The sequence below is a fragment of the Pithys albifrons genome, chromosome 4 (genome assembly GCF_047495875.1).
Source record: "Pithys albifrons albifrons isolate INPA30051 chromosome 4, PitAlb_v1, whole genome shotgun sequence".
Taxonomy (NCBI): Eukaryota; Metazoa; Chordata; class Aves; order Passeriformes; family Thamnophilidae; genus Pithys; species Pithys albifrons.
In genome coordinates this window covers 14,843,244-14,915,332 of record NC_092461.1, presented here as the reverse complement: position 1 = coordinate 14,915,332, position 72,089 = coordinate 14,843,244, and the positions used below count along the sequence as shown (strand labels likewise).

The 72,089-nt window shown below is 40.1% G+C and overlaps 1 protein-coding gene across 3 annotated transcripts; it reads right to left on the bottom strand.

The window, feature by feature from the left end:
- Positions 1 to 14,114: 14,114 nt before the first annotated feature.
- Positions 14,115 to 51,830, bottom strand: ANKS6 (ankyrin repeat and sterile alpha motif domain containing 6). Of its 3 annotated transcripts, none has more exons than XM_071553528.1 (17): positions 51,407 to 51,830; positions 47,527 to 48,026; positions 43,866 to 43,910; positions 41,853 to 42,057; positions 39,478 to 39,584; positions 37,990 to 38,135; positions 32,484 to 32,694; positions 31,849 to 31,898; positions 30,724 to 30,927; positions 29,105 to 29,270; positions 28,278 to 28,444; positions 24,644 to 24,833; positions 22,684 to 22,800; positions 20,806 to 20,873; positions 19,384 to 19,500; positions 18,418 to 18,514; positions 14,115 to 14,885 (listed from the first exon to the last, which is right to left on the bottom strand). In XM_071553528.1, exons 1-17 carry the CDS (start codon positions 51,763 to 51,765, stop codon positions 14,836 to 14,838), a joined length of 2,799 nt encoding a protein of 932 aa, XP_071409629.1. In that variant the 5' UTR covers positions 51,766 to 51,830; the 3' UTR covers positions 14,115 to 14,835. The 3 variants fall into 3 exon arrangements, with proteins under 3 accessions (XP_071409629.1, XP_071409630.1, XP_071409631.1); XM_071553529.1 differs by having other exon boundaries at positions 28,284 to 28,444; XM_071553530.1 differs by lacking the exon at positions 51,407 to 51,830 and adding an exon at positions 51,038 to 51,207.
- Positions 51,831 to 72,089: the final 20,259 nt, after the last annotated feature.

Here is a 72,089-nt window from a genome sequence, read left to right as displayed (position 1 = left end):
GATCCTCTGCAGCTCTTTTCTTCCCTTTATACTTTGTGATTCAGGTATTGGGGTTGCAAATATAGATTAAATTTATTTATTTATTCTGTCCTCATACCTGAAATAAAAGCATGGTTAATTCACTGAGTAACAGCATGGCTAAGGTTGGAAGGGTCCTCTGGAGGTCATCTGGTCCAGTGCAGGGCAACCTAAACCTATCTGCACATTACCATGTTAAGATCACTGTTGAGTAACTACAAGGATGGAGACTCCACAACCACCTGACTCTGTCTTCTTTGCATCCTCCTTTCAAACACTTGTATGTGCTGATGAGACACCCTTAGTGATCCTTTGCTGGACTCTCTCCAGTTTTCATTCCACCTCACTTTTTGCTCAGCCAACCTATACTTCCATCAGCTTCTCCATGAGAATCTCATGGGAGTCAGCATCAAATGCCTTATGGAAGTTATTGTAGACAATATCCACTGCTGTCCCTTCATCTACTAAACCAGTCATTTTATTGTAAAAGGGTATTAAGGTGGTCAAGCATGACTCCTTTGATGATGACTCACTTGTCTTTCATATGCCTGGAAATTGTTCCCTGGATTAGTTATTCCATCTCATTCAAAGGGAGTGATGTGAGGCTGTTACTGGCCTGTAGTTCTTTGAGTCCTCCTTCTTGCCTTTCCTTTGCTTTCCCCCAGTCCTCAGACCCTTCTAGTGACCATGTCATTCACAGATTAACAAGAGTGACCTCTCAGTGATGTCAGTTCCCTCAGCTCTCATCGGTGCATCTCACAGACTCATATATGTACAGTATGATTAACTGTTTTCTAATTTTATCCTCTTCCAGCAAGGATAAATCTGCCTTGCACTGGACTTTTCCCCTTGGTCTCTTGGCCCCCAGATTTCTGAAGGGTGAGTCTTACTAGTAAAAGAGTGAAGTGAACAGAGCATTCAGTACCTCAGTGTCTTCCACATCATGTGTCACCAGAGCTCTTACCCAATTCAGAAGCAGGCACACATTTTCCTGAGTCTTCTTTAGCTATTTATGTACTATGAGAAGTCTACTGGTTACCTTTAACATCCTCCATGAAATTGAAATCCAGACAGATTTTGGCTTTCCTAACATCATTTCTGCATGCTCAGAGAATGTCTCTTTATGTTTGAGTTTTGCCAGGAGCTCTTTTTTCGCCCATGTAATCATCCTGGCATTTTTTCCTGACTTTCTCCTTGTTGCAATGGACTGTTCTTGACCTTGAAGGAGTTGATTCTTGAATGTCAAAGAGCTTTCTTGTGTCCCTTTTCCATCCAGGGCCTTATCCCATGGGAATCTACCTGAACAGATCCTTAAAAATGCCGTAAGTCTAATTCTCCTGAAGTCATGATCTTACTTTTTTGCACTGCTTCCTCTTCTCAGAATTTTGAACTCCCATCATCTCATGGCCACTGCAGCCAAGGCTGCTTTCAACCTTCATATCCTCAACCAGCTCTTCCTTATTTGTAATTAGGAGGTCCAGCAGAGCACCTGTTTTCATTGAGTCTTCTATCATTTGGGTCATAAATTTGTTCTCAATACTCTCCAGGAACCTCCAGAATGGTCTATGCCCACCTGTGTTGTTCCTTCAGCAGATAGGTGGTTGAAGTTTCCCATAAGGACCACAGGCTGTAACATGAGGCTTCTTCTGTGTACAGAGGGCCTTAGCCATTTTTTCTTTCTGCTTATGCCTGTGTATGCTATATACCACACACCTACTACAGCATCACTCATATTGCTGTACTCAGTAATTGATACCCAAAAGCTCTCACCTGGCTTATCATCCATCCCCTAGGCAGAGTTCTATATACTCCAGCTGTTCTCTCACATGAAGGTCAACTCCACCAGGTTGTCTTCACAGCCTGTTTTCCTCCACTGCAGTCCTATGAACAATCCCACCTTGTCTCTGTGATTCTGACTTTGTAGCCCTTCAGCTGCACACAGATCTCTTCCTCCTGGTGCTTACTCCCCATGCTGTGTGCATTAGTGTGCATGCACTTCAAAGAGACACCCCAGGAAGCTGACTTCCCAGAAAAGGCCTGAGATTTTTCGATAATAATGCCTTGTAAGCACTTCCTCACCTATGTACAAATGGTTGCGGTGACCCTGCATAAGCCCTGTTTTGTTTACGTTGTTTACTATCACTCTGACCACCTGTTAATATTAAACAGGGTCCTGAAAGCCAAGTAAACAGGCAGATGTTTGGTGTCAGCCATTATTTTGACTATAAGCATATGTGACTACCCATAAGTAATGATATCTATAATTATTTACCATTGTTGTAGAGAATATACCACCAAAAATAGGCAAGGCTTACTCAGTATACCTGATTTGATTCAAGGAGCATTAGGCACATTTCATAACCTCTTGAAATATCTATCTGCATATTTTGTTACCTTAGGCTGTCTGAATGACAGAATTTCCAATCTTTGCAGGCATAGCTAAATCATCCATTTGGTTTAGGCCCCTTTTTCATTGTATAATCTGTACATTGCTATTACTGGCAGAATTAAATCAGCCATGTATTTTAACACATGAAGAGTAAGCAGGTGTGCTGATTCATGTGACAAACATTCTTAAAGTGTAAATCCCCTAATATTATTCTGTTCAGATATGTGAAGACCCTTGCTTGCCAAATAAATGAATGAGCAGTGAACTGGCTTCAATCTTTTTGTTTCTTTCTCTGACATAACTTGTCCTGTATTTTAAAGTGCAAGCATCTGCAGCACTTCAGTCTTCCTCAAGTCAAAGGTCCTTTTCTCAGTCCAGGTGGACAGCTAACCTTCAAAGAGGCTTTTGGAGAAAAGTGTGATTTTTGATTTGTATCTTTATTCAAAGAACAGTAAGCTGAGAACTCATCTGTAGCTTCAGGAAGATTTTAATTTAAAACTAAAAATACTATTACTAAAAAAACAGTCAGCTCAACTGATTTTGTGACACCTAGCCATCCTACACAACACTCTTCTGAAGTAGACATCCCAGCCCTCAAAGCTGAATAAATGTTTTCTTTATCATGCCAAAATTTGCTTATCTACAGAGGTTTTTCAGACAAGGTTTGAAAATAAATGTGTGTTTTGGAAAATCTTATTTACAAAATGGTATGTAAAATAGTCAGGTTGCATTACCTTTTAATGAACAGGTAAGCTTTGTTTAGACCTTCCTTCAGCAGTGTAATATTTTTATCACCTTCCTCAGTAAAACAATGCATCCTTTATCTCTTGGGTATTCTCATGTGAATTTTATCAAGATCTATTGCCAATTTTTCAAGTGTCACTTTTAGGATGAAAGATTCTTAGAGAAGTATCTCACAAACAAACTTTCAAGAGCTGATTGATGTTTGAGGCATCTTGCTGTAAGACAATGTAGTTCGTTCAAATTAGTTTACAAGATTTCTCATTTCAGCTCATTAAAAATACAAATGCTGGATGCTAATGACTTATGGAATTAAGGTGCTTTTTATGTATCCCTTTGGAACACATCCTGTGTTCCCTAGCCCTCTCGGAATTTAATATGTGATGAGAGGTTCAATTTAGAAAAGGCTAAATTAACAATAAAAAAGGCTTCCAGACTACTTCAAAAGAACATGTACCTCTTAACTTTAAAGTTCTACCTAAACTTTGTTTAAACAATTTCTGAGTGAAATACATGCACATTTTCAATCCCACAGAACTATACAAGTTCTCAGTACCTCTCTCCTACAGGTAAATTAAATCTATCTTTTTCTAAATCCAAACCTAATTATCAAAATTATTCTCCAGATAAACACAAAAAACCAGAAACATATTTCTCAAGCAAAATGCTGCACAAAATAGCCACTCAAACTGAAAAGTTTATTTAACAAGGCCCTGTTTGCGTGGTTTAGCCTCCTTGTTAAAGGATTTCCTTTCCCCATAAGAAACAAATTCAGCTTTCCTACCAAAATCAGCCCTAATGAAACACTTAATCAAGAGCAGGAAACAAGCTGATAACATAGTAATGTGGCCACCTGTTAGTTAGGCACTGGTCCAATGTTACTTATTATCACAGAGGCAGCAAAAAAAGCTGTAGTAGAAGCTGTAGGCCACAGAAATCAGCTTGTAGTAACTTTAAGGTGTAGCTGACACAGAATTAGTAGATCAGATGTCCCAGAGGGAGTGGGTTGATTATGATGCAAAATTTTAGTTTTCCCATCTTGGAAACTCATCTCTTTGAAAGCTGAAACAAACTGAGGACACATGTTCCCCTTTCTTAAATTACTCTTGCTTTGATGTCATTCATGACATCACTTTAAGACTGCATAAATAACGTACATGCCGGTATGTTAAACAAGCACTAGGCAGAAATATGAGTATAAACCGGTTCCACTCATGACTCTATGCAAGCATTGTAAGACTTACTTTCTAGCTCCTGTGTAACACCCAGTAAAACCTTTGGCCTAGGTCTGTGAGGAATTACTCACACCCAACCAGAAGACACAAAAGATGGGTACTTAAATTAACCCCTTACACATGCCCAAGTAGTTAGGCACCACATTCTGCTTGGATTTACAGTAATGTCTCCCACATGTTACAATTACCTAACAGCTCTCCCATTTTTATCTAAAAATCAGTCAGACCACTTCTCTAGTCCACATCTTGCCACCAACTGAACAAATGTACTAGATATGGTCCTTGTGGTTCTAGAAATGTCATTGTCACTATAAATTTTTCCTGTTAGCGTAACTGAACACTTTCCAGAGCAGTTTGGCTCAACTTAAGGAGTCATTGCTGAGAGACATAAAAAGGAATAACAGCTGATTACACAAATATTCTATTCTTAGACTTATATACATCATTTGCTCTTTATGTTTTTTTAATTAAGTTTGGAGACTACACTCTTCTGACAACAAAGTCAGGTCATAGAGCTTTAGTGAGGAAAATGAGCACCTTCAATCCCCTTAATCTATAAAGTATTTAAGTCTTTGTACTTCTGCAAGGACTGTCACTTGTGTTATTTGTCCTTCTCTCTTTAATGGATAGTTGTAGTTCCCCTACGTTGATGTGAAATCTGACACATTCTTTTCTAATTAAGGACATCTAATGGGGAAGTTACACTTTCCCATAATACCTACTACAATAAATCCTTCTAATTATTAATGTATCCAGGCAAGTGACATCTCATTATTTTGGGTGACTTCACAAAACCATTTGGTAGGGAATAATGATGACTCAAAACCAAATCCAATTTTGGAAGAATTTAAATAAATCAGAAATTTTTCAATACTGCAATTATTTTTACTCACATGGATTAAACTCACATACCAGCTGGAGGGTTCAGATATTTCTTCCCACTCCTATGGGGATGTCAACTGCAATGGAGACCAACGCTGGTGTGTTTCAAAGTGTATATGTGAGTATGCTGTTGCTGTCACCATTCTCTTTCTTGAGCTTTCTATACCTTATTTCTACAGCAAATGTGTAGCATAATGACTGGAGCAAAGAACACACAAGGGCAATTTTAGATCGTACTTAAAACTTGGTTTGTCCTTCACTGAGCAGTATTATTTTGCAGGTTCTCCTTTCCTGTGTGTACACAGGGGTGAGCTGAGCTCCCCGGGTGTGTTCGGAGAGCTCACCCACCAGCTCACCTGCAGCAGCTGCGCTGCACGGGAGAGGACTGCCAGAAACCCCGCGGGCGGCATTAAGCCGCTGTGCCAGGGCAGGTGGGCTTCTCGGACGCCCTCTCCCAGCAAACCCGGGGACGCTGCTCAGGGCACTCGAAAACAAGACGCTGCAAAAGCTTTAGGAGTCTCTCTCGTTGCCCAAAGTCACGGCTGTCGCTGCCGCGGCTGCCACAGTGTCATTTCCCCAGCCTCCTTCCCTCTCCATGGGGCACAACCCAGGGCTGGAGGTCGCACCAACTTCCTACGCTGTATTTTGGAGATCCAGTGCGTTTGACTGGCCCGTGGCGCTGGAGGGGAGGGCTTCGCCCCTGCTGGGAAGTGCGGGGTCGAGGCAAGGCCAAGCGCAGCGGAGAGGCCACTAGCTCCGCGACAGTTTGCTGAGGAAAGAACCAGACCGGCGGCCAGCTGTCCTCCATCCCGCCCGGCCCAGCTCCAGCCCCTCCCGGCTGTCCCCCGTTCCCGGCTGTCCCCCGTTCCCGGCTGTCCCCCGTTCCCGGCTGTCCCCCGTTCCCGCCGCTCTCTCCTGGCGGCGGCTGCGACACCAACGCCGAGCCGGCAGCGCCCCCTGGCGGGTGGCCGCCGTCATGGCGCCCCTCGGGCCGGGCCGGGGCACAGCGGGGCGGTCCCGGCGCCGAGCGGGGAGCCCGGTAATCTCACCTCATCTTTGGTCATTATATCAGGGGGCTGCATTACGCTTTTGCTGAGGGAACGTTAATTTCTGTGCTTGTCAATACCATGAATAATTCAAGGCGCTGCCACGGAGGCTGACGAGTCCGCGATAAGGGTATCGAGAGATCAGCGGAGGCTCTGACTTTTTGAAAGTGAAGGGGAGAATGTTAAACTCGATCCCTGCCGCCTGGTCTGCCTGTATCAGCCATCCGTAGTGCAGCACTTCGCATCCTGGAGTGCCCTGTGCACCCTCTCCGGTCCCGGCAGGATGCGGAGGGATGTGGGTGCTGCCGCAGGCTGTCCAGTGCTCTGGCAGGGTCAGCTAGGAGGTACGAGCAGCCTGTCTAGGGCTTCATACCTTCAGGTTTCGAAGTTCTGCAAACCTTGGGGAATGCACAGCCCCACGGCCAACCTGCTGCACTGCTTGGCAGTCTTTGTGGTGAAAAGCATGATGGATAGGCAGCCTTGATTCAAGACTGTGACATCTGCCTCCTGTCCTCCCACCCTGCAGCATTGAGAAGAGCCTGGCTGCTTCTTCTCACCGACCTCCTTGTAGGAATCAGAAGGTTGCTGTCTTCACTAGCTGCATAGCTATCAGAAGGTCCCACAAAGCCCTCCTTCCCCCACACTGAACAAACCCCGTTCCCTCAGCTTCTCCTAGCAGGGCAACAGCTCTAGTGCCCAACCATTGTCATGCTCTTGCTGAACTCACCCATTTATTTGTGGCTTTGCTGCACTGTGGATCCCTCAGCTGGATGCAGTAGGGTCTAACAAATGCTGACCAGAGGGGGATTACCTGCTGTCATCCTGTGGCTAGTACAACTCAGGATGCCATTGGCCTTCTTTGCAGACAGTCCGTGTCCCTGTCTTATGTCCACCAGGCCCCCCAAATTCTTTTCCACAGAGCTGCTGCCACACCACTCTGCCTGTATTGTTGCTTGAGGTTCTTCCTTCCTAGGTGCAGGACTTGGCATTTGTCCCTGTTGAATTTTGTAGTTTCTGATGGTTTAACCACTGAGGTTCTCAACTTACTACTACTTACTGCTGCCAGCTAAAGCATGAACTATCACTACTATCCTCTGACCTTGACCATCTAACCCAGTTTTTACCCATCAAGTTGTCCATTCATACAAACTGTGGTATCTCATCTTGGCCATAAGAATATTGTGGTGATATACGGTTTGAAAAACTTTGCAAAAGTCAAGGTGCTGCCCTCGCATCCACAAATCCAGATATTTTGTTATAGATGGCAATCAAGTTCATCAGGCAGTTGGTAAACTCACACTGACTCTTCCAGCTTTCATCATGAATCTTGAGAAGGTGCATGATCCAAACCTTGGGGATGGTGGTGTTCCTGTCTGGGCACTAACACGCTTGCAAATGTTTTTGTAGTGGTTTTACTTTCTCATTTCAACACCTAGAAAATATCAAGAACGTCAAAGAGCAGTTTACCACTGGTGCCAGTGTTAATTCTTCACGGAGCTTTCTGTTGTCACTTTCGGTGGCTGCATAATGAGCTAAGGAGGAAATGTCACCAGATGTCTATTGGTAAAGAGAAACTGGAAGAAAAGTGATTTACTCAACATCACATGTGTCTGTTGTCAAGGCAGGAGCAGAACTCAGGATGCACTTCCTTCTGGTCAGATACTCATCCTCAAATTCACATTACTATTGCCAAGAACCCCTTCTTCCATTCAAACTTGTGAGACAAGTACTTATTCCATCCAGTGACCTCAGCTTGAGGTTTCATTGCATTATAAATATACATATCTAATATGTATAACAAAAAAGCAACATAATGGTGAATTATCTAGATTGCAACATGCACTTGGCTCTGATAACTTACAGGGAACATCAGCTCATTGGGGAATGTTAAAAAATCTAGACACACTGAAAAAAGCAGGTACATAAACTGAAAGCAGCAAAGCTAGCAAAAGTATTTTTTTGGAAATGGAAAGTAAAAATTTCTTATTTTATGTTTTTATGGGAAATTTCTAAATGTGTGGGGTTTTTTTTAAATTTTAAAAATACTGCATTTTAATGTAAATTTAGTTATACATCTCTCATTCAGGTTTTAAAACCTTCTGTGAAATTTTTAACTTTCAAATTAAAAAAGCACAGGACAGTGTCTTTCTCCTTTTATTCCCTTCCTGAATCATCCTTGTTCCATCCAAGAAATCACTGATGTGTCTTTGCCAGAATTATTCTTCAAGTTACAAATCAAAGAATCTCGGTTTTCTGTGCCTGTGTGGAAGTAAACCAGAAGGATGAACTGCAAGGTAAAAAGGGGCTTTTTTTTTTTAATTACAACTTACAAATTACAACTTCTCAACAAGCATTTTGCCACAAGTAGTAAACCACGATTATGTTTAAGTAGTGCTATCACAAACCCCAGCACATATAGGACCTGCCACAGGACAGTACCTAATTCAAGAACACTACTGGCCTCTACACTAAGTAACAAATTGACACAATTAAGGTTAGAAGTCAAGATCTTGGTGTGATCATCAAAGTTAACATTTCAGGATACATCAAGATGGTGCACCTCTCTTCAGACAGAAAGAGGAAGAGCTTGGCTGAAAGTAATTGTGGCTGTGTGGAAAACAGCACCTGGAGCAATTGGCTTCCCTGAGAGCTGGGCCAGGACCTGCTGGCTGGTTGGCTGGCTGGCTGGCTGAATCATATGACTCATTAGCATGACTTCAAGTAAGTAATCTGGACAAAGCACAGGAAAACTCCTGTGGCTACACTAAAAAGATGCATTCCATTATTGCAGGATTAGCTTGTTTCCTAACTTTGAATGTATTCGAATGACTTTGTTTCATTGTACTCATCAATGTGGTTAGTACCAAGAGCGACATTAGCTCAGGCTGGGAAATACAGGGTATTGTACTCTTCACTATGTACTAGCTCCTTTTCCTCAGAAAAGCCCATCAGAGTCTCAGTATTTTGAAAAAGACCTTTGCCCACTTCATGATGCTGCTGCGTTACTTGAATGCTGATAACAAAAAAAAAGTGTTGGCAAATTTTAGCTGCAGCCTGTTCACTCACTTTACCCAAGAACTTGGAAGGAAACCCCCAAAGTTTATGCATCAATGGAGACTAAAAAGCAACGCAGCATGTCCAGAGAATGGTAACCATTAATGCTACGGCTGTGCAACTAAAATGGTGGGATGCTTGAAACACAGCTGATAAACCACTATGATATGCACTGTAAGAGGATGTCTACAAACCACCAAAGAACTAGCGGAGTGTGTAGTATGTGCAACATCTGTAGTACTGTCTGAGGGGGATATGCAAGAGATGTATTATGATAGAGACGAGTCCATAGGACCTGATAGGATGCACCCCACAAGTACTGAGGGAGCTGTCTGGTGTTCCTGCAAGGCCACTTTCAATTATGTTTGAAAGATTGTGGTGATTGAGCAAGGTTCCCCAGGAACAGAAGAAAGCATGTCATTCCTATCTTGAAGAGGGGCATGAAAGAAGATTCAGGAAACTGAAACCAATCAACCTCACCTTGACTGTGGGGAAAGCAATGGAGAAAATAATCCTGAAAATCATTTCCAGTTATTTTGAGATGGTGTTTGGGAGTAGTCAGCACAGACATACAAAGAGGAAATCACGTCTGACCAACCTGACAGCTTTCTATGATGACTGTCTCAGTGAATGAATGGAAAGCAGTGGCCACGGTCCTGGACAACCAGCTCTAGGTGGTCTGCATGACAGGCTGGTATTGGACAATATGTACTCCAAAGGTCCCTTCCACCCTCAGCCACTCTGTGATTCTGTGAGACGCATCTGTGGACTTCTTAAGAACTACAGTTTGTGTGTATGCTTGACATCTAAACCAAATAAGCAATTAAAATGCATGATAGGAGATAAACTAATACAATGTATTAGCAGCCATCTATAAATTGGAGCTTTATAGTCTGTGGCCTAAACAGCTGGAAAGGCGCATACACCATTTAACTACTAGCACAAAGAATGATGTTAATGATATTAATTCTGACTATTCAAAAAACAGCCTAAAGAAGGGGCCTGATCCTGAAAAGAAAACCAGAAATCCCAATCTAGTAAAAATACTACCTGTGCTTTTATCTCTACCATTTTTCAATTTGTTTTCCTTTTATTCTATTCTATTTTCCCTTTCTTAGGACAAATCAGCAGCAGAGAGTGACTTGAGAAAAATCATGTATGAAGAAATATGTTGAGAACAGTTGAAATCGGGCCCATAATGATAAAAAACACTGCACTTTGCTGGCTGCTCTATGTGCACTGATTTTGTTTCACAACTCAGAAAAACAGAAATCTCTGCACCAGTTAATTGAAGACCACCAATTCTGTAGGGTAACAAATCACTTAGGCTTACTAAAAACAAGAACTCCCAGCCATGTATCAAGTATATGCATGAACACAGAATATTTTCAGGTTATTTACAATGAGGTGTTTAACATGGGCTTATTTTTCTATATTTACATTTACCTGTTTATCATCTTCAAAACCCTGCTCCACTACAGCAATAGCCCCTCTGCTAATAGCCATGGTATCACACTCTTCTTAAGACCCGACAGAAGATTTTGAGAGTATTTTACATACCTGTGGATGAAACCTGAGAAAAATAAAAGGCTATAGATACAATGTCAGGAATATGGCAACCATGCTTCAAAAAATCTGTTTGCTTTTGTTTTTATGATGGCATGTTAACTCCATTAAGTCTTAATATACACTGGAATGCTGTGAACGACAAGTGGCAAACCCCTCTTTGAAACAATTCTTTGCTGAGACACTTTAAGGAGGGCATTGCATTAATGGTTTATTTCAATTATACAAACTTCTGAGAGACTGGAAATTAAGTGTTCCAAATGAGCTTTAATATAGCACAAGAAGTTTCGGTTTTAATGGACAAAGCCTGTTCCCACTAAATGTACCCTTGTACTGCCCAAAGGGCTTTGAAATAAAATAAAGTGGCAAGTTTTAGGCTATTAGTGTCAGAGTCAGACCAGCCAAGCAATTCTAAATTAAGCTGATCTTGGTATTAAAGAAATCTCTTTGCATGAACCTTTATGTTCTACTTCACTCTAGAAACCGAAGTTATTCCCTTGAGAAGATACCTGGCTTCTGAGGCATTTGCTGAAGCATAAGAAATACTACAGATGACTGCTTGAATAATTTCCAGATAACAAAGTATCTTTATATAAAATCTGATCTTGATTAATGCTCAAAGTGCAGGAAAAAATGAAATTAAATTCAAAGAAACTTATAAAAGCTTCTCATAAAATAACAGTACTTGTCAGCAAAATATCAGGGTTAATAACTACATCAAGTCCATAACTCCAGGCTGAATCAGAAAAGAACTGTTTCCTGTAGCATTTCCTTCTTTGGCAAAACCCAGAAGGTATCACTTTTCATTATGAAGTAAGCAAAGGTTGCTAACAAAGGTTTTCATTTAAACTAAAAAGGACACAGAAAATGAACAGCAAATGGGAAACAGCTTTTAACCTTTGAAAGTCTGACAAATCAGGACAAGTCAATGAAATGAGTCTCCATCTCTCAACAGTCTCCTTGTTCAAGGAACTGCAACAAACAACCTGCTCATAACCTTCATGTAGTGTCATGTCTGATACCCCTTACAGGTACTTTGGACGCCTTAGAGCCTGGCAAGTGCCAGTGGATGTCTGGACAACTGAATCAAACCTCTGGTTTAGACTGGTGAGATACTGGAGTTTGAGGCCACAGTGATGGTACTGACCAGACCTCCACTGCATACTGTTTTAAGCTACCCATGTCAGCCTTTACACACAGGTACATAAATGTAGCTGTCCATCTCAAATTTACCTCCTCTCAGACAGAAGCAGCAGCCATGGTCAGCAACCTCTTTGGTTTCTCCACTTATGGTAGCAGCTGAATCACCAAGAAGAAACAAGCCACTTTTAAGACATAAGTGCAGCAGAAAACAAGAAAGGTACCCAAACTCTAAAACTGCATTTTTGTTCCTGTGTTAGTAAAGCTAGGTTTTCATATGGGGGGACTTGTTGATGGGACAGTCTCAGGAACCCTTTCTGCTTGTTGCATAAACACAAAGAGCCTACACATGTATGGCAGTAGGTCTCCTCTGACAGTTTTGCATTCCATTTAAATATCTTTTCTGCTTGTTCTTCAATGCACTTTCATTAACATTCCCAAACTTACAGCACTATTTATCTTCAGTCACTATGTAGCTTAGGAATTGGTAAATAAATCTATCCACTAGAGGACCTCAAGCCTAACTCTTCCCTATCCTAGACCGGTGTCCACAATCCATGAATCTTGAATGATTTTCTGCACAGTGAGACAGATTCAACCAGAGGAATTAGAGCATGCCCTGACCTCGCATTATAGCCCTGAGGTAACTAAAGTCTTCTGGGCAGTGGCATACATGAATTTTTTAAGACTCTACAAAGAATGCCTCTCTCCACCTTGCAAAGTGTTTTTCACACTGAACTGTTCAATGTCTTACTGAAAAGGATCTGAAAAATAAGGAACACCCACCCCTCGATATAATTGCACGTGAGTCCTTCCAAAGAGTACAGCTTACAAGCTTTTCACAGGAATGGCTGAAGCCTTCTCATGTTTAGGTTTCACTACTAGGAGGCTTCAGGTGACGCTCTGCAGAGTGTCTGGATGTTTCAATTGCCACCTGTTAAAAGCATAAAACTGTACAGGGAAATTCTGCTGATATAGGGCCCGTAGGTACTCAGTAGTATATGAGATGTTTCAGCACATTCCAGATCACCGATTTCTCATTACACTGAGAGGGGGACCAAAGTGCCACTGCAGAGTTTTGGCTCCAAAGCAGCAACTATTTAGCAACATAAGAGCAGGTTCTGATTGCCCTAATCAACTCATAACCACCTTTCTTTCTGAAATACCCCTTTGCAGCTGTTTGCTGGCAGAAACCTGGAGCAGTACCTCAGATGGTCAAACCAATGAAGCCACCACAGAACCAGCTGACGCACCCAGCTGACATACAGACACGAGGGACAGGCAGGGCATCACTGCTTTCACTGATGCCATTATCTCTATAACTGCATTATCTCTATAACTCCTATCCCTACTTTTGCTAAACTCCACTAAAACCAGTACAATAGAGAGGGCAGAAAAATGTAAAATCTTTAGTTATGTACTAATTACCTGAGATCAATCCTCTGCATTCGAGCTCCAAGATCTTCTTGCTTTTACTTGTAATACGCCTGGACCCACATTGAAAGTTACTTGTGAGTCTTCAGAAAGAATAATATAGTCTCAGAGCCTTCTGATGACTTGTACTTTAATTGCTCACTAAAATTTTATTTACAAAGCAGAAAATTGTTTCTACTTCTAATTACTGTAACTTTCCTTTCAATACTGCTACAAAAAAGGCAGTTAAATGCCTCCCTGACATCCAATCCCGTCAGATCTTGGAAGCTCAGCAGGGTCAGCCCCGGATTAGTACTTGGATGGGAGACCTTCTGGGAAATGCCGGGTGCTGTAGGTTCTAGTCCTGAGGACTTCAATGTCACTGTCCAAGCTCGCTCGGCCGTGGCAGATGAACCTCAGGACTTAAATGGTTGGGCCAGTTCTGCGCACGCTGAGCCTCACCTGAAACTCCACTGCGCAGGCTGGAAGGGCACACCCACGTGGGGACAGCCCTTCCCAAATCTTCGTTCGCGAAGCTGAGCCACACACACACACACTGCTACAAAATCAAGATATAAAGAGGTATTTTTGAGGATCTGCTAGTGTTACTGTTCAAAAAAACCCAGCCAATATCAGTAGAATGGTTTTATTGTAAAAAAAATCAGCAATATAAAATATTTTAACACTATTCCTGTTTAAATATTGGTGACAAACTATGCATTTCCTCAAATAAAGTGCTATTTTTACACATAGGTATTTCATATTAACTTTTACTCCTGTTCTAAGCTTATATTATTGAACAGATAAAGTGTATTTTGGTTAAAGAATAATACAGCATTACTCTTCCTTTATATTTCTTCTAATGGAACAATTAAATTTTCAATTTGGATTCCTTTATTTGTATCCAGTCAATAGAGACATATTCAGTTTATATGTTTGTCCATGCAGCAGCTGCCATGATTCATGGTGGTTTCCATGCCTTCTTCTGTGTTTTTTGTTCTTGACTGTGCCAGTGTAGGTCTCCTATGGGTTGTCCATCTATGGACAAGGGCAGAATGAAAATATCCATCTTCTTGTACGGTCATTCCTTTTTATTGCTCTTCTGACTTGGTTCTTCTCAAATTCAGACCACTGATGCTCTGAACAATTCAATACTTAGGTGGAACTATAAAAGCAATCTCTTTATTATTTTTTTAATTCTTTGTGGGGTTTGTATTTTAAGCATGTTACTGCAGAAAGTTTTACACAGCTGTAGTTAGGACTAACTTTTCCAATTGTCAGTTGTACACTTGGATTTACTCAGTCAGATGCAAAACTTCACTGTAAGAAAAGAAGTCTTTTGTTCCAGTAGCTACCTTTTAGGAGAAAGAGCTTCTTGTGGTTTTAAAGAGCAGCCAGGTGCTGTAAGAGGAAAAAAAAAAAGTTTGAAAAGCTTCAATCAGGAAGACTTACAGCTTTAGAGAAGACAGGCCCACATTTCCCCATGTTCCCAACTGCTATACCAGAATCCAAAAATTTGACCCAGTAATTAATTTTACTCATCTTACATTATCTCCTGTATGGAGAAGGTATGAAAAGTCAAATGCCCATATGAAAAAGTCATCTACTGCCACAAACCTTTCCATTATCCCTGTTTTCTCAATGTGTACCTTTTCAGCAAGTGACTATCTGAATCCTGCATGATTTTTATTTGCAAGGCTATATTGATTTTGCTCCTATTTTTACTTCTCATTCCACAATCTCTAACTTCCTCCTCTAGAAAGTTTCCATTTTATATTTTTGACTCTGAATCCAGAAGTGAAAAGTAAATATAAAAACTACTCTCTATCTGCAGATACATATGTGTAAGTATCTACCAATATGTAACAAGAAGCCAGAAGATCAGAATTTCCATAAATTATGAACTGAGCGGCATCATATTCTTTTTTCATCATAGGCATAGTTACTATTCATTTAACTTTTGTCTGAAGAATATTCAGTTTATTCTTTTGGTATCTAAATCCTGCTTTTGTTCATTGCCTCTGTCAGATATTGGGGTGCTCTCTTTTATTCCCACCTGTTACAAGTGTTTAGATGGGGGAGAGCAGCTGGACACCTGTACCAAGAGAAAAGGCTCACCTTTTCCTTTCAAGCATTTCAATAAACGTGGTATTAGAAGACAAATTAAGCAAACTGGTAGCCAGCATCACCTCCAACCAATCTTAATGGTTTTTTCCTCATAAGGTTATGAAACACCTTACGACAAAAAGAACATTGTGTCCTTCAAGGTATAAACTTTGGTTGTTCTCTTGCATTTTTCATGTCATTTTTGCAGAAATGGCAAATTCTGTTACAATCCATAGACTTGGGAAAGGGAACTTCCGTGAAGTGTTTCCTTTTTTTATCACAGATCTAACACGTAACACTTCCTTACATATCTATTATAAGTAATATACAGGATTTGTACACTTCTAGAGGAAATCATTTCAGTTGGTTTGCTCCTTTTTTTTTTTTCACAGAATCCACATGAGCTTTTTTTACCTTTTCATTTCTGATTTGGCAAGTTTGTGCTGAGATGCAACTCCTTCTCCTCTGGTGTAATTTCTTTCAATTAATCTGCAGACCACTGCCAGGTCTGTTTGACATTTTAATTATGCAGTTGATGACTGCATCAATCTTCACACACACACCCAAAATAAACTAAACAAGTAGCCCTGGCAATTAGGCATTCAAAAAGTCCAATCTTTTTTTTTACCAGAATCATGTAAGCAAAAAGATCACCTCAAACTACAAACAGAAACTTTTCCTGGGGTAATGTAATTCCTTAAATCCCATTTCCTGGGAAATCTGGACTATGCTGCTACTTGCTGTTTTATTGAAGTTGAGAGTCCTGACAAAGGAGGACCATTTTGTTTCTCATAGCAGTTATTTTGCCTCATGCCTCCAAGGGCTGGTCATCCACCCTAAAGGGTGAAGCAGCAAGCTAATTCTGTGTTTGCTGGACACACGTGACTGCGTTATAAGGAAGCAGTACCTTCCTAGTAGTTTCTCTCATCAAGGACAGAGTGATTAGCATGCACTGGAAATTTTCCAACCCATAATTTTTTCCCTTGGAAACTACAGAAGTGTCAAAACCTGCTGTAACCTTCACTCTTGGAATGAACTAATTTCATCGGAATTTTCTGAAGGTGACCAATTCATTTCCATTAAAAAAAGAGATGGAGGCATCCACATCTCCCACTATTATAAGCTACACTTCTGAAAATGGAAGATCAAGTTTCTTTCCCCACTGCTTTTTCATTTCTGAATCTTATGGATTATATTCTGATTGTATTTCACTTTTTCTTTATACCCCTACAGGCTGGAAGCTTCATAAAAGCAGAGCTACACTGACAGCCACTCTGGTTTACGTATAAAGCTTTCAAAACTACTCAAAATATTGAGGAAATCACAGTGATACTAACACAGCTGTAAGAGGAGGACATTTCCATTATCCTGTGAGCTACATCTGGCTTTCTAGAAGGGCAAATCACAATGTAGCTTTCTTGCTAATGATGTCCAGACAGGCTTCTAGAAAGGGCTGTAGAGAAATGAGTAGTTGTGGAATGTGCAAAAAGCACGAAAATTTCACATACTACTTTTCAAGCACACCACAGGAGGCAGCCAGTTACAAATGACAAGATGTCAATCAATGTGTAAATCGGAACAAGCTGGAGAAGTAAGTTCACATCAGAAAAACTAATCATATTCACCACGGAAAAACGTGGGAAGCTTTCTTTATGTGGGGAGTCCAAGATATCTTAACCTGAGCTACGAGTAACAAAGAATATGAAACAAATACACAAAGCAAGTAATAGCAAATTTCTAAGCCAGATGTCCTAGAGAAGCACAAGGATTAAGTAGCTGAACAGCTGTGTACAGAGCACAGGTTGTTGTTTAAATTGCCACATTAACTGAGATGTGATAAAAATGATGCTGTTTGAATGGTTCAAGAGGAGATGCAGGACAACAGACTAGTGAAATGGACAGTAATACCAGGCAGACTAGCAAAAACTGCAATAAAGAATCAGAAATTTTGTGCGAAACAAAAAGGGATTTGAGAAGTCTTGCCTCACAAACCTACTGGAATTCCTTGAAGGTGCAAACAGTTTTATAAGAAAAAAGAGGTCCACATGATGCCTGGATTTTGACAAGGCATTTCACAAGGTCCAAGGTTAGTTCTTAAGACAATAAGGAACCCACAGGGTAAAAAGAAAAGTTCTTGTGTTGATAAATCATCTGTTAGGAAGGCAGGGGACAGAAGGTTGGAGGAAATTGTGATTTTTTCCACAGTACAGAAATTCACCTCTAGCATTTCAGAAGGATCTGCAGGCAGATACTCCGGATATGAACAGTATATTCAATATATGATTTTGAGAGGGCATACAGTGTGACGGGACAAACCTTTCTAAGTTACCTATGTAAATAAAAAGGGCAAACAGAAGACTTCATGTGACATCAGTGCCTAAACAGATAGATAGATGATAGATAGATAGATAGATAGATAGATAGATAGATAGATAGATAGATAGATAGATAGATGGATGCATACAAGAGACAGGAATGCACATCAATCGTTAACCAGGAAAGCAGTTAACTAGCTTGTTTGTCACATTCTGCCTTCTAGCCAGCATTAAATAAGAATATTCATACATTTGGATATTAGGAAGAATTTCTTCACAGAAAGGGTGATTAAGTATTGGAATGCATTGCCCAGGGAGGTGGTGGAGTCACTGTCCCCGACGATGTTTAAGGGCAAGACTGGACATGGCACTTAGTGCCATGGTCTAGTTGACAAGGAGGTGTTGAGTCATAAAGCTGGACTCAGTGATCTTAGAGGTCTTTTCCAACGTATTCTGTGATTCATCCTGTGATTTTCTGATTCATTTTTCAATTAATTTCAGGTGCTACTTACACTGGGAATGACCTGGCGGTCGCGTGTTACTAACACTGCTCTCAAAGGAAGAGTGGAAGTTGTGTATAGTTTCTTGTAAAATCTGTCTCTCTCGACCCTGTAAAAGAGCAATAAAATAAGGTATTCTTAACTTTCTGTTTAAAAAAGGAATTTATGAAGAGTTCAGAAAAAATGTCTAAATACATGTCTACGCTCAGTATACTATTAGAAATAATAACAAGTCCTTGATACATATATAGAAAACCTTGTAGTAATCTCTTCCTGAAACTACTAGACAGCAATAGAAATATTTTTATTATTTATCTCTTTATAGCATGGAGTCATCCACCTCCCCTAATTTTTAGCCTCATCATTTGTTACTGTTGATGTTAACTTGGGGAAATTATGTTTTGTTTATCCAAGCTTCCGCTATTAGAGAGAGAATGGCCCTCAAAACTGAAAAAGCAGCTTAGAGTTGTCAGCAGACCTAATCAAAGACATGTTCCAGTACATAATTCTTCTGACAAGAATACTGCTTACTGTATACCATTCTTAGCAAATTTGTTTATGTCATTATAAAATTCAAAGGCAATAAGTGTAAGAAATGAGAGAAGTGTTATTTACCTAATCACAGAGGAATAAAAAACTGCTACGCTAACCAAGGGACACCCGCTTATACTATACTCTCTAGCTGGACTATCACAGCCAGGAGATTTCTTTTTGGCATCGTTGAAATCAGTATTTGGTAACTGCAATATTGCTCATGTTTACTAGTAGCTTCTTCTCTATACTAGGAAAAGAGTGTATGAAAGAGAACAGAGAGTATCACAAAAGAAAATATTTTTCACTAATCAAAAAAGTAAATATTTTTGAAAAAAAATCATTTAGGTTTTTTAACATCTGCAACTGAACTTCAAAATGCATGTTGAATTAACAACACAAACAAGCCTTGAAATAATTTACTAAGTATAATACTTCAAAATGTACCTTTCCGGCATTCAGTTCAGAAATAGCCGCCAAAATTTGCTGCCTTGATCCATCAGTTTTGATACCCAGCTCTTTCAGATCACCATCAGTAAGTGTAAGGAAGGCTTCCATATCCACCTGCATATGAAGAAAAAAAAGAAGAAAAAAAAAAGACAGTAAGACAAATTCACCTATGCAGAGATTGATATTTATCATTACAGGTTAAAAGGGGTTTGTTGGGGTTAATTGTACAGACTTACTGTAAATATTTTGTAAACAAAATTTTTAAAGAATTACCAGCAAACAGTATGTGTTATACCACTCTCTTGTAAGGTTTTTAATCTGCTGTTAATCATTCAACTAACTATGATAGTACATTTAAAATTTTAATGGATTTTAAAATCTTTTTCAGACAAGCTCTATTAATATAGAATATACACTGTCCAGAAAAAATTCCTTTACCTACAGTAGCAGCTAGTTGAATAAGCCTAAGATTTCTCTCTCTTCCTTTCTTCCCTCCTTCCCCCAAGTACTTATGGAGTTTCACAATATTGTGTTTGTTTTTCTGATGTCCCCTGAGAAAAACTCATGTTTTGTTCATATATCAGTTTTTATTACAACACCACATCCATAAGCCTGTGACAAGAACAAACATCTAAAAATTTTGTATTGATATAAATTTCACACATAAAGCATATCAATTTCTACATGATGCTCCCTTTCCCATCATGCAGGGAACAATAATAACCGAATGTATTGGGATGCAGCTAAATAGTCTGTATTTGTGGTGCCGAATCCTGAACTCTGCAGCAACATCAGTTTACTGTATGTCCATTCACTACGTTTTGCTTTGACCAAATAAACATACAGTATTTGCTCATATCTGATACTGTCTTAAAATATTGTAATGAATTAATTTTAGTTATTTTCAGCAATATTTCCTTTAATTGCATCCCTCAGCAACTCACTGCCACAGGCCCCACCTACAGGGATGCCTACATTCCCCAGTTTAACTCTCCTGTTGCTTATTCATAGCAGATAAAGAAGATAAAGCAGCCATCTCAGTGATCACACCCTGCTGTTCTCCCTCTGCAAATGAGGGTCCAGCTGCAATTCCAGGGATGATACATTCTGTCCTACAAACTCTTTAGCCACATTGGATATAGACATATATAGAAAGAGCAGAATGTAAAAACAGAGAAAAAAACCAAAATCCTGAAGCACCTATTTAAATTGCAGGTCAAGTGCAAAAAGCTCTGATATTTGCAGTATCCTGAGGAATGCCATGAATATTGCTTGGCTCATGTTTCAAGATCCTCTGCAACCAGAAATGGTTATAAAACTTTAAATCTGAGATTCTGGATCACAATTCTAATGCAATGAGTGTCACACCTTACTTTTTCTAAAACAACGTTAAAGAAAAATCTTTTTAAAAATACATACCTCCTGTTCCTCAAAAATAGGCTGATATTTCTCAAGAGACAATTTTTTAAGGATGCCAGTCAGCTCATCTGTAAAAACCAGAAAAAAAAAGAAAACAGCACCCATAAGGATCAGAAAATATTTTAATGATCTCCACATTATGAACTGCTGAAAATAAATATTAAAACATACATTCCATACAGTCATATATGGTAACAAAAAGCCCAACACGCTTATTCTCCATCAGAAATTGAAATATTGGCTTATTCTGTTTTCACCTGCTTCCATATACTGTAATTCTGTCCAGCCTTACCTTGCTAGCATAGGATCTTTCTACTGTATTGTCCTTTCTTCCTCATTAAAAAGGATCTTACAAAACCAAACCACTAAGGGCAACTTACACAGTCCGATGCCTAAAACGCAGGTGCTTGGCCCTAGATGGCTGACGCAGATCGTGCAGGTTACACAGCAAATCTCCTCAAGCAGGCAAGGAACAGAAGAGCCTATGACTATGTCATCATCCAGGAAGGCAAACTGTAAAGCAAGCAACCACCCAGCCACTCACTCAAAACACCGATATAACACAGGTCAATCTCAACCTCTTCTCCTTAAGTGCCTGACATCAAGGCAATCTTGAAGTCCAGCTAAGATGAAAACTGGACAGAATTTTAGTTTTATATGCTTATCTTCCAAGGCTAAGAGCAATAAATATTTGCTTTCCTCTCAAAGTCTAGGGAAATTAAAAGTTGGAGGACCTTCCTATACATTTAAAATGTGTTAAAAAGCATAAACGCACTTTCAGAATAACATGACATTATGTTTCCATTACATGCCACCTCTCTGAGCTAAGGATTTCTTTTTATTGCTTTGCTGTCACAAGTGAGTAATTACCTTTTTTTTCCCCACAAATACCGAAGTGGTCAGTTAAACTAAGAAGTTGAAGTCAAAACTAAGAACATGAATGATTACATTATACAATAAAACAATATTTAATATTCCCCACATAAACTCACTTGCATTTTAAAGACATCAGTAGTTCATTACCTAATGTAATTTTGTTTTATTTATTTCCCTTCTTAGTCTTTTGGTTGTCTTTTCGTTCACCATCAGTAGAAACATGCAAGAGAATCTCTCTCTCTAAGCTTTTCAAAAGACATCAAGTATCTTGAGATAGACATACTTCTATGTACTATTGTGGAAGACCCTACTTGAGTCTTATTTTCAGGGTTTCCTTGGGTCTTTGTTACCTTAAGCTCAATTAACTTGGTATGCTTAACACGATTTGCAAAAGTTGGCATGGTCTCAGGCTAAAAGCTTTAGTACTGTGAGGTTAATCCACGGGAAAAGGTAACCATTTTTAAAAATGTTGCATGAGAACTTCTTTACACTGATGAAAAATATCACCTTACAGAAGGAAGACAGAATTTTCATTAGAAGACCTTAAATACATTGTTAACGTTTTTTTCTTTTAGTTTGTTAGTTAGCCTTCTCATTTTCCATCATGCTGGTGAGCTTAAACTGTAGGCTGTGATAAAGGAAGAAATTTTCAGGGTCTCTGAGCTCAGTCTTGTTGTCATCAACAACTATAACTTAAAACACCTTTCCCACACAGAGAGGATGATTTCAGCAGTAGGCCCTTCATGTTTTCTCTTCCTCTTCTCCTCTCCCAGTTCCTGTATTATTACACCAAGTTTGAACAAAATCTGAAACCTCTGTTTTACAACTCTTGAATAACCTGTTATTTCTCCTTTGCTTTATCACTCTCCTTTGCTCTACTCTTGTCTCCTTACCTACATCCCTGGAGAAAGCAAAGGTTCTTGGAGCTCTTAATGCTTCTGCCATGATATCCCTATTGAGGACCTCCATTTGCACTACTCTGTAGTAGCAAGGCAAGATTACCTTTCTCCAAGTTTTCAGAGCCTCCTTTTACTCTCACATGGTTTCGTCTTTCATGATTCTCTACATCAGTGGTTCTCAGAGTAGGGACAAGCTGTTGATGGTCCACCAAGTGGTTGCCTAAAGAGAAACAAAGCACACCTCTGAACCCTGCCGCCTACTGTTTCTCCATAGTAGTTTTCAACGCAAATCAAGTTTTTACATAATTTAAGTTGACTTGAAAGAAAAGTTAACATTGTAAGCCTTCTGTACTTATTCTTCTGATTACTACTTGGCATATCAGCACTTGTACTGTTGTTGCTGCTGAATCAAACCACAGTAAGAGAAGGCCTTGAATTAAAGGTCCATTTAACTACAAAAGCTTACAAGCACAATGAACCCAGAGCTACTCAGGCTTTTGACAACCTTTCCTCTGCTACATAGGGAACTCACTGTATCATAGCATTAGTGATGCAGTCACAAAGCCCAGTTTCACTGGGTGAGATAAGAACAGTTCATAGCTTAGGGAATTCCCCTTGTTATACAACAGTGAGATCTCTCCCTTTTATATATTTCTAAATAGACAACTCTTATGTTATCAAGCCAGCAATATAAAATGGCACAAACTAAATGTGAAAGGATTTTCTCCAGCAGTTAGTACACTATGTCACAGCTAAGCCATAAGAAGGGGACAGAGAGAGGGTCAAGTATCACCTCTCAAATGTGTCAATGGAAGTACTGTCAGTGTCAAATGGAAGTATTGTTTCCATGGATAAAGTTAGCATAAATGAAAACAAGCTAAAATCAATACAGACAATATCAGAAAAAACAAAACTAGTACAAAGTGCCTTTTGCAGAAATTAGGTAAGGTGCTTCCACTTCTTGTTGAAAAGATTCTGAGTCAAGTTATTTTTTTCCCACATTTTTTGAGATATTTACAGAAGAAAACAAAGTTACTGAATCCTGTTTCCAACGCAGTAATGTGACTTTTTACAATAGTGTTGTACTGTGAACCTAAAAGTTTAACTTAAAAGTAATAATCTTACTGGAAAAGTAATAACGTTATTATTCTTTCTTATGACTGTAAGTTAAAAATAGGTCAAAGTAAGGCTATTCTTATAATTTAGAAAAATAAATGCAATATAGCTTTTAATTAATAATCACCTGATGTAGCTATGACTTGCTATGAATCTGTCCTAGTTAAGCAGGTGGGACCAGTTTATCACTGTGTGGGTGTGACCAAAGCTGTGTGTTCCAAACCCTCCATGTAATTTCTCATGAACTGTTAACAATGGACCATTTGCAGCAGCTGCCCAGGGCACACCTGACCCCTCAGGCTGCAAGCTCTGTGTTAAAGAAGCCTGTGAGACACCAGCTGTAATAACTGCCCTCCGGGGAGTTGTTAGCACCTTCACACTCAGCCTGAGGGGGTCATGTCTGCTAAGGGGCCATCAACGATTCCAAAAATACCCCATGACTCACAGAGTTAGATTACCCATTGTGGAACTCCCCACCCTGGGGGAGGTACTGGGCATTCCCACTGGAACTAGAGAGTATATAATCTTGGGGTTTGGAGACTTCTGGACCACTTGTCGGATCCAGAGGACCACAGAACCTCAACAGGACTGTGACCACTACTCTCAACCAGACTGCAACTGTCATCTGCACCAACAGGTTTTCTTCCTTCCTTTTACTTTGAACTCAGAGGAACCACATGGGGCTCAGCACAGGGGCTAAAGAACACCATTCTGCTTGTGTCCTGGGGTGCTGGGTTATACTTCTGGGTTTTATGGGTTAAAACAAATTAAAGAAATAAATCGAGCTGTCTCGGGGGGGGGTACACTGTAGCACCTGACCCTTTGGGCTCAGCATTTGTGTGTGCAACCATTGGCCTGTGCATTTGTAAGTGTGCTGGCCTTGGCTCAGGGCTTCCCCTGCAATGATACAAAATTAAATTCTCCTGTAGTTACAATGATCCACTCACCATCTTCTGTAATAGTACCACTGCTGGAACCATTGCTTTTGGCCTGTCTGTGAGAAGAAGAGAGCGAAGACTCTACGTTTTGAACCTTAGGAGATGGGGAAGGTGATGGGGAAGGTGTGAGAGTTGGTGATGTGCTTTTAGATGTAGATGAAGTCCTGGATGGAGGTCTTTTGTTCATCTCCAGTTTTTGCTGTAGTTAATGATACAATCATTTCAGTTAAAAAAGACCAAAGATTTTACCTATATATTATTACTTAAGTTGCATATCATTTCTGCAGAGCACGTAGTCACAATTAGAAGTTCCTGTTCGATCCATACTGAAATAATTGGAGCAATACTGATTTATCCCAGATGAAAGTCCGTCTCCTCAAATTCATCAAGAAAAATACATTTATTAAAGCTGTAATTTTGTAATAAGAAAATTATTTCTTGTAAAGCAATACCGCACACAAGCACAATTATTCTTTTTTCTAAAAAGACTATCGTGGTTTAAGACCATCTGGCAACTTTGTACCACATGGCTACCTGCTCACCTACCTCTCCGCTAATGGAATGGGGAGGAGAATCAAAAGTAAGAATTGTAGGTTAAGAACAGTTTAATAAAAGAAACAAAGTAAAATACTTTGAAAACAGGTATTTTCATTCAGAGATTTAATTAAATAAAGCCTCAATTAAAGCTTTTCAAAGCATATCAGATGCTAATTTAAAGTAGCACTTTATGCTGGATTAAAAAGTATGTAGAAAGCATGAACTAAGTTTTGGGTGCATTAATCCCCTTGCTGCACTGGAACAAAAGTTTCCAGTCAACCCTTAAACATGTTATTACCTAACCTGAGTCAAATGATTCAAATTTATTAAGTAGTTTGTAAATATTTAACACATTTGGAGGCATGGAAAACAAGAAAATACATGGAGTTAAAATAAGGAATAAGAATATATATATACTCAAACTATTAACCTCATCTCCTGAATTCCTCAATCTACGTATCACTTCATACATTTTCATGTCTACATTATATAACCCAGAAAGATGATTTTTTTCCCAGATTCCTGAATTCAGAGTTTAAATACCTATTTGTCACTCAGACTGCTACAACAAGCACATAACAAAATTGAGCTGGGTAACAATGCAAGAAGTGAGAATGACTACAGTTCCTGTCTGCAATTTTCCTTGTGTGCTGTGGCATAAAGGGAACTTTTCTAGTTAATGACAGAGATGCAGATTTAAAAGATAAAGCTTCTTTGAGTGGTAATATTCTTCCATTACTCTATCCTATGTCAGAATATAATACTTATTTAGCCCTGCATTGAACTTACTAGAAATAATGCAGGATGATACAAACTTGAGAGGTCTTTGGAGAGCATCATGGACTCATTTCAGTTTTTTGTACCAGATTTCCCTCTATTTTGTTACTGGCCATTTGAGTTTCAGAATTGTCTTCACTCTCTAGCAAGTTGTCTGTATATCTTTAAATTGCATCACCTTGTAAATTGCTACTCAGCTTTTCTTTTCCTTTCCTTAAAGCCCGAGCAATCTCACCCCTCATGGCTAACTTTTGCAAAACTGATCAGTGTAACACCATTACATTTTTAGATCAGTTATTTCCAAGTTTAGACAGCATGATCCTAATGGGAGGGCACAAGGCATTCCTCAATGGATATACACATTATATTTCCAGCATTTACAGTGTTGATTACAACAACAAAGCAAGCTGTTAGCTTTTCCAGTCAGTGTGGAGCCATATTTGATTGTTCTCCCAACAGAAACTGATGCTTCAAAGATCACCTCAGATGTGTAATACACGAGTATCCATAGCAAGATCCACACTGATTACATGTTTTGTTACTGGTGGAGAGAATGAAATTTGTCTAGACATCTAAGCAGAGAGCAGCAAAAGAGCTGTTGCTTTCCCAAAACACTGGCATTTTTATTTTAAAATCTTTTCAACAGTATGATGAACAGCCTTCCCAAAAGATGATCTGCAGCACATTCTACTTTACTACTTTTTTATTCCCCAATGTCTTCCACTCTGAGTGGAAAAATTCCCTGGTGGCAGCACTGTTCTAAGAACAGGCCCCAGGATCTGTAGTGCAAAGCTCGCATACATAGGTGTTATTTCTTAATGGGGTAACTAATGTAACTGGAAAAAAGTAAGATTTTTTCAGGGGTCACACAAGCAGCTCTTCTGAAATTATTTCCAAGCTAAAAACAAGCTCAGAGAACGTGCTGAGAGTTTAATTAAAACATACTGGTCAGATGACCTCTGAAAGAAACAGCATTTGGTAGCTGCTCTACAGAGGAGACTTTAATGAGGGAAGAGGATGATAGAGTGGTTTTGTCTATGGGAAAAAGAGAGAGATCATTTATAATCCAGGGAGCAGTTACATAGGATAGAAAGGGAGGAAAGATTATTATATGCAAAAAAAATCAGTATGAATCCATAGATTTTGGTGGTCCAACTGGGTTACAAATTTTAGCTCCCAATTTCATCTTTGAAGACCAACCAGTAGTCCCTCCAGAATCACAACAGAACAAAGCGACTATTCATGGATTGTTTCAGTATTGCTAGTTTCTTTTTCTGATTTTTATCCTCCAGAAATTTCCATTCAATTGCTGAATAACTTTGTAACTTCATTTATCATTTATATGTACTGATTAGATACACATATTAATTTATTTTTAATTTATTTTCTGGCCAGTTTTGTTTTCTCAGGCAAAACTTCAAGAATCTCATTAAAAGATGCAAAGAAAATTTAAAAAAAAGGCAAAACATGCTGTTTGGAGACGACATAAGGAAAAGATAGAGAAATTTTGCTCTTGGTCATGTATTCCAACATTTCCAGAATACCAGGCATAAACCCCAAAATATGTACTTTCTTTCTCTTGTTCTCTGAAATTCAGTGTTTCCCCATATGAATAAACCCCATGTATTTCTCAGTAACCTATCACATCTTCTATTAAGATGCTTTCTAATTTATGTCTCCGTAGATTTCGAGGATTTAAAGTCTTAATCCTTAAAAAATTTGTACAAAGTTGTGAACTTCAAAGCACATACACAAAAATGTGCAGATCATGAGGGTAAAGCTATTTCAGAAAACTGACAGGTAAGTCTGCACAGATAATACGGCCCATGCTGGAGAGCAAAATCCAACTCTGATGATGACACACTGTTGTTAAAAATCACATGTTGTGGATCAGACTGAATACATGCATATTGCTGTGGTCTGCATATCCTGGTGCAAATTATGTCATGTTCTGCATTTACATTGAGCCTTTGAAGGGAATCTAGCTATATCACTTCAAAGTAAAGTCCAGGAATAACTAAAATAAAACACTGGAAGTGGGCCATAGAAAGAAATAATGAGAAACTAAACTAAAGAGCAGATCTACTCTAAGATCAAGTATTTTGTTTACTGTTTTTTAAAACGGAATGAAATTAATAATAAAGCAAAATAATGTTTTATTATTAGCTCTGATCTTCTGTAGGTTTGTGGAGCTGAAAAGTTTCCACTACTGTTAACATGTGTTTAATCATTTCAGGCTGTGCAATGTCATACACCAGCCATCCATGACTGAGACATGACCTCTTAAAATTAACCAATTTGGAAGTACAAAATTTACATTTCTCCATACCTTTACCTGTCCATTGCCAACAATCTGAGCACACTGCAAATCAGACAGAGTGGATGAAGGAGTTGACTGGACTGGACTGTGATGTTGGCTGGGTTTCTGTTCAGGTAAGCCTGCGGCTTTTCTTCTTTGGGCTGCAATCTGGGACAAAACATTATCTGCACTGCCACCTAAAAGAAAAAATATAATAAAACCAGTCAAGGAAACCATAATTTTGAAATACTTGTTAAGTCTCAATTCTCCCCTCTTTACCACCACTCACTTAGATTTAAAAACTGACTGGATGAAGCAAGAGAGAACTGTAAGGTTCAGATCTGTCCAGCAGCTTTCAGAAAAAGGAATCAAAATCAACTGCAGAAGAGAGAAACCAGTCCTGACTATAGACACACAGAGCTGACTTCATACTCTTGAATATAGATTTCACGAGCCACTTCACCACATTGTCTTCAGTAGCTGCCAGGTACAGTGTTTGCAGCTTTCTTTTTAATTGAAAACTGATTTTTATTTTAAACAAGCAAGCAACATAGGTAAGAGTCAGTGCTAAGAAATGCATGTTGCAAAGAATCAGCATCCCCGTGATCCACCATGGGTGGACTCAATAAAATCTGCATGTTCTTCTGAGACATGGGGTGACCAATGAAGCTTATGTAACAGATGCTTTTGTCCCTTATTTAAGTGTTCAAAGTCCAATCCTGCTTCAACAAAACGTAGAGAAGCTTTGCTCTATAGCTGTAGAAGCCCTCAAAAAAGGTTTTATCTTTTATCATCATCACAAACACTAATTTTTAAGCTGAACCAGATACAAATTACTTTCTTACTGAAAATGGTACCTGATCTGTTATGCAGCTCTCCTCCATGCCTGTTAATTCCTGCAATGTTATTGGACCCACCAGAAGAATGGGGAGAATGACTGAAGTTGTTGGAATTCGAAGGAGATGCCGGTCTTCTTGCAAATGTTGGTAATTTGACTGGTCTAGCACCTTTGCTAACAGATGTCTGCAAAACAAAATGGAAAGTAATTTTCTTTCTCAATTGAGCCAAATAAAGATCAAACTTCAGCTGCTGTTTTACTTATCCCACATTCTGAAACTTTCGCTGAAGAACAAAAGGAGTATCAGAAATAATCTTATTTTACATATACAAATATACTGAATATATACTTATATAAATATATACACAATTAATATAGAGATTCAACAAAAGAAATTACACCACAGAGAGCCATTAATTATTCTTAACCATTGACCAACACTAAATGAGCATTTACGATACACCTGAGATCGGAGATACAGAATATTAAGAGCAGTAGGAAAGAAAAAAAATTATCACATATGAAACTTCTTTCTTGCAGAATCCTGGTTTTGTCACTCCCATCTTATAAAAAAGCTACCACCTACTTCTCATCCCTCATACCTCTGCTTCTTATAAACTAAGCTGGAAAAAGTCACATAAGCTTTATCTCCACCAGTTGCATTTTTTTATTTCCTTCAATCTAAACAGCTTCCTGCACCATTTGATTGAATTTTGATAACTGAGGTACTACTGATCTACCTGCATGCTAGCCAAATCCTCAGCCACATCCTCCTTCATCTCTTTTGCTTTACACTATTGGCCACTTACCCTCCTGTTATGTTGCTTCCCTTGTAATACTCCCTCTTATTGCACCTAAATCACCTTACTGATATTAAGCAAACTTCCACTTACAAGAAGGAAAACAAAAAACCTTCCTCCTAAAATGTCTTCATTGTCCAGTTTCTAGAAATGACATAAACTAGTCCTGGTCTAGTAAAATAAACTTTTCTCTACACCTGTCTATTACTTCTGTTACAGTCTACATTTTGAGGAGTAAGCGCTTCTCCTTTTTCTCCTACTATGAAAGCAAAGGCTGTCAAGGTTTTGTTTCTTGTCTTTTGGTTTGCATTTTCACTAAAAACATTGTAGAATCAGGCAAGCTCCTTCTATAAAAACAGGAATAATTCAGACCCCTTCACAATTTAAGGCTTCAAGCCCACTTGATCACTACTTGCTACAACATTATCTATTGCTAATCTTTCAGAATGTTAGTCTGTATATTTGTCTCACTGATACTTCTTCCCTCTCACTCAGTTCCTAGAAATTGATCAACTCTCATTCTTTTTTTATGTCTCTGGTCTTTTTGTAAATCAGAGCAGTTTCCAACACACTCCAATGCCTGTACATACTTCGGCTGCTAAAAGACATGGATGGAACAGCAAAAAAACCCAGAAGTTGTTTCCTTTCATACAGAACTTTTGTTCCATTATGCTCCCTCCCAAGAGATGTACATTATGCCTAAACAGCACTGCTTAAAAGGACATGCCATTACTGAGACAGTGGGTTAAAAGTAATTTCTAATCAGAAACAGCGTGGCTCACTGGTCAGCATGGCCTGGATGTAACACAGTATTTTTGTACACATTTAGTTTCCTTACTGTATCAGAGTTGCCACTGCTGTTAAAATCATGCTTGATTGCTCTCTGAGGCCAGGCAGTTCTCATCTGTTCAGTTTTCCCATCTTTGCTGAGTCGTGTTCGGTCAGAATTCCAAAGCTCAAAACTTGAGGGCGGTAGGAAAGGTGGAATCACTGCTTTCAGCTTATCGCTGGGCAGCCTGGTAAATGGGGCACTACTTCTCACCTGAGAGAGGGAAACACAAAAAGGGGAAAATAAAAGATGGTGATGAGTTTTCAAAATTTTAAGTTAAACAAGAAGATGGAGACATGTGCATTTTTAAATATAACAAAATGGAAATGAGCCACGAAAGTAGTATTTTTTGAGGAAGTACAACACACAACGACAAATAATTCAATCAACGTTGTGGCACCCCTCAATATTACGCTTACTGATTTGACACAATAAAATACAGTTTATTAAGTGGCAGAAACTTCTCTCACTGGGCTAAGTATTTCTCAAATTGACTTTAACAAGAATATTAACAATTAATTTCCATAGAAATAACAATGTAGTCTTCTTTGTATTCCTAGAAAGGACACCTGGAACAGTGAACAACTGCCTGTTCCTGTTGTGTATGTTCTCTAGAAAGTGATAAAAATGACGTAACTTACAAAAGAACATAAAGAATAACCAGACATCACCAGGGAATAAGCTGTAGGAAACTTTAAAATTACAGCGTATCGAAAGAAGAAACAGAATAAACACTAATAAACATCTTGAGCTAAAATATTTCATGGTTGCCTCTGCCAGTGACTTCACACTTCCACTGAACCATGTTCCATCCATGTTTTCCCTCACATCATATAGCTTGTCAGCAACTAACCATCTGTTCCATTTATTTTACTAATTCACTGCTGATTAAACAAAGGTATGGTTAACTCTTGAAAAAAGTCAGTACAGCTCCCATACCATACTACTTGTAGTGCTTCCTAGTCGAAGAACTGCTGATTTATCACAGCCTAACAGTTCCTGTCTAGCAACCACAAACAGGTGATAGCTTCCTTTCCGAAAGTGACTTGGACGGGAGGTAAAAAACCTTTAAAAATTCTGGGAGCTGCATGACCTTCTGAATTAGGCTGACACAACAAGAACACTGCAACATACCATGGTTGTCAAAAATTCATCATCTTTTCCTCCTTTTGCAGTGTTTGCACCTGAAAAATATATAAATGGTGTTTTATTGTTTACATGCTCCAAGAATAGCTTATTGTTCTCAAACAGTCACAGCTTTAGCCTCAATAAGCACAAAGAACAAAGATTTCCAGTTACGCTGTCAGGCACCTAAATTAAACTTATGCCAATAGTCTTACTTTGCATCACAAATTGGGAGTGGGGTGTTTCATGGAGAGTTGTACAATTTCAGTAGATGCACTTTACAATTTAGGCTTTTTCAACTTCTCTTCAGAATTATTTAAATAAATTGGTTTTCACTACATAAATTAGTTTATCAAAGATACCAACACTTTTCAATGACCTGTCTCTATTCTTCTAATTAATGGTGCTGGCTGAAGAACAGTAACATGCTTGCATTAGCATTTTCCTGCTTAAATCATGCTGCACTCAGCATTCAGCATGATCAACAGTCAGGAGTACAAACACCTCTTTCTATATACTACAAATACATTACATGTCTTTTTGTTTCCATTAAGTTAAACAAGAACTAAATCAATAAATTAGAAATAGTATCATCTTTAGTACCCCAGGAGAGCTCACTTCCCATAAGACAACTCTGGCTTTACCACTAGCTTTGTTATTTGCGATCCGAGCTGTAGTAGCATCAAGGTTTCCAGAAGCGTCTGTATCACTCTGTGAAACTGCTTTCATAGTTGAGTTTAACGATGGCTCAGGCTCATCCGGAAAGGGCACAAACTGATTGGAAGGAAATCCATGGCGCAATGTCTGAGTCAACTTCAGCTTGCGGAAGCGATTGGACATCCTGCTCCACCAGGACTAGATTGGTAAGAAGACACAACAATTTAGTTCGGACTAAAAGGAAAGAAAGAGGAAAAGAAATGCATAATTAAGTAATCCTTAGAGCAGTGATAATTCTGTCAAGGAGTTTTTGAGACAAACTAAAAATCAATGTTAAAGTGGTTTGCAATTATCAGCAGAATCCTTCACCATAATTTGTAAAATCTCCTCCCTTATTTTTCAACTAGCAAATGCCTTACAATGTTTTTCCACGCTATCTGAAAAGCCAAGGTAGATAGAAATATTAGGGCAATTTGAATAGGGGATTTTTACAGCTACATAGCAAATAGTTAATATTCCCATTAACTTCCAGTTTCCCCATTGATTCTTACATTCCCAGGCATCAATGAACTGTCATGTCTATTTCTGGCTTTTTGTAAGTATGCATAGAAGCTTATCTGATCTGCATGAAACTTCTCCTTAGGATTTTAAAAATCAATGGCAAATTGGAAGAGTTCTGATAGTATTCTTGTTAAACTAAAGATCCACAATGCTGCTATGCAGATAATATACACTCTACCAGACCGGAAAGACTATAAACTGCAAAAGAGCAAGGCAAGGAAATATCATCTGTGAAAATAACTCAAACCTTAGGACTACTGTACCTACAACCTCCATCCATACAGGCATCACATATGTAGAAGTCGTTACACGGAAGTAAAATTCATTAAAGTATTCACTGACTTCCACATTTTTACAGGCAGACAATGCAAGATGCTTAAAGCTCTTAGCAGGACATTTCTCTAGACTATACAAGACCTATGCAATCTACATTAAAAATTATGTGGCTTGTAGGTAAATTGGTCAGATTATAAGTATATTCTGATTATTTCTTAGTAAAGTTTCTTCTAACCTTTCTGGAACACTTTTTTTAAAAAAGCAATATAAAAGTGATGATACTTCATCAAGACAGCTTTATGTGACAACCAGTCCAGATAACAACACTTTCCTACTTTACTCTCTATTTTTTAACCACCTCTTCTCAGAATACCTATTCTGCTCTCTTCTTGGCATTTAGTATTTTTCAACAGCTCACTGATATATGCCTTCTCAATTGTGATACAGAGAAGTAATATAAACGGTAAACTTATCTCCTGCATATTAATCTCGGTAGCAGAAGATGACTAAAAAGACTTTAAATCTGCAGATCATTAGTAATGGATAGAGTTCTCAGACCTCTGTATCTCTTTCGACTCATAACTAATAAAGATTTATGTTAATTTCAGCAACAAAGATCTGATGAAAAAAGGCAAGAGAGACAAGGAGCTCTGAGAAAGCAGTAAAACCCACACATAGCATTTAGTCACCTTCCAAAAGGAACTGAAAGGTTTGACCCAGAGTACAATGAATTTACAAAAGAGAGTGCTTGCACAACATGGTTTGGTTTTGTTCACTGAAGCCAGCTTGCTTCTGCAAGAAAGATTACTTTTGACTGCCTATCATCTCTGTCACTCTTCCTCATAGTGCTTCTGCGTCTTTATCATATGCTCACACCACAAACTAACCCCAAACAGAGTAGGTACAAGCCACTGTGTTACAAGACAAAAAACTGCTGATCTCCAGCAAGAAAAGAATGATACTGGACAAGCTCTTGTGCTCTGATGTTCACAGCACGATAGTCTTGAGCTCTGAACTTTTAGTCTGCTGTTGCAGGAGGCTGTGGCCTCTCCGTAAGCCTCTACACCACACCACACTGGTACAGAGGTTGGAGTAAAGGGCTTTCAAGTAGCCTGAAGCAGTCAAGTAACAAAAATGCATTTATGGTTAAAAATACTATCTATCAAAAGGCTGAAATCTAGCAGCAGTGGGAGAAGGCAACAGTATCAAAGAACTAGAAAAACGGTGTTGCCCTTGAGAAATACCTTAGACATTTTTAATACTAGGAATGAAGAATAAGGGACAGAATCAGAAATCTCTGCCCTCAAACAATTTCAATCTAAAATAAAAACTGAATATGAAAATTCACACTGCTCTAATGTTGACATTGAGAGTATAGCTTACTGAAGAACAGGCAGGAAGAAAAAAAGAGGAAATTTATCATATGGAAAAGGCAGAACTTTACTTTTGAAGCTACAAAATGGTGAGAAACAAAGCAGTTAGCAGTTCTTGTGTGAAAGAGGTAAAGAATGAGATCATGGATATCCACTGCATAATCATTAGGTAAAGGAATAACGGCCTGTACTGCATATAAATTACAAGTAAAAGAAACACATAACAAAATAAACAAAAGTGGTTAAAGAAGATGACTGAAAAGGGTTTCTTTGTTTTTAGCTCCAAAACCAGCCTACCTGTGATCAGATATTTTAGTATGAATACCATTAACAGGAGGAAGGCAAGAATATACGTACATCCCTTGCTTAACAGAGTAGGACTATTTAAATGAGCTTATACAAATGAAAACCAGATGATATTGATTAAAATTACCCTGGAGTAACTAGAGACAACATATCTCTGAAAAAATATTGCTTTCCATCAATAAAAGTTAAGAGCATGGAAGAAGTCACAGAAATCAGACAAAAGGCAAATGTGCAATCACTCAGAGGAAATCTAAAAATTTAATGATCAAAATGCTTACCATGAAAGGACATACTTGAAAAAACATACATCATCACAGCTCATATGACACAGCCAGCAAGAACAAATGTCGAGAACAAATCCCATGAAATCCATCTCCCTTTTTGACAGAGTAACCAGTCAAGTGGGAAGAAGGGAGGAAAAGCTGTATTGTAGCTTTACGTTAATTAAACTTTTATTGCATGTAACATTCACTGAACAATTGAGAAAAATACCATTCAAGTAAAATTAACAAAGGGAAAGGACCACAGCCAAAAAAAACCCAAAAACCCACAAAATATTAAGAAACAAATTACCATCAATTAGACTCAAGTGTGAAGTGAACCAGGAGTATAGGAATGCTCACTAACAACAGCAACAATGAAACAGAACATGTTTTGCACAGTCTGTGGAAGGTATCTATCTAATTTTGTGAGCACCTTCAATGCTCTAAATTTAAGCACTGCCAAACTGACGTTATTCATTATTTTAAGAAGAAGAAATCAAGTGTACAAACACAGGAAAGGAAGTAAAGTAGAAAAGAAGGTGTAGGAAAAGAAAAAAAAATCAGAGTCCTAACGAAGCAGAAACTAAGTGTAGATGTACAGCATCTTACTGATGCTGCTGCTGAAAAAAAAAGATGAATTTCACAGATGACAGCAGGAAACACACATCTGTGAAGAAGTTTTTGTATGTGATACTTAGACCCTAATTAGAATCTCATGACTCATTTTAGATTCCTCACCTTGACAGATAAAATACAAATTAAAAATAGTAAGATGTTTAGGAAAGAAAACCTGCAAACAAGGAAATTTTAATGAATCCTTTTTTTTTGGACTAGAAAAAATTAAGATTATGATAATTCTTTTAAGTATTTATTTATATAGTTCTTATAAAAATGAAGGTGGCCACTGATCAAGAATCAATCCACTTAATGGACAACAAGAAAGATATAGGTTAGATCAGGGAAAAAAAATTCTGACCATAAGAAGCAACAAGAAGTGGAACTGGTTGCTGACAAAAACCATGAGATCAGGGAATCTTCTACACCACAGTGAAAGAAGAGAGAAGAGAAACTTCTGGAAAGCGTGTTCTCGGCATGTTCACTCTGTTTCCTCAGGTAAAGGCAAGTGTGCCTCTTGATTTTCCTCTCATTTTCACATTTCCATGATTCTGTAGACCCCACATTCAGTTATCTGCACTGATCTTGACAGAAAAATGGTATACTGGCTCAGTGACCACAAACAACTCTTTTTTACAGTTCCAGCTCATCACAGAGCAGTTGTCTGTATAGAAATACTGTTGTTACAAAACCCAGGACAGGTCCCTCCCTCCAGGCTTCTCCTCGCATGCTGGCCAAAAGAAAGATGAGTGTTACAAAACCACTCTCCACCCAGACATTCTGAAAATATCATTTTTACCCTCTTTGAACATTTGTAAGGAGAGTAAGATATGTAACTTACTCACAGTCAGACAGGCTGGTAAATAAAGCCTTAAGCAGTGATGGAAGAAGGGACTATACTGGCCTCCAGGTTGTATACATCAGAGAACTATGTAAAATACAATTTATACTGAAAAATGCTTGATTAAGTCTGGTAAACACTGTACTATTTTGTAGTTTTGAGATCAAGTACTGAAACATTCCAAAATATTAACTTTGTGTCAGTACTCACGTGTGTGTCTTTGACAAATCTTTTATTTCACTTGATAATCTTTTACAACCTTAATTTAAGCCTTTGTGTCGTAACACTGCAAGACTTGCAATACAATCTACTGTTGATCTGTATTTCATAAAACCAAAAGCTATTCTTACAATTTCCCACCTAAGTTACTGCATTCTTAAATAGGCCCATCTAAATTGATACTGAAGTTGCATCATATCGAACAATGGCACAATCATATGAAAATAACCACCTGTTCCTTCATAATTAAAATTGCAAAACAAGTTTCAGCTGAAGTAGAACTTTAAAATGCTATTTAAAACTCATGTCAAAAATGGTCTGGAAATTCACTTGTCTGTTTCCAAGACCCTGATAATATTTATAGCTCAAAGATGACATCATGGACTCAATGAAATTCTGAGGTACACTGTAATTAAAAAGTATTCACCTAAAGAGCAATGGCAACTACAACAAAACTCTTTTTCCTTCTCTCGTGCAAACAGTGTAAAAAGCAATACCTTTGTTCAAGTGATATGCACTTATTCTAACTCGAGTGTTGCTTCCTACTGTACCACCATCACTTTTGAGTTAAGGATACAGCATGGCAGAGGACATATAAGCCTGAACTGCACACTCCTCCACTACTATTCGTATTCAAATCTCTGCTATGATCTCCTGTATTCCTAATGCCAATAACCTGCTCCCTTTTCTGGGTACAATAAAGTCTATTCTCTATCCAGATTTAAAATTAATATCCTAACGCAAATTAAGTTCAAAACTTATGAATGTGGTACCATTCACTTAATTATGAGATCTGTTTCTAGGCACAGAAATGCTTCAATGCAAACTCTTCCTTAAGCCTTCCCACTGCCTTGCCATCTGACAAAAAGATCAACACATGCTACACTCCATAAAACCAGGAAGCACCATCAACAAGGAATTCAGAAACACACAAGACATATTAGATCCAAAATACTTATTATCAATTACTTTCTCTGCTTATACATTACAGGAATTTGTTATTTAATTTCTGGTTTTTATCAAGAGGGAATATATTTACCTTTAGCCCTCCTTTGTCATCTGGCAACATTGGGACATTTAAGGATTGCCTACTTCTGGAACTAGGCAAAGATGATCTGTTCAGTTTATTCTTGTCTTTGTCTACCTGCATGCATGCTGACGCCAGTAGCCTTACAAGCTCTGTATCTAAAAGAAAGCAAATTAAGATAATGTTTGCTGTGTTTTAGTTTCCTGAATAATGACTGACACTTTCCCTATAAATCCCATGTAAGCAGCAACTGATCTACTTCTCAAACTCAAAGCAGATGAATCCCTCAAACCTTCTTTCTTAGCCTACATTTCCCTAACCTTCTCCCCACACAGTCTTATCATCACCTCTCTGAAGGTATTTAGCAACATAAATAAGCATGCTATTCAGTCAGAATCAGTCACGTGTGACCACATGAATTGCCTCCTCTTGCACTTTGTACAAGTTCAGAACAACATTTTCTTTTCTCACCTGACATAGAAGAGAGTAGAGAGAAATGAATATTCTTTCTTCAAGTGTAGGTTGCAGAAAAGAAGCTCGAAATTAAATCCCAAAGAGAAAGGAGATGTTCAGCGTGGACAATGAAGGGACTGAAAAGAAATGGGAAGAAAAAAGGTGGACAAAAAAGGAAGTAAGAAAAAAGTAAAAGGAAGAAAAAAGGGTAAGTGTGACATGAGGACAGGAAAGCAGAAAAAAAATCTGCAAATCCACATTTTATACAGCAGTCAAGTAGGATTTTCAGAAGAACAAATAGAACTGACTGAGAGAGGTTACAAAACAAACACAGAAGTTAGTTCTAAAATAATTCACTGTATTTATTTTCTAGAATTTCACCCTATTAGTGATCTACTTTTGACAAGGAAAGGAATCTGCTTGTGACTAAAATCACCATAATGTGTAAATACAGAGAAAACAAACATTAATTTCATTAGCAATATTGGTTTTTGGCTTCAGCTGAATTCAGGTACCAAGCAAGGTTCACAATAACAAATTAGGCTAAACAAACTAAAACAAAAGCTCAGTGTTTCATTGAAGCCTCCCCAAAACATGCTGCTTTTCCCTAAAGCACTCCCATAAAAACAACCTGAGCCCTGATGCGTGATTTATTTTCAGCCTTTACAGAACTAGAGGGACACACAGCCAGGAGTTCCCTACTTTTGTTCCGACTATGCTCTCTTTGTCCTGCCCCTTCATTGCTCTTTACAGAGGGGAAATTTCCAGTTCCAGTTCACAGTTCTGTGCTAATGACACCACAGAATACCTGTGCCCTTAAAAATGCCACTGACCTGGCTCTCGTGACACAAAAACCACACTTTTTTGAGCATCTTCATAAATACACTCATCTAACCAATTAAGACAAAACACACCACTGTTTCTTGGTCCAGTCCAGCCTGAACATCAGAGGATACTTCCTAGCAACTTTAATGTATTTTCTACATTGGAAGGGAAATTTATTTGTTTGTGTTGTAGGTTTCCTCAGAGCTTTTTGTAATAGCATACCTGGATCATTCAGCAGCATTATCAGGTCAAAAGCTGTGTATCCATTTTTTGCACGAAGATTGACATCTGCTCCTTGATTTAACAAATACTTTACAACATTCTTGTTCCTTCAAGGGAAGAAAAAAAGGCATTGAGCATATATAAAAAATAAATAATTACAAAAGAAACCCCCAATACACCATTTTCAACATTTTATAACACTGGTCCTCAACTAGAGATCAGTTTTACCTCTTCTACAACTAATTCAGCACAAATTTGTTCACGAGCTCTTCAGAAGCTCCCATGATTCCCTTGTCAGTCACTGTTTACTTGTTACAAAATTACATTAAATCAACATGCAGAAAGACAACCTTGAAAACCTAACTTGAATAGCCAGCTTCTTAAACTGATACTTTAGTACTGACTGGAATTTGTTGCCAAACACCTTCCCAATGAAAGCCCATAACGCATAGAGCACAAAAGCAGAAGGAGAGACAAAGGTGAGCTCAGTAGTCATATACCATCACTAGTACTTCAACTCAACCTCCTATTCACAACTGGCATATTAAGAAAGTGCAGTGGAAATGACAAATTGACTGAAGATAATTTATAAACTTCAAACAGTACTTCACTTAATTACAGATAAATTATATAGTCGAGAAGGCACATTATCACTTCCTTGAAGAGCTTAAAATGCAAAACCAATCAGCATTAAATGTCAACCAACACAAACACCTTCCAAGAAAAGCTCCTAAAAGATAGCTGCATAAAAGACACCATCCTGTTCCTATTAGCCCCTCTACACTCTCATGCACCTGAATAAACAAGCAGGACTTGGCTTATAATTTAAAAACAATACTTTAATTCAGCCTCCAAAATAACTGAACAGACAACAATGCCAGGAAAAATGTATCTAGTACGAAACTCCTTGTGAGCAACCAACCTTGTATAAAAACAAACTCTGACAGGCATAAGGAACAGGGAGTAAAAACGTTGTCAAGCAGCAACAGGTGACTGCAAATTCTAGTAACTGAAGGCTGACAAATGGATCTCAACAGCTCCACTTCAGAACATCACTTCTTATCATACAGATAAAGCTTTCACTCCCAAGCTCAATCCAGACAAAATCAACCTAAAATGGAGGACTGTTACTCCTCTAATAAAAATTCTACTTTATCCTAACCATAGCTCCTCTGCATACTTCCCATCACTTTTCTTATTTTCCTTAAAACTGTACCATCCCTTCATCCTGCTTTCCAGTCCTGCATCTTGAGGGCACACAGAGACAATCCTTTAGTGTCGCTGGCTCACAAAGAACTTGTCTGCTCCCTCCTTCAAGCCCAAGACCCTCCACACCACTGATGCTCCTCAGGAAAGGTTAACTGAGATTCTGTGGAGATTAAAGATTTCATAGAATCATAGAATCGACTGGATTGGAAAAGACCTCCAAGATCATCAAGTCCAACCCTTGGTCCAACTCCAGTCCCTTTACTAGATCATGGCACTCAGTGCCACATCCAATCTCAGTTTAAAAACCTCCAGGGATGGTGAATCCACCACCTCTCTGGGCAGGCCATTCCAATGCCTGATTACTCTCTCTGGAAAGAATTTTTTTCTGATCTCCAACTTAAATTTCCCCTGGCAGAGCTTGAGCCCATGCCCCCTTGTCCAACTGCTGACTTGCTTTCCAAATGTTATGAAAATTTTCAACTGGTCCATGCCAAGATAAAAGGCTAGGATACAAAGCACAGAATTACACAGTCAAGTATTTATGCACATGAGGTGTCCCAGCCAAAGTGCTCTTGTACCCTTCCAGTGCACCCTAACTCTCTCCCTACTAACTGTTCATCATAGTAAAACTGTACTCAGACAGTGTCAAGTGTATGACAGAGATCACATGTGAAATCCCAAGCAATTGGGATCACATGTGAAGACTGGCAATTTTTTGGGGCCTCACTCTTAAGTTTGTCTACCTACATTTATAAAGGAAACTCCACGAAAACTGAAGACTGAACAAGGGAACATAGGAATGGTTTAAGACTGGAAAATATGGCACGTGGAAGGGCGATTACATTGAAGTTTCACAACTTGGTGGAGGCTCACAACCTTGGCATGGGGGTGTACTATCTTTCACAATACTGAAAACACCAAAGGATGGAAGCTGAAATCTGCACCAAAGCTCCTGGTGCCTGCCTGGAGCACTATGTTCTGAGCACTTATTGAGCAAGCTTCAAGTTCCCAGTACAAGTGTCATGGAAAACCGAGGTCACAAGTCTCTCAACTTTTTGTAAGAGCCTTCTGCTTCCAGAGTCAATATCAAAAAGGGGTTTGTTTTCTACTGGGATGTAAGAATTAAACTTCTGTATTGCTAGACCCAAAGACAGCACATAACTTACCCGTGGTATGTGGCCTGCATTAGTGCTGTCCAGCCATGAACATTATCCTGTTTATCAATATCAGCATTTTTCTCAACAAGGAGCTGAACAAGGGGCAGCTGCCCAGTTACAGCCGCAATCATTAAAGGAGATGCACCATCAGCATTGGTAATATTGACCTGACTTGGGTCTTCACCAACAATCTCTTTAACCAGCTGAAAGTTTCCTGCAAAACAGTGATAAAACACAATCTACAACAGAGAACTGCTTAGCCATTGAATTGTTACGTATTTTTATTTGCCAGCACTGGTCTACATTTATTGGAATTAAAACAGAAAAAATAAAGTACTGAGCAACTGCAACACTAAAGCTAAAATCTGTACTGATCTTTAGTCTTTCATTTAATTAGTACATCTTTTCAGCCTACATAAAATTGTGGCATATGCACAAGGCACTGTATTTTCCTGATTTTCCCTACCTGTCCATTTACAGTGCAATTCCATTACAAGAATTATTTTTCGAAATTAAGAACTAAGCTAGGAAGCTGTACAAACCGCAGCACATCCCACAAGTGAAGACGTAAATAGGGAATATTTCTACTAAATTGTCATAAGATTATGTCATACAAGGAAAACTGATGATGCCTAGATGCCATGATTTGTCCTTCAAAGATCCCTCTTCCATTCCACAGACTGCAATCACAGAACACAACAATTTATACTCAGAATAAGTGGGTACAAAGGCACAGAGATGGCGGAGGAGGCCATCCCTTGCCTTAAGCACATAGAACAATGCCTTATGTCATACTGACCTGTAAGTTCCTCTTACAGAAGTAGCATGTTCTGAAAACCTCTACTGACAGAATGCCAAAACTTCTCAAGGCATTAGTCTATTCCAGTTATCAACTTCCTTATATCCAGAATGATTTAAGTTCTGCCCCCAGTATTTGAACCTAAATCTCCAATGCAAAACAACCTTGCTCCTTGCTCAAGAGTAATACAACAATTGTCATATCTTTAGTTCTTTAAAAGTGAAACTGATGTTCCCATTTCCATGTAAAAGGGCTAGTAGTTACTTGAGTTCCTGTCTAGATTAGGAAAAGCAGTACAAAATATGCTACTGAATATATTTTAACAAGGTTGTATTTTTTTTCCTAAAACTTCAATTAGAAGCAAGCACTTTTAAAAACATGTATGAGGTAGTCTAGGTTATCTTTGAAAGCTTAAGTTCACCCACCTGCCTTATGTTTTTTATACTGTATGGCAAAAGCTTGGAAGAAGTTAAAGGAAAGAAAAGATCTCTTCGACTGTGTGCACCACCATAGAACAGGGGCAGGATCAAGCAAATCATCAACTCTCATGCAAATGGAGATATTCTCTTCTTTATAAAAACCTTCATGGCACGGGCTGCCTTCAACTCAATCACAGGCATGAACTTCTTCATTGGAAAGTCAGACAGAATCCCACACAAACCTTGCAGGCACTTCAGTGTACCACTAACACCCACACACACCACTCAGCTAATTCCTTGGAATGGCAATAATAAAAAAGCACAGAACTACCTTTTTTTGTGTGTCCCCACGTGGTAAAAGGCAGCAGGTGGCTTTTTTAACATAGACCCACATCCCAGACTTTGTTAAACAAAAACCCTGGAACCTACACAGATGCCAGAATTCACTCTGAACCCTGGCCTGGACAGCTCTTAACCTACTGAGTTGCTTTTTTAACAGTGTTGCCATAGCCAAGTTAAAAAAAAATCAAGTACAGTATGCTGACCAGTATTCATTCGGCCTCTCCTCTAATACCACTTCTGATCTAGTACCAACATTTGTAAATCTCAAAAATCACAGGGGTACAAGAACGGAACCTGGACTCTCTAATAATCTAACAGACCTAAGGCTTTCACAGGAAGATATTTTGGTAGCTTATATATGAAGAGATGAAACAGAAAAAGTCTCAGTTTCCCACGTAAGCAAACACACATGCTCTGAAGTTACAATGGCCAGACATAATGGAAGAATTTTTAAGTACTTACCCACTTTCAAAGCATGAAAGACATCAGGTTGCCTCTTTTCTGTATCTGAAAGAAAAATAAATATTTCTATTAGCAATCAATAAAAAGCAAAAGCTATTAAAAATTACATAAAAGTACTATAAAACATATGTTTAGACATACATTTAATAATAACAAAGAAGCCGTTGACAACTTCTTTATTCCCTTTGGAAGAATAACTCACCTGTATGGTTCTCTGTGCAGAACCAAAGCTACAAACTATAATAAAGCACCAGCACAGGCTTTTCAACTTCTATTGTCTATCAGCAAATTGTATTTCGTAACTCTTGTGTTTCCTGCCTGGAAGACTAAAATATCCATTAAAGAACCGTGGTATGGTTCTGTGGTCAGGTGTAATCCTCTGTACAAGAGTGAACACTCAAATAATACAGGACAATTTTGAAAGGTGACTCAAAAGGAGTTTTACAAGCTGTCCCAGTTCCACTTCCCTTGAGTATTGCTGGGTTAATTTCTGAAGGTCACAAAAATAATAAGTGACAATTTATCTACACAGCTTGTTATGTGTGCATTAATAGATAGATCAGCTCCCAGACTACCATCCCCATAATAAGAACTGTATTTATTACAAATTGTTAGATTTTGAGTGAGGGATGATTTCTTTGACATGCCTTCGAAGTGCTTTGAAACTTCTAACATGATATAAGATGCAGAAAAAATAGTGACATATTTTGCACCTTCCACTCAAACCAGAAAAATATACCTCATCTTCCAAAGTATTACTGATAATACAGAATCAATGGGGTAAAAAGATCCTAAGGAAAACAAGGAGATATGATAGACTGTGAGCTCGATTCTGGTGTTTTTATAATACAAAAAAGGTTAATGTTTACAGTTTGACTCCAAAGGAAGTAATTTGAATAAGCTGAACAGAAGCAATTTTTGAAAAGCCAAAAATACCATGAGATACTCTTATGTTAAGACCAAAAAAGAGAGAGAGATGGCTTTGACATTTTCTCCTGGTTCAGAAACTGCTCTAGTAGAAGGAACTGTGTGTATGAGCTTACCACCAGAAAACAGATTTCAAAAGACTACTTTAGGAAAGGCCCAGGCTTCATACTTGGCATGTGCAAAGCCTGGAAGAGAGACAGCCTCAGGTAGCAGATCATGAGAGATGCCAGAAGGAAAGGCTGGTATCTGGTAAGCCAAAGTAAGGACATGGACAGAAGGCAGGCAACACTCAGGCCATTCCACGTAGTTCTGAATATGCTACTAAGAGCAGCCCTGAGAAGAGAGCTGGTTTCTTCTAGAAGGCAACTCATCCCTATCTATGGCAATGGATTCAAGACTCCAGTACTAGGAGGAGACTAAAGCTATGGTCAAAAACCAATGCTGAAATTTGTGTGGAAGCGTAATATTTTTTACTTCCCTCTCTGCCCAAATTAGTTATTTCCCTTCTTCTCATGGAAACCCCACCTCAGCACAGGTGACAGAAACATTAATCTCTTTTAAAGCAAGTCAACTCTTCTCATTTTAACAGTCTTTTTCAATAATTCAAGTTGTATGACCACAGAAGGTTTTCAAGATTCCTCAGGCCAACTCTGTCTGCACATACACTCTGTACATGCAAATACATGGGCAAGTCCTAAAATACTGCACTAGTGAATCCCATGGATGTGTGATACTCTCTGTGTGTTCCTCTCTGTTCCTCAAGAGACTGGTCATAAGCAAACATCTACAGCCAACCAGTTCTGCCTGGCAGTCTGGCTGTATGAAAGCCCTAGAGCTCCAACTTAACATATGTGAAGGAGAGGTTTGGCCCCTGCCCCTGCATTGCTCGACCCGTCAGGAGCTGACAGGCTGGCAAAGTCAAAGTGACCTTGGGGCAGCCAACAAGGTAGTAAACAACCCCAGAGCAGGCAAGCGGGCCAGACCCATTGGCGCCAGGGTCTGATGCTCACTGCGTGAACACCACATGCAAGCTGCCTCCCAGCCAATGGGAGAACCCCTCCATCACGTGAACAAAGATCCTCAGCCTATCCAAAGCCGCCCGGGTTCGCGTGTACCCTTCAAAACCCTATATAAGATGTTTACCCCCTCAATAAAGTTGTCTGACCATTCTTGCTTTTAGCCTTAGCGCATAGTGGTATCTCTATGAGAAAGACGCACATTGCGACTAGAAGCCCAAACCTGGGGTCACGTGGGGGCTGGCCACAGGGACACGGAAAACCCTCTTGCTACGCATCACCCTTTCCCCTACACATATGAGTTAACACCTGATTGAGCTAACACCTTCCCTGAAGCAGAAACCAATGTCTGATTTTTGTCCTTATTTCTTTAAGTACAAGAGTAGCTTCACCTGCAGGAATGACACCAAATGTAAACAAAAATTAACAATTCTGTTGATTGTGGACATGTCCACATGGTAGTGCAATATAAACAAGTAAGATTTAAGTAAGCGTAATTGAGTATCACAACTAGCATAGAGTTTGAAGTGGACCATCCTACCCTGCAAGATTTCTGCCACCATGGGTGGTAGTGCCTGGAAAAGGATCTTTCTAGAATGAACCATATCCTTAGATTTCACAGCAAGCACTCCAAAGCTGGAATCCAGATGCAGCTCTTCCAAACCCTCTTGTCAAGCATCTCCCAGCACTGGTCTGAGTCATAAAGCATGAGTATCTTGAAAAGCATCCCCAAAATAGCCACATATAGAATAAGGTCTCGATCTCTTAAACAACTTACTGACATTCAAATGTCCAACACAGTGTTCAAACTAAACTGATTAATTTGCATTCCCCTCTCTTGCAAGGAAGAGAAGTAAGGGACATGCCGACCTGTTATTTATCCACTTAAATATTTGGTTTTCTTAGAATACACAGTCCACTATCAAAGGACTTTTAGACGGTTTCATACATTTAGAGGGGTAGAAGAAAACATTAAGTTAACCTCATCTGGTTTTCTGCGTGTCACAGGCCTCGTATGCCATACCCAACCAAGACAATCCAATAATGAGTTTTAGAAAGGCATTTAACCTTGATCGCAATGGCTAGAGATTGCACACTTATGTCCCTTCAGGTCTAAGCTGCATCGTAGTGTCTTACTACCTCTTTAAATTCCTTTAACTTTATAAAGTTTTTCCTTTGGCTGTCATAAAAAAGGCCTCCCAGTATTTGACATTCTGTCCTTAACATAGACATTTTATTAACGTCACTTGTCAATCACTTCCTCACAAAACTAGACTGTTTGAACACTTCGGTCTTTTCTGGCAAGTCAGATTTTTTATCTTTTAGGTTTGAGTCTGCAATATTCTTTCTTTGATATCCTATTCTGGTTTTTATGCCACTTCTTTGGGCCGTTTCAAATAGGCTTTTATAATTTTCCTCCTAAATGAGCACCTGGATCACGTGCTTTAAAAGTAAAACGTACCTAAAATATTAAAACATTTTATAACATTTCACATGATTTTTATTGCAGAACAGTAATATCACCCTGCTAACATGGAAAAAATCTGCTGAGGTTGGGCACTCGCACATCACCTGAAGGAGGTGTACCTACTCCAACATTTTGCAAATAGCCTAGCTACGAACTACAAAATTTTGCTCATGTGCAAAATAAAACCTTTAATTTCTAAATACACAATCAAAACTGCAAGACAGTGAAATAAAAAAGTAACACTCCATACCTGACTGAGGTCTGACCGTTGTGAGAGATTCCAAGTAGTCCTTCATATCTTTGTGTTTGAAGCCAACAGAGATTTCAAAAGGTGTTTTATGTAGTACATTCAGGTGGTCAGGATTGGCACCTTTCTCCATAAGCTGCTGTGCTAAGCTCACCTTTCCACTAACAGCTGCCAGCATTAAAGGACTCCAGCCCATTGTCTTCACAGTGTAATTACAATCAGCTCCCCAGTCTAGTAATAGATGTACCACTGCCTCATGTCCATGTTGAGCAGCTGCCATTAGTGGAGTGATATCAGGAAAGTCATCTCTGCTGCTGTTCAGTACATTTGTGCTGAAATGGTCGTAATTGTCTACAAAAGCTCCAGATTCCAGCAACAACTTCACAATGCTGATGTGGCCGCCTCTGGAGGCCATTGTGAGAACACTGGCTCCTAACTTATTCTGTGCATTGAGATCAGCACCATTCTCCAGCAAGAGGTGGGCTACGCTTAGATGTCCAAACCTTGAGAGAAAGAGATTGAAGAATTAACACCTTGGATGGCCAAAACCAACATGCTCCGAACACAGAAAACTTTGTTACTGAATTCGCCTGTAGACTAATACATTAGGAGGGATCATACACACATCACTGAACATGACCGTGATCACTGCGCTGGAGGAGAGGAATCATCAGCTAAGGACTGTAACCTAAACCATTCCACATATACCAGTGACCATGTCCATAAAGCAAAGCACCTATTTAAGAGGATGGTCTGGTCAAAGCATCAATGTGCCAGCCTCATTTTCAGCCCCATGACACCAACTCATAACTTACATGAACCAGGGAGTCACTTTATTTCCAGGGCTGTATCACATTCAAGAATCAAAGCCAATTTGTTTCCCAAGATCTTAATTAAGTACCCTAATTACAACAACTAGAGTAAAAACTGCAGAGTCAATGCTAAAGAAAAAAAAAACAGTTTATGAATTGGATAGCTAGTCCTCTTTTCCAGTTCTGAACCATGAATGAACCTCCACAACAGAAGACAGGCATGTGCCCATTAAACTCAGAGATGAACATGCCCAGTGGTCATAGCTGTTGTAAAGTAAGCTGAACTTCCCTCAATGCCAAGGGGACCAGAGAGAGAGAAATGGTCCTATTAGAATAGTGGGACAACTGTCTGTGTGATTGGCCTTCCCTAAAACAATCAATGGAAAATATTCTGCTCCCAAGTCAGCCAGGCCGGCATGAGGGAAGTGTCTATACAGCTCAGCTCAACACACAATACCAAAACTGAGCAACCACCAAAATTAATTTTGAAGAGAGCAAGGGACTTGAACTGGCTTCCAGCCACATCCTCATCCCTCGTAACTGGGGATATCTGGTGTGTGAATTGCCACACACAGGCAATTCACAGGGCAGGCTGCTGTAACAACCACAAATTTTCAGCTAGAATGCAAAAAAAAAAATTATTTCTGTTAACTCACAAACCAGGGGATCCCCAAAACAATGTATGGGCAGAGGTACATAAGCAGAGATGCAGGCATCATATCATTCCATGCTAGAGGATCACTGACCTGCTGTTCACACAGGCATATCAAGAGTTATTCTCAGCTGCAAGGTCAACTTGAGAGATTTACAATCCTCCTGACAATCTTCTGGTTTTTACCCATTCCTGCCAACACCCAGCATCGTGATGATGTGCACAGAGGGTCTGGTAACGGGTGTGCTGTTTGTCCTATGGTTCGACTGTTGGAGCTGCTATGTCAGGCTTGTGCTATGATTGCAGGATTGTTGTATCACTGGGCTAAATTAACACCCTGTGTAACATCAAGTATACTCCAACAAAGAAAACTGGAATTAAATCATTAAACCCTCTGTGCGCAGAATATCTTCAAGAATGTGGTCAGAGTACTGAACTCTGATAGCTGTTTTATCAGTAACCCAGCTTCAAAATGACTTGACTATCAGACACTTTGGTAGTTTGTCAGTAAGCAAAATACAATTGTGCAAACCATACACCCCCAGCTAGTTCACTGTGAGAAAACAGAAACCCTTTACTGCTCCTCAGCAGAGGAATCCCACATTTTAATGAACGTAACACTTTGACAAGATGTGTGCATTGCGCTCTTGTGGCAGACATCATTCATTACTGGATGCTTGTGCAGTGCTTGTAACACAATTCAACTTTGACACTAAATGCAGTCCTTGTATTCTGCAGCAGAGCACATGGTAGTTGAGGAAATCCCAAAGAATGCTACTAAACCACTAAAAGCAAACATGAGACCAAAAGTCCTTAGTTTCTGTTCAGAAAGAAGGATGCCTCCAGGGCACACACTACTAGTCCCTAGGTCTATCCTGGTAGCCTTCACTTCATCACCTCAGTAGAGATGGTACACAGGATTAATTTTATGCATATTTGCTATCTCCTGTGTAATTTCAATAAGACTAACGGCAGCCAGAAAATAAAACACCTACAGAATCTGAAACTTACCTTGGTTTCAAACCTACCTTGGAAACAAACACTGTTTCCTTTTTGGTTATCCATTAAAAAAAAATGTTCTTCCACTTTATGCTTTCTACAAAGGTTTCAGTAATACATACAATACTTTTCAAATATCAGCAAGTAACTTCCTGAAATCAGTGAGAGGGTTCTAGTGATTTGACTTTATTGCTTTTAGAGAATGAGCGTATGGTTTTCATTAATGGGAAAAAATCTAAGACTGTTTCTGCAACGTTTTTTAACCTTCATAAAATAACAAAATTGTTTAACCTTGTCTTCCTTGTTCTTGCTGGGAAACCAGATGTGTGACTCATTCTTTGGGAACTTCCTATGGCCACTAATTGAAAAGAGAAATGTTGAAACAGATTCTTTTCTTCCAAGTATTCAAATGCTATGAAACAAACAACAAAAAACCCAACCAACCAACCCCCCCTTGCTACCCCCTAAAAAAACCCAAAACAAAAACTCCAAAACATTTCTCCTCTCAATTATGCATTCAGTTATTATAGGAAAGCATTACTCTCTAACCCTGCAAAACAAGACTCTGAGAGCCCAAAACATACTTGTAAGTGTCAAGGTAAGCACTAACACCCACACTGGCAACTCGGGGACCTCACACAGCCCAGCAGTGAGTTACACAGAGCACAGCATCACCGATGCAGAAAACAACCCAGTTTTGTCATTAGAAACCCTCAGCAATGATTTTCCATATACTTTAGCAAACCACTTAGGAAAACATGGGAAAGTCAAGTAAAATCAACTGGTTTTGTTTGCTTCAGTATGCTTGACGTCAGACATGACTTTTCAACAAGAGCTAAGACACACATGTAAAAAAAAATTAGAAAATTAAGTAAGGGTATGTGCATATTCTATCACTGAAGGAAAGCGGGAAGGAAGCAGTGTTTTCGTGTTCAGGTTACCTCTGACTGCAATTCTGCACTGGCTTTACCCAAGAAACAGCGTTCACTGCTTCAATCACCACATCCTTAATATGAACAGATAAAACCTAATGCCCCAGCGTAACACTTACCCAGATCTACATTCGACAAACCCTCCTCACTCCCCGCCGCCGCCAGGGCGAGGAGGAGGTGATCGCCCGGATCCTGCCGGGATAACCCGGGATACACCGGCCACGACCGCCCGCGGGGTCCAACATGGCGCCCGCCCTCTCTGCCACACACTTGACCAGCCTGGAGCTCCCCGGCGCCCTCCCCCGGCCCAGGATCTGGAGGGCAAGAGAACCGAGCGCCCGCGGCAGCCCCGGGGCCGGGAAGGCTGAGCCTCGGTGGCCCTCCCTCTCTTCCCCGTCCCAGGGCTGCCGCCGATCGGGCCGGTGCCCTGCGGCGAGGCGGGACAGCGGCCGGAGACCCCTCTCGGCCCCGATCCCTCCCTCCCGTACCTGGCCGCTTGCATGAGGGGGCTCCATCCGTAGTGATTCCTGCTCTGTACCGAGGCGCCCTTCCGCAGCAGGCACCGCACCAGCGGCTCGTGCCCCCCCGCCGCGGCGAACTGCAACCCCGTGTTCCCGGCCTCGTCCGTGCAGTCCACGGGCACGGCGGCGGGCGGCGGGGCCGACACTTCGCCGCGGGGCTCGGCCGGCGCCTCCTCGGAGCCGCAGGAGGAGGAGGGGGCCGCCGGGCCGGCGGTGCCGGGGCCGCCGCCGGGCAGCCCCAGGAGGCGTCGGGCAGTCTCACAGTCCCCCTGCTCGCAGGCGCGGAGGAAGAGCTGCACCTGGGGGGGCACCCCACTCTCCCCCATGGGCAGCGCCGCCGAGCCCCGCGCAGCTCGGCCGCCCGCGCCCGCGCCCGCCCCCGCCGGGGAGGCAGCGGGAGGAGGGGACTGCGCCGGCGGGAGGAGGGAGGCCGGCTTGGGGCGGCCGTATCGCTCCGGCTGCTCTGGCACGGCGCGGACAGCGAGCCGGGCTGGGCTGCCCTCCGCGGAGCCAGCGAGCGGCTTCCGCGCCTGGGCCCGGGTCCCCGGCGCCTCCCCTGTCCCGCTACCCACCCCACCTTGCCCCGCAGCTCCTGCCCCGTGCCCCAGCGGGCTCTGTCATCGGGGCTGCAACCGCTTTCCCCACCGTGGCTGGTTGCTACACAAGCGATTCCCCCCGGGGTCATGGCAGCAAGCCTTCACTACGGGCTTTATTCGCTCTCACCTGACATAACAATCCCTTTTCCTTGCTTCACATCGTGACCTCTACAGCTTGGTACGGTCCTTCTGTCAGTCACACTCCGTTTACGTGATACTTCAGCCTTTACTTGCACCTTCCTGCTTTTTGCATCCTTCAGCTCCAAACCACTCTCTCCCTTCTGAGAGGGCCATGCTCTCTTGTGCTGAGATGCAGGATTCAAAGATCAGTCTTTTCTAAAAGAATACCTACATTTCCAGGCTCCTGATAGCGCTGATTAGTCTTCCAGTTTAAAAACTTTGAGCATAGAATTTGGATTTCTTTCGTATCTTCTCTTTAGCATCAGCCTCCCAGGTAACATGAAATATTTTCCAGATTGTACTGGTTTACAGAATGTAAAGCAAGGGGAAAAAAATAAAGCCAACTCTTTAATTTAGTCACTGAAGAATATCACATCGTGTCCCTTAAAGTTCAGGCAGGTAATTTTCTACGAAAATCAGTGACTTCAATGGCAGAACAGGGCACTTATCATGATGGACCGTTTGGGGATGAGAAGACTAGGAAAGCTTATGGACAGCTAAACCCACCAAATGCCACTAAAATGAAGCAATCCCCTGTTTTTAGGCATGGCATCCTTATCTTCCAAGTTACACAGCTTTTTGACTCTGATCCACTTGTGAATCAGATTGCCACACCATCATGACAAAGGGACAAACAAGTTACACTTGGAGACAGTCTACAGCCAACAAGAGTCCTGGCTGAAGTTATGGCCACCTTTCCTTGGGAAAGTACCATTCACAGCAAAGGAAAAAAAATTGCACATTTATCATTACACAAGTAATAGAACAAATTCCTGTGTGAACTCATGTAGAATATTTAAATATGTACCGTATGCACTTAAATAATTTCCTTAAAAGTAGGGAGGCTTACTGTGGCCATCTTCAGAGGGAACATGCATGCCTAGATAGAATTCTGGTCCAGCCGATACAGCCATTCTTAGATTATGATAGTATGAGGAGTTTTCTATTAACAATAAAGCTGGATAGTGCAATTCACTTTGTATAACATTTCAGAGTTTGGAAGAAGGGAATGACAAGAAAGATTAATGCAATACATTATTCATGGTTGAAGAAAACTGGACCATACTTACCATGTCAAAGTGCATGCTTGGATATAGTCAAATTAGTGACAGAATCACTTCAGTTATCTTTGAGATAAGCTAATGAACAGATTTGTGTTACCTAGCTGATGATTACATGATCAATTTCTACCAATGGTTTGAAACTCCAAAAATGAATATCATGAATATAATTAGGAACCTAACAGCAAAAGATGCAATTCTTATTTTAATAGGCTTATAAGTAAGCAATAGGAAATATTCGCTGGGATTTACAAAATGAGAGAGGAAATTGTTAATGCTAAATTCTGCTGATGTTATCTGATGGTCATTGCTACCTTCAGCTGGTATCCCAGGCATTTATAATGGTAAGATGACTAGTGATTTCTGTCAATGAATGAGAATCAAGGCATGGAAAAAATAATCAGATCTCTTCTTAAATTAATAAAGTGTTATCAAATATTGTCATGGATGATGCAGTACCGAGCCCTCCTGAAACTGCAGGACTTGATTTCTTCACCAATGAAAGAACAACCCAAGCCTTTCAAACTGTTCATTAGCATAAGATGATGGAGAAAGCTTAATTTAGAAGATCCCAGGATATGCAGAGTTCAAAGGGACCCACAAGGATCATAAAAATCCTACTCCTGGCCTTCCACAGCACCATCCCCAAGAGTCACACCATGTGCCTGAGAGTATTGTCCAAACACTTCTTGAACTCTCTCAGCCTTGGTGCTGTGACCACTTCCCTGGGGAGCCTGTTCCAGTGCCCAACCACCCTCTGGGCGAAAAACCTTCTTTTAATTTCCAACCTAATCCTCAGGCCATTCCCTCAGGTCCTGTCTCTGGTCACCACAGAGAAGAGATCAGTGCCTACCCCTCCTCTTCCCCTCATGAACAAGTTGTAACTGCAATGAGGTCTCCCCTCAGTCTCCTCTTTTCCAGGCTGAACAGACCAAGTGACCTCAGCTACTCCTGATACAGTTTCACCTCAAGACCCTTCACTACCATCGTTACCCTCCTTTTGTTGCTCTCTAAGAGCTTAATATCTTTCTTATATTGTGGAGACCAAAACTGCACAACAGTATTCAAGGTGAGGCTGCACCAGTACAGAATATACAGGATAATACAGATAATGCAGTTCATACAGAATGAAACAAAACCAAGATACCCAAGTGCAGATTGTACATTAGTTGTTCAGATGCTTTGTCCAAACTGCCTCTTGTTTGTCCAGTCAATAAAAAATGTACTGCTTTTGACAAGAAATTCTTTCAGATCAATTTTGTGCTAATTTGTATAGGTCAGTGTTGGATTGCTCTGAGGTTGAAATAATTTAAAATGACAGAAAAAAACCTTGATGAATTAATAAATTAGTTTAAAATAAAGTAGATGAGAAAAGTGCAGGGAGCAGAACAGTCCTACAAAAAAGTCCAGAACAGATGAGGCATGAGCAAACGTGAGTTCAATATTAGTGAAACTTCTCTAACATAAGTTTTCACTACTAATGATATCATCTGGAGTACGATCATATGGCACCTTCAGGATGACTGAGTGATCAGACCCAGCCAGCATGGATTTAGGACGGGCAGGTCCTGCCTGACCAAAGTGATCTCCTTTTATGAGAAGGTGGATGAGGGGAAGGCTGATGATGTAGACTTCAGCAAAGCTTTGACACCATCTCCCATAGCATATCCCTGGAAAAGCAGGCAGCCCATGGCATAGACAGGTGCACTCATCTCTGGATTAAGGACTAGCTGGATGAGGGATGATGAATGATGCTTCATTCCAGTTGGCATCTGGTCACTAGTGGTGCCCCCTAGGCATCAATGTTGGGCCCAATCCTGTTTAATATCTTTATTGATGATTTGCATGAGGGGATTGAGTCTAACATTAGCAAGTTTGCAGACGACACCAAGTTGGGGGGAGTGTCCATCTGCTGGAGGGTAGGAGGACTCTACAGAGGGACCTCGACAGGCTAGGCAGATGGGCCAAATTCGACAGTGTGAAGTTCAACAAGGCCAAGTACCAGGTCCTCCACTTTGGCCACAACAACCCCATGGAGCACTACAGGTTATGGCCAGAGCAGCTGTGCAGTGGCCAGGGAGAAAGGGACCTGGCGATACTGATTGACAGCAGGCTGGATATGAGCCAGCAGTGTGCCCAGTGGCCAAGTAGGCCAATGGCATCCTGGCCTATACCAGGAATAGTGTGGCCAGCAGGACCAGGGAAGTGATTCTTCCTCTGTACTCAGCACTGGTGAGGCCACACCTCTAGTCTCGTGTGCATTTCTGGGCCACTCAGTTTAGAAAGGACATTGAGGTACTGGAGTGTGTCCAAAGAGGGGCAATGAGGCTGGTGAAGGGTCAGGAACACAGGTCCTATAGGAGCAGCTGAGGGAGCTTGGGTTGTTTATCCTGGAGAAGAGAAGGCTCAGGCAAGACCTTATCACCCTCTACAACCATGTGAAAGGAGGTTTTAGCCAGGCAGGGATCAGTCTCTTCTCTCAGGCAACTGGCAAGAGGACATAGTCTTAAGCTGTGCCAAGGGAGATTTAGATTAGACATTAGCAAGTCAAGGAGTAAAAGGCTTATTTTCTACTGTAAAACCTTACTGATGTTAATCACAAGGAAGTCATACTTCTGAGAAAAAGAAAACTGAAATTTTTTTCATTTGTTTTGTGTGAAGAAACTTACCTCTGCTTTAATGAAAAGGCAGACACATATGTTAGAAATACCAACATAGAAAAACAAATGCTTCCCCAGTAACACTAGACTCATATTTGGTCCTTTCAGGTATAGAAACACAAATGACCTTGAAAAAAATTACTAAAATCCAAATGGTAATAAGTGGCTACAGTGCAGGATGATAAACATTAATTTCACGACATAGTATCTGCTTGACTTCTTGGTTCAGAATTTTAATGGTGTATATTACAGTCTCTGCTTCATCTATTATAACCAGCTGCTGTAACTTTGTGAGGAATTTTCTTCCTTTATGTGTTTCAGAATATGCCATGTCTTGGTTGGGTATGGCATACGAGGCCTGTGACATGCAGAAAACCAGATGAGGTTAACTTAATGTTTTCTTCTACCCCTCTAAATGTATGAAACCGTCTAAAAGTCCTTTGATAGTGGACTGTGTATTCTAAGAAAACCAAATATTTAAGTGGATAAATAACAGGTCGGCATGTCCCTTACTTCTCTTCCTTGCAAGAGAGGGGAATGCAAATTAATCAGTTTAGTTTGAACACTGTGTTGGACATTTGAATGTCAGTAAGTTGTTTAAGAGATCGAGACCTTATTCTATATGTGGCTATTTTGGGGATGCTTTTCAAGATACTCATGCTTTATGACTCAGACCAGTGCTGGGAGATGCTTGACAAGAGGGTTTGGAAGAGCTGCATCTGGATTCCAGCTTTGGAGTGCTTGCTGTGAAATCTAAGGATATGGTTCATTCTAGAAAGATCCTTTTCCAGGCACTACCACCCATGGTGGCAGAAATCTTGCAGGGTAGGATAGTCCACTTCAAACTCTATGCTAGTTGTGATACTCAATTACGCTTACTTAAATCTTACTTGTTTATATTGCACTACCATGTGGACATGTCCACAATCAGCAGAATTGTTAATTTTTGTTTACATTTGGTGTCATTCCTGCAGGTGAAGCTACTCTTGTACTTAAAGAAATAAGGACAAAAATCAGACATTGGTTTCTGCTTCAGGAAAGGTGTTAGCTCAATCAGGTGTTAACTCATATGTGTAGGGGAAAGGGTGATGCGTAGCAAGAGGGTTTTCCGTGTCCCTGTGGCCAGCCCCCACCCAAGTGATCAGCAGTTAACTACTTTTTTTGTTAACTACTGGCATGGGCAGTTAGTGGTAGGGGAGAGAATTTACATAATAATTCCAAACTACAACACACAGTGAGTTAAAATACTGAATTACAAATAATTTTTGAAAGTTTCAAAATTATGGCATATTCTTCGGTAAGAAGAATGATTTCCACTGGGGCCCTGAACAGCAACAAGCCTTTGACCAGATTAAGCAGGAGATTGCTCATGCTGTAGCCCTTGGGCCAGTCAGGACAGGACCAGACATACAGAACTTGCTCTACTCCACTGCCAGGAATAATGGCCTGTTCTGGAGCCTTTGGCAGAAGGTGCGTGGTAAAACTCGAGGCCAACCACTTGGATTCTGGAGCCGAGGCTACAGAGGATCTGAAGCCAAATATACCCCAACAGAGAAAGAGATCCTAGCTGCCTATGAAGGAGTTCAAGCCGCCTCAGAGGTGATTGGCACAGAAGCACAGCTGTTTCTGGCACCTCGACTACCAGTGCTGAAGTGAATGTTGGCAGGACAGGCTGCCTGTACACATCACGCCACTGATGCTACCTGGAGCAAGTGGATTGCCCTGATTACGCAGCGCACCCATATGGGAAAACCAAATCGCCCTGGGATCCTGGAAATCATCATGAACTGGCCTGAAGGTGAAAATTTTGGTCTAGCAGATGAAGAGGAAGAGCAGGTGACACGTGTGGAAGAATCTCCACCATACAATCAATTGCCAAAAGAGGAAATATGCTACGCCCTTTTCACTGATGGCTCCTGTTGCATTGTAGGGACTAATCGCAAATGGAAAGCAGCTGTATGGAGTCCCACCTGACAAGTTGCAGAAGCTACTGAAGGAGAAGGTGGGTCGACTCAGTTTGCAGAGCTCAAAGCCGTGCAGTTGGTCCTGGACATTGCTGAATGAGAGAAATGGCCAAAGCTTTACCTCCACACTGACTCATGGATGGTGGCCAGTGCTCTCTGGGGATGGTTAGACCAATGGAAGAAAACCAATTGGAAACGCAGAGGGAAACCCATCTGGGCTGCCGATATATGGCAAGACATTGCCACCCGAGTAGAGAAGCTGATTGTGAGAGTCCGCCACGTAGATGCACACGTGCCCAAAAATCGAGGCAACGAGGAACATCGCAACAACCAACAGGCAGACCAAGCTGCACAAGTGAAAGTATCACAGATAGATCTGGACTGGCAGCACAAGGGAGAGCTGTTCCTGGCTTGATGGGCCCATGATGCCTCAGGCCATCAGGGCAGAGATGCCACTTATAAATAGGCAGGAGACCGAGGGGTGGATTTAACCATGGGACATTATCTCTCAGGTTATCCATGACTGTGAGACATGTGCTGCCATTAAGCAGGCTAAGAGAGTGAAGTCCCTGTGGTATGGTGGACGCTGGGATAAGTATATATAGATATATATATATCAGTTAAGAACAGTTATCCTTCTTGTATTAAAGTTCCTTTCCTGAAATTTGATAAAGAGTGGCATGATTATTGTGGAGATGCCCCCTCCCCCTCTTGTGGGTAAACATTTTGGTTTTTCCCCTCAAACCGAGGCACTGTGTCTGCACAAGAATGTATGAAAAATCAGTCAGGTTTCCAATATAACAGACCTTCAGTAACATGTCACATCATACCATATTCCATGCACAGAACTGCAGCTTTGCTCCAATAGTTTCTAACAGCAAAGCTTCCTGGCCTTGGCTTCCTTTCTCTGCAATATCTACAATGTCTTTTCCACTGCCTGCAGTTCATGCTTGCTATTTAGTTAAAGAGAACATTTATATACCAACAATACATATCGACAGCAACCAAATATACTGACTGATGCCTTTTACATATTGTTTCTGCCTTTAAGCTATCCTGGCTTGTATATGACCTTTTCAGTAAGGTATTTTCTCTCTGTGTGTATATCTGTATAACTGTGTAGACATACACATACTACAGAGATCTCCAAACTGATAAATGTGATGTCTTCCCCAAGTAATCCACTGAATGCCACCTGTTTTTAATGGCATGTCAGTAAGACAATTGTAGCATACCATTCATCAGTCTTATAGGAGATCCTTGAAATAGCTGACAGTTTCTATCTCACTCATCAAGTCTTTTGTTTTTTAATCTTGTTTAATTTTTAGACCTCTGTACCCACCATTCTTCATCTTATCTAAATTCCTGAGGCTCTGTGTCTCTGCACTATGCACCCAGCTTCACTCTTGACTGAAAGCCTACCCTGTCAAACAGGGTCCCTGCAAAAGCACTGAGGACCTCAACACCCATCCTTTGGCTCAGGGCTGCAGCTGGGAAACTGACTGAGGTGCAACCTATTTCATGTTTTGCTTGTGCTACACAGCTCTCTCACAAATAAAGAGACTTTCAATGCAAACATATTAATAAAAAAATCCTTGACACTTGTTGGACAGTGAGCTGAATAATAATATTTTAAAAGTATTTGTGCTGACAAAGGAGTGAAAGAAGTTAAGGTGGGAGTTGAGGGGGCTGTTTCTTTGGAGGGCAGTGCTATTTCACCCACAGTTAAAGTGATGGTGAACAATGACCTGTAGGTCCAAAGCTCTCTCCAATGGGTAGGTTTTATAACTTGGTTGACTCTTCTCATTGAACCCATTTCCTATCAATCTGCAATGTGTTTGTGCATCATGTTTCTGTCATGTTTTGAATTTTTTTTTTAGAATGCATAAGTGTTGGCTGTTTATGCTTTGAAGATAGATTCTTTTCCTATATAATTATCTATGATGGATAACTGTATAACTGAATTAGAAATAATCAGTTTATATCTATGCACATGCAAACACACACACACATAATCATCTGCAAATCCACCTAATGTATTTGATTTATGCTAGTGTCCTAGTTCAGCAGGCGGGACCAGTTTATCACTGTGTGGGGGTGACCAAAGCTATGTATTCTATTCATTTCCCATGAACTGTTAACAATGGACCATTTGCAGTAGCTGCCCAGGACACGCTCAACCCCTCAGGCTGTGAGCTACATGTGAAAGACACCTGTGAGATAAGAGATGTGATAAATCCCTTCCAGGAAGTCATTAGCACCTCCACACCCAGCCTGACGTGTCATGTCTGCTAATGGGCCATCAATGATTCCAAATACCCTATGACTCACAGAGTGAGCTTACTCATTTTGTAATTCCCCACCCTGGGGGAGGTACAGGGAATTCCCACCTGGACCTGAGGGGATATAATCTTGGGGGTTTTGGGACTTGGGAACCCCACTTGTCAGATCCAGAGGAGGACCAGAACCTCAACAGAAGGAGACCACCACTTTCAACCAGACAGGAGGAGACCACCACTCTTGACAAGACTGCAACCATCATCTGCACCAACAAGTTTCTCGCTTCCTTTTACTTTGGACTTGGAGGAACCATGTGGGGTTCAGCACAGGGGGTACAAACCCCTTTGTGTTTGTGCCCCAGGGTGCTGGGTTACCTTTCTGGGGTTTGTGGGTTAAAAGCAATTTCTCTTTGTGCCATTGTAACTCTGACTAACAATCTCTTTTGTGTTGGGTTCCTTTCTCCTGCCGGTTTACCTTTAAACCAGCACAGCTAGTTTACCAGCGTCAGGGTAAGTGGTTATTATTCAGCACCCTTCTGAATAAGAAGCCCTCCAGAGCAAGGCCTTCACAGTAGCCAACAACCTGTGCTTGTTGTCACATACAATATTTATTATCATATAAAATCAGAAAATGCTCATACCTACATGCTCTTACCTTGTCTGGTAGTGACAAGTTTCCCTCCCCCACCTTCCTTAGTGCCAAACATGTTTTGTCCACTCCTCACCCATGCTAGTGAGCACCACCCAGTGCCATGTACGGGGCTCAATCCCTCTCTGGATTGACCAGACTTCTCTGCTAGGCTGATCCTGACAGGTGTCCAGCAGCAGAAGATACTGCAGCAAATGCATGGAACAAAGGAAACCTCAAGACCAGTTCCAGCTCCCCACTGAATGTGAGGGAGAAAATGTATCCAGTTATGTTACAGTTATGTTAAGGTATTACAAATGCAACTAGGGAATTCTGGTGTAATCTCATGGCCTCCAGATCACAAATTTAGACAGGTGGGACTGCATCCTGTTAGGGGCTGAAGTGAAAGAAGCATTATGGATATGTTGTTGAGTATGAAGCAAATCTGAAAGTCTTGATTAATGACACTGTTGCTTTTATTCCCCATAATTCTGTCAAGCCATGGATTGGACTGGCCATTATTCAGATAATAAATTTTGGATTTTCAGTTCTCCTCTGGATTTCTATGAGTCCACATTGGTTGACTTCATTTTTCAACCAAGAACATTCCTTTTGTCAGCAAAAGAGCTTGTCATTAATGCGCACAGCTTCTTGTTACACACCAGGTCAGTTATTATTGGGTCAGAACCACCTTGTCTGTGTGCCTGTGTGTCTGTGTGTTGTAGTTTTAGGGATGTTAAAGAAAAAATTCTCTCCCTGCCACTACAAAATTCAAAGACTGAGCCTAATTCCCCATGCCATTAGTTAACAAAAGAAGTGGTCAACTGCTAGGAATTCCTACTTGATGGTTTTGGCTGGGGGGTGGACTGGGGGAAGGTGTGGCAGGGAATGGGCTTTCACTGTGTCTTTTTTGGTTTTTGGGAACATCCACAGCTCTGGCTGAACACTGCACCTGTGTGTGCTGCTGTCAAAGAGAGGCCATCCTCCTGCTCATCGCTGCTGCTGTTTGATGAGCTGGTTTTTCTTGCCATTGCTCTGCTCCTGGTTCGGCATTGCGAGCCTGGTCACCACTCCAGCTTCACTGTTCCCTGCACCATCGCGGCCCATCCTCCCTGCCACAGCAGCGACCTGAGAGAGAGAGAGAGAGAGAAAAAGAGAGAGAGAGAGAGAGAGAGGAGTCAGTTGCTTTTGGGACAGGCTGCAGACCTTTCCTTCCTGGGAACTATCATCATCCCTCCATTACCAGCTTTTCCTTCTTTGTTTGGGACAAAGGACATGGAGAGGGAGAGAGAGTCCATGTGAGTGTTCACCCCTTGTCTCTGCCTTACTGGGAAAAGACTGAGAATTCACCTCACAGCCAGCCGAGGTGTGACACTGACACTGTCAATAAATATAACTGCTCCAGAAGGAACCTACCATTTGGGGGGTTGTTCTCTTTTGTTTTTACCTTTGGTGCAAGGGGAGTAGTTTGCTCTGTTCTGTTTACAGTTATATCTACATATATATGTATATATATAGTAGTTAAGAACAGTTATCCTTCTTATATCCATTTTGTAATTAAAGTTCCTTTTTTTTCTAAATTTAATAAGGAGTGACATGATTATTGTGGAGGAATCCTCTCCTCTGTTTTTTGGTAAACATTTTGGTTTTTCCTTCAAACTCAGACAATGTGTGTGTGTGTCTGTGTGTCTGTGTGTCTGTGTCTGTGTCTGTGTGTGTAGGGGAAGGACCACGGCTCAGCCTAGGCCTGCCCAGAGCACGTGTCCTGTGGCTGACATGGCCACAGGAGCCGCATGGCTGAGCTGCCAGTCAAGGAAGGCCTGGCTGGTAGTCCACCCACAACACAGCCCTGGAGCCATGTTGTAAGGCTTTGTGAAGTTGCACATTTATCTCTGTAAAACCCTTTTTGAAAAAATGCCTATATTCTCACCAAATTAAAGGAAATCTCTTAGGAAAAAATGTGTAGTTATTCTTCAGACATGAAGTCAGGGTTACCAAAAAACCAAACAAAAGTGTGAGCAAAATTTCAGCTTTCAAGAAATTAAGATGGAAAACCTGGTAAAGTTGGATCGGGTTCTCACAGGGGTTCTAGGGGTACACAGGGAGCTGAGGAGTCCCTGGGGCTGTGTTTGGGGGTTCCTAAGCCCAGCAGGGGGTCTCTGGGATGTGTTTCGGGATATATATAGTTTTATATAATTTATCATTTTATTATAGTTTTTAACTTTTATTTTTATTTTTAGATTTATTTTTATTGCATTTTAATTTTCTTTTCAATTTTTATTTCATTTTATGGTTTTATTTTTCAATTTAATTTTATTTTTATTTTATTTATTATTTCTTGGGTTTATATTATTTTATGTTTTATTGTGGTTTTCTGTTTTAATTTTTATTTTAAATTTGTTTTTATATTATTTATTTAATTTTTAATTTTATTTCATAGTTTACATATAAATAAAATTTATATCAAATTATGTAAAACTCATTATGTCAGCGTGGGGTGTGGTTAAGCGCAGTGGGCATGGCCTATGTCAATACCGGGGTCAGTGGGCATGGCCCCATGCAATGGGCATGGCCTGTATAGGTATTTGAGTTGGGGACTGGAGGGACTAGAGTGCATCAAGGTCTGGGGGGGGATATTGGAGTCTCAGGGGCTTATGGAGGCTGGGGTGGTTATGGAGGGCTCTGGAGGACTAAGGTGTGCCAGAATCTGGGAGAGTTTTGGTCGGTCTGGGACTGTTTTGGGGGACTGGAGGGACTGGGATCTGTCAGGATCTGAAGGGATATTGGGTCTGGGAGGTTTTTGGGTCTCTGGGGGTGCACAGAGACCTGGGCTCCTTGGGTTGCTGACAAGCCTCTGGAATATGTTTGGGGATTCCTGGGGTATGTGTGGAGGTTCTTGAGGTGCATGTGCCCTTCCAACCAGGTTGACACCATTCAAGCAAAGGTCTCAGTTTACTAGGTTTGGTGGATGGCTCTCTGGATGTGCACTTAGTTTGCTCAAGCACTTTGTTGTGACCTTGCTTCATGTATTGCTGACTAATGCAGTGGATTAATTTAAATTGCATATTAGCTATGGTTGCAAGGGGAAAACTACTGTTATTTCAGCAGGTGGCACTAGAACCCAAGCTAACCAGAATTTCTGAGTTGCATTAACTTCTCCAAGTCAGCTGCATCTGAACTGTTTGTTACCTGTTAGGCTTTGTTCAGATTAGCTCTGTGATTATTACTCTTACTGTCTTCTTAAAATTGGTGCAAGACAAACAACTCCTTGTCTGATTTTTTGTGTGTGTCTGTAAAAAAAAAAAAAAAAAGGTAATTTCTTAAAATAAATGGATTTTTTTTATGTAATTAAACCTTTTTTTTTAAGTTTGGTGAATAACAGATTTGTTCCTGAGTTGCGCTGTATCTTTAAAAAAATTATCTGAATAATGCCCTTAAGACTGTAGGCTTACGTAGTGATCTCTCTTAACTGTTGGTTGTGCTTGAGATGAACCTCTTATTTCTCTAAAGCAGCTTATGGATTCTGCCCCATCCACAAAATAACACTTATATTTATACTCTTTCATTAATGCTGTCTGATTTTGCCTTAGTTTTTCATTGGTGACTCAGATAACATCCTTAATGTACAGACATTGGCTTGGTATTTTCACTTTTACATAATTTTGAGGATAAAAAGTATGTGTTCATGTGCATGCTTTTATCTTTTGAATCCTGTAAGGAGTTGAATTGATAGTTTTTTCAGAAACAAAAGTTTAGCTCCAGTTAAGTTAGCAGCAAATACTTCTGTACTAGGTTTTTGCCATTTCTGTATTGCTATTTGGAAAATAACAGTTTTAGAACCATTTAATTTAGAAATCATTGTAGTTATAGACAAAACTGCCACTTTCAGAAGAAAAACACCCACAAGATTTATTTGGGAATGAAACTGAAATGTGAAAGAAAAAGTGCCACCTAGAATATTGTCTTTTATTATGAATACATTTTGCTTGTAATTTCTTCTGAAATAGTTAAGCTCATTTGCTAACATTACTCTTTGCCCTACAGAGACTTTGTGCAGTTTTACAGTCTTTTACTACTTCTGCTATAAATAATTGTAAATAATTGTATTATGGATTGTAAATTTATAATTATATTTTAAAATATTTCTTCCAGTAGAATAAATTCCATGACAATGGATCCATTTTCTTTGTATTTTTGTGACACAACAACGTGCCTGGGCTTGAAACCAATTTCCTTAATAGTTCATAAATTATAAACAGCCATACCTTGCATACAGACATGAAGTGCAGTCAGATCACGTGCTGCTTGTATAAAGATTGGAGTTTTTTAAAGTTAGATATGCTTCTTGCTGGGCTTTGCTTAAGGTTGTAGAAAACAACGATAACAACAAAAAATGTAGGGCACGGCTGAGCCCCTCAGCCATGGGTGGGCAGGTGAGAGCCTTGGGGAAAGCCTGAGCAAGGGAGGGCAAAATGCTGCCTGGCAGCTAGGGCTGAGGGATCCAATTGGGGGAATCTTTAGCATGGACCAAACTCAGTAGTGTCTGCATCTCTACCTGGGTGCTACTTTGGGAATTCCTTGTTGAGATGAAAGAATAAACTTATTCTTTGCACTTTTTTCTGTGGTTTCATGGTTGTTCCTGTTCCCTGCCTGTGCTGGCTTACACACACACATTCACTGTGGTTCTGAAAAATTAAAGTAAATTCATGAATCATCTATTTGCTATCCAATGTATTTAGGAAGTTTTCCTTTCATGCACAGTTTTTGTTTATGAATGTCAAACTGTTATCTTCTGAAATGCATGACTAACACAGACTGTGTAATACAATACACTCAGAAAATGTTTGTATGTATGGCCAGACTTCGTGAACAAAGATTTGGGAAGGGCTCTCCCCACATGGGCGTGCCCTTTGAGCCTGCGCAGTGGATTTTTTAGGTGAGCACAGTGCGCACAGAACTGGCCACACCGTTTAAGTCCGAAGGTCCATTTGCCACGGTCGAGTGAGCTTGGACAGTGACAGTGAAGTCCTCAGGACTGTCTACAGCACACGGTACTAACTGGGGCTGACCCTGCTGAGTATCTGAGATCTGACGGGATGGGATGGCAGGGAGGCATTGAACTGCCAGGGGATGGTCCCCACTGAGACTTGAACTCAGGTCCTTGAGATTCAGAGTCCAGAGTGCTATCCATTATACCACGGGACTGCACTTACAGAAAATACGAGTCATACATAATTACAGAGACATTAATTTCTATACTAGGATATTTGCAAGGTTGTTTTTCACTTTGGAAAAAATAATTAAGCCAAACAAGAAACTGGTGTCTCTGTTTCTCCCTTCTGCTGTATGTCGGTTAATTATTAACCACATGTACAAAATCCTCCATTTGCTATGTCCACCTCAAAGTCCTCTCAACTTACTTAAACATCTATCATACAGAACAAGACAATGAAATCATAATGTTTAACTCCTCTAATCAGTGCTGTAAGGGTAAGACATGAAGCCCCATTAGAAATAAATTCACTTGAGGAATATAACATAACAGTACCATGAAAGACAGCAGTTTCTTGTTTCTTATAGCTAGATGACCCTGCCATCTCTGCTGCTCCCTTTGGCACCACTGAGGAGTTAGGAGGCCCACTTTGGAGAGCATTTGCAGACAGTTACAGATAAAATTCAACAGTAGATATGCAGAGCTAGTGCTGTCTTAATGGTGGCTCAGCTTCCAAGATGGACCATCAACCTGAATGTTTTGATATAAGCAGTAAGAATATCACACATTTCCATACAGCATGAAATAGAGCCTTAAACCAAATACACCGAGTAGCATATGTCTTCCCTGTGCATCATCAGCTCTGCAGCCCAGCCACACTGTTTTCCCAGCTTGTCACTCTGGAACAAAATTGGTTTTTTTCAAGAAAAATGGGCAGGGGATGAGTTAGAGGGCTGAGGTTTTCCTGTCTTTTGTTACCATTTCTTCCTCTCCTCATGGCTTCTGTCTCTGGCAGCTCTGTCCTTTCCCTTCCCCTGGTAACTACAACTGTAAGTCAATCAACCTGGTCTCAGGCAGAGCTGGACTGTGGGGGTTAAAAAGTCAACTGCATAAACAATTTTCTTTCTGCTGCTACTGTGGAAGAAAAAGATAGTTGTCCAGCAAGATCACTCTTAGGGGAAGAGACCCTTCCCTGGAGGTATGTTAAAGACGTTTGGTTGTGGTTAGAGATCGTGCTGGGTTAACAGTTGGACTCAATGACCTTAGAGGTCTTTTCCAACCCAAACAGTTCTATGATTCTGTTTTAGAACACCCAGGGTATGGATCTTTTTTCCTTATGCGTCCAGTGGGCAGCACCTGGAAGGACCTCTTCTGCCCTGTGCTTGATGGCCCATGTTGTAGCCATCAGTGCCACAAACCTTTTGCATATCCCATCCACCCTCAGGAGGGAGCAAGAAAGACACCAGTTTTCTGCCTTTAGCTTTCAGTGTCTCTTGCAGGAGGAAATCCTCTGTTCCCATAGCAGAGGTGCAACTCCCACACGTCAATGTAGATGGCAAGTCAGGAACACAGAAAACCCAGTCCCAGCTCCTGCCTTGGCACAGACTTCCTCCATCACTGTCATCAGGTTCAGCCACAGACCTGTCTTGGGAGAGAGGCAGTCTGGCTAGGTCTACACCAGCCTCAACAGAGTATCATAGCACCCCGATACAGATATATTAATTCCTTACATGTCATTGAGGCTGTGGGCTGCTGTCTGCCCTGCTTCACTGTCAAAAGCAATGCTTATGGAAGTGCTGGATCCCTTCACCTGTGCTCATCTGCCTGCAGACTTACAGGGACTCTCAGATACAGTAGCTCTCTTCTACAAAGGAAAGCTGTTGCTCACCATATCCCCAAATATTCAAGAAAGGCTCTGATCTGAATTTTTGTCTGAGTCTGTGTTGTTGGGTGTTTTTTAACAGTTTAATTGCAATTCACTCTGAGTGTACATAATTTCAGATAGGAATACTTAGGCCTCTTGTGGAAGCAGCCATCTCACTGAAGAGAAACAAATCATTCCAGCCTTCCCTCATTAAATATTTTCAGCTGTTTCCATAAATTTCCTAATGGTTTTGCACATCTTCTACCACAGGGGTCTCTGTTGTCTGCTAGGGAGCTTTCTTATGGGATTGCGTGCCTTTGTTGGAATGGTTAGCATATAGTTTTACTCAAGGCCCTTGACACAAAAAAACTAAATTATATTTTTGTTTGTCTTCCACTACTTTAGACAATGAGTTCCATGTTATAGTTTCAAAATCATCATCATCTGCCCAAAGCAATACAAAACCTCAGATTTATTCAATACATGGTGTCAGTCAGTCAAGAAATGCCTCCCAGCAGAGTTATTAATATGAAGTTGAGATACTATACTGAATATCACTGTACTTACTACATTCTTTTCTAATGTTTATGTCTTTGTGCTCTGCTTGCTACCCAGCCTCTCTTCAAACCACCCTTGTAATTGCCATAAACACTAATTTAGTAAGACTCTAAGGTGTACAAAAGCCTTCTGGAACACTCTGCCCTGCACCAAGTGGTCCTTCCCCACTACTTAATTTTGCTCAGCTCTGAACACTAACAGCCAAGCTAAGTCAAATGCCTGACTTTAATGTATCAAAGCCTGCCTGAGGGCTTTCTTTTCTTTAGTTCAACCTTACCTATTTTCTCACCTTAAGATGGTACAGGTCACCAGCTACCCAATTCCCATTAACAATGAATTGCTGCTATCATTTCTGTAATACCAATTACCTGAACTCAGATGCCCCCTTGTTTCAGTAAGCCCACTAGCTTCTCTAAGTTACTCCCTACCTTGGCTCCAGGCCAGTCATTAAACTGGAAGGTCCTCCTCAGTCAGGACATAATGCTAATTCTTCTCCAAAGGCAATGCTGATGTGATAAATCTTAATCCTTCCTCAAACCCTGAATTTGTTCTTTTATTTTAAGTGCAGCATTTTGTGAATGCCTGTAGCTGAAATCAGAACATGAATGGATTTTGTTTCTATGCCTCTAAATGCTATTTTATTTCAAGTAAATATGCTCAAAGCTAGCTCATTGAGGTTCCTGAGAAGTGCAAGTCAAAAAGCTGACATATTAATGACTTCCATTACCCAGATAGTCCAAAAGTTTCAATGCAGGTCAATTAGGTCAGACAGAAATACTTCACTTATAAGTTTTTGGCTTCCTTGTTTTATAAATTGCAATAATAGACATGCTTATAAAATACATTTGGTACACTGGTTTTCATAGGAAATTTGGCAGAATAAAATCTGCAGATTAAAATTTCTGCCTCTGATGAGGCTATGGATACTTCTCCTTTTCTAACAAGTCACTCACTCCATGTATCAGCAGACAATGAAGAAGAATAGAAATAGTTCCTTATTTTCCTGTTTCTCAGATTTCAAGGAGGCAAGCAGTCCTAGTAACAAACTCTCTCTTCCTTCCCCTCCCACCTTCTCATCCTTGTTTTTTGTTTTTTTTTTTTTAAATTTACTTCCTTTGCCTGGGTTCTTTCCTTTTTGCTTCTAAGTCTTTAATTCATCTGATATTTTCTGACTCTAGACAAGAGCCCAATATTCAGCCTTAAAAATACATACAGCATAAGACACTTCTAAGCCCCAAATGCCATAGTATTAATTATTCTGCTTTAGCAACCTCTAATCCTACTATTATATATCCCACTTTTAGTCATAACTTTTTACAGTGTGGAGTAAGTAACACTAAAATCATCAAATTAGATGTCTTATTAAAGAGCTAGTTATACAGTTGTGCTGCTTAAGGTGGTTGCCAGAATGTCCTCATAATTAGATCCGATAGCTGAAAAGGACCAAAGAAGGACCAGTCATCAAAATCCCTAGGACTGGCCCCATGGAGAAGAAACACTTTTAAAGCACTAAGTGCTATTGGGGATGAATTCCTACTAATGTATTTATTTTTGCTGCTGCCTATGATTCTTCAGGTTTCTGAGGAAACCCTGGTAAATGCCTGACACAGAACAATTAAATTTTCAAAAGTGACTGGAAACAGAAGAGAGTCTCCTTACTTAAAGGTATTTTAAGGAAAAATTTCCAAATATAAATGTGCTGTATTATCTCTTTCTTTTGTGTCTTACGTCCTTCCTTCCACACCAAGGATACTCCCTCCAAACTCCATTTCTCCCTCTTATGTTTTGATGTCTAAGTTTTGATGCTAATTTTATAATTCATAATTGATAATTATTGTTTATCACCTCCCCTTTGACTCACTAACCATAATGAAACTTCATCATTTTCAACTGTAATTTCACTAGTCTGTAGAATTTTTTCATACTTAGTTGTTCAACATTTCTAATGTTTTTAATGTGTTTGTTTCAATGTGTAGTCTTTTAAATTTTTTTAAGATTGAGAAAATGCATGAATACAAGTATTTTCATCTGAAAAACTAAATATATTAATTGAAATGATGTAACAATGTTTCAGCTTATATATTTAAGAAGAAAAATATATTTTTTGATTAAAAAAGTTATATGTACTAACAGTAGCTAAGAACAAGAAAAATATTGTCAATCAGGATTCTAAAATACTTAACAATTATGGGTTGGGGATTTATTGTACTTAATTCTTCTGTATTTTTCTTCTAGAAGCAGTCCTTGTCATATTTTATATCACATTATATTAATGTGAAAGAAAAAAAATTATGCACCACAGTAGTCTACAAGTCACAGCAGCTTCCAAGTCTGCTTCCAGGAGCTCCCTTTCATTGACATCCATCATACTATAGGAGTAATCAATAAAATTGAGGAAAGGCCTTTAACAGCTAGATTATTTATTGTATATAATTTATTTTTATTTACTCTATTTAGCTTTCTACTTGTTAGTAAAAAGAGCATAACCTACTTCTGGATTTTACAAATTGGTTTAAATATACTTTTTTTTTTTTTTTAATGAATGAAAAAGAATTTTCCACAGGATTTGGAGTTTTTTTGAACCAAAGAGTATTTATTCCTGATAATATTTATATTATGTTTATATGAAATCTTTCTTTGACTATCTGTGCCTATGTCTTAGCTTTGATGAGTTTTCAAATTGGGTCAGTACTTATTTGATCCCAACAGAAATTTATTTATTCATATTGTCCTGGGTTTGCCTAGGGTAGAGCTAATTTTTTCTTAGTACCTGTTTTGGATTCAATATAGAATAATGTTGATAACATATTGATACTAAGGAGTCCTTACTCTAAGTCAAGGACTTTTCAGTGTCAAATTTTCTGCCAGTGAGGATCTGCACAAGAAGCTGGGAAGGAACATGACCAAGACAGCTGACCTGAACTGGCCAAAGGGATATTCCATACTGTAAAATGTCATGCCCAGTTGTATCTGGAATTAATTAGATGTTGATGTTTTTTGGTCTGTGCTTTGGTCAGCCACTTGTGGAAAGTTTATTCTTTTCTTGTCAAGTTACAGGGAACAGACGCTGATAAGTGAAAATTTCATCCTTGGAGACAAAGCTTTGTATAAACTAAAATTAATTGGGTTTTCCTCATTGGTTACCAGCCTTTGGAGGACATTTGAAGGAAAAAGTGAAGATGAGAAGGATGAAATAAGGCACCAGACCCATTTGATAAAGACCCTCTGAACGATAACATGTATGCACAGGGGAATTCCAATGCCCACACACATGCACAGAAGAATTACCACTTACATACAAGAGGATGGGGCCAAGGGCCTCTGGCTGGGTGGTCCTGGCCACACCTGCCCAGGCAGATGTCATTGGCAGACTGAATAAAGGGCAAATGGCTCATGCTCTGGTGCTGCTTGCTTCACATGAAGGACAATGTTGCCTCTGGTGGAGACGTCTGCTATTCCTGTAAGCCATCCAACGCCTAGAGAGTGCTGCCTCTGCCTTTGAGGAGTCTAAGCATTCTGGGTCGGTAAGACAACCTTGTGAGTAACCCTTGGGTGAGTGGAGGTGTTTGCACATAGGGCTTATGTTCCCTCCTTCTCTCTCTCTCTCTTTCTTGCGTTCCTGTTTACTTGTCACCTTTGGTGATAAACATACTGTTTTGTTGAGCTCTCAATGGTGTTTAGTCTCACTTCTGACATCTTTTTGAACCCTCCCTGATACACCAGTATATAAACTAGGGGAGTGTCTCGGTTTAGCCCAGTTTTCTTTTGCCAAGCCCGGACTGCCCTCTTCTCTTCTTTCTAAAGTCTTCCAAGCAAAAGGGGGGAAAAAAAAACCTGAAAAGAGAAGCAAGAACCCAAAAGAAACCG

Bases quoted from the DNA above. Each gene is read 5' to 3' on its own strand.
- ANKS6 (XM_071553528.1), bottom strand. From the start codon at position 51,765: ATGGGGGAGAGTGGGGTGCCCCCCCAGGTGCAGCTCTTCCTCCGCGCC. The intron at 30,928-31,848 runs GTATGTTGCAGT...TCCCTCTCTCAG, and splicing joins ATGAATTTTTGACAACCATG to GTGAGAAGTAGTGCCCCATT. The intron at 28,445-29,104 runs GTACCATTTTCA...TTTTTCTTTTAG, and splicing joins AGAGCTGCATAACAGATCAG to GTGGCAGTGCAGATAATGTT.